This window comes from Gordionus sp. m RMFG-2023, chromosome 2 (assembly GCF_954871325.1).
Source record: "Gordionus sp. m RMFG-2023 chromosome 2, tfGorSpeb1-WG-v2, whole genome shotgun sequence".
Taxonomy (NCBI): domain Eukaryota; kingdom Metazoa; phylum Nematomorpha; class Gordioida; order Chordodea; family Parachordodidae; genus Gordionus; species Gordionus sp. m RMFG-2023.
This window is the reverse complement of record NC_088776.1, coordinates 9,281,768-9,339,060: the sequence shown is the minus strand read 5'-3', so window position 1 is coordinate 9,339,060 and position 57,293 is coordinate 9,281,768. Positions and strand designations below refer to the sequence as shown.

General features: G+C 25.5%; 1 protein-coding gene and 5 long non-coding RNA genes across 7 annotated transcripts; all 6 read right to left on the bottom strand.

The window, feature by feature from the left end:
• Positions 1 to 3,585: 3,585 nt before the first annotated feature.
• On the bottom strand, positions 3,586 to 6,634 carry LOC135925286 (uncharacterized). Its single transcript, XR_010571607.1, has 3 exons — positions 6,418 to 6,634; positions 4,196 to 4,288; positions 3,586 to 3,812 (listed from the first exon to the last, which is right to left on the bottom strand). It is a non-coding gene; the product is annotated as an uncharacterized LOC135925286 (long non-coding RNA).
• A 5,358-nt stretch (positions 6,635 to 11,992) lies between these two features.
• On the bottom strand, positions 11,993 to 12,535 carry LOC135924596 (uncharacterized). Its single transcript, XR_010571333.1, has 2 exons — positions 12,326 to 12,535; positions 11,993 to 12,281 (listed from the first exon to the last, which is right to left on the bottom strand). It is a non-coding gene; the product is annotated as an uncharacterized LOC135924596 (long non-coding RNA).
• A 2,000-nt stretch (positions 12,536 to 14,535) lies between these two features.
• On the bottom strand, positions 14,536 to 17,009 carry LOC135923535 (uncharacterized). The gene is made up of 3 exons (XR_010571242.1): positions 15,764 to 17,009; positions 15,006 to 15,112; positions 14,536 to 14,964 (listed from the first exon to the last, which is right to left on the bottom strand). It is a non-coding gene; the product is annotated as an uncharacterized LOC135923535 (long non-coding RNA).
• Positions 17,010 to 18,732: 1,723 nt separating this feature from the next.
• LOC135923402 (uncharacterized) lies at positions 18,733 to 19,372 on the bottom strand. The gene is made up of 2 exons (XR_010571207.1): positions 19,032 to 19,372; positions 18,733 to 18,981 (listed from the first exon to the last, which is right to left on the bottom strand). It is a non-coding gene; the product is annotated as an uncharacterized LOC135923402 (long non-coding RNA).
• A 3,677-nt stretch (positions 19,373 to 23,049) lies between these two features.
• LOC135923403 (uncharacterized) lies at positions 23,050 to 23,808 on the bottom strand. The gene is made up of 3 exons (XR_010571208.1): positions 23,630 to 23,808; positions 23,496 to 23,579; positions 23,050 to 23,204 (listed from the first exon to the last, which is right to left on the bottom strand). It is a non-coding gene; the product is annotated as an uncharacterized LOC135923403 (long non-coding RNA).
• Positions 23,809 to 24,843: 1,035 nt separating this feature from the next.
• LOC135923401 (cilium assembly protein DZIP1-like) lies at positions 24,844 to 53,274 on the bottom strand. 2 transcript variants are annotated; one of them, XM_065458123.1, is made up of 17 exons: positions 53,169 to 53,274; positions 53,027 to 53,124; positions 52,911 to 52,982; positions 52,622 to 52,687; positions 52,420 to 52,578; positions 52,165 to 52,374; positions 51,730 to 52,111; positions 51,369 to 51,486; positions 49,069 to 49,111; positions 48,534 to 48,656; positions 48,250 to 48,362; positions 33,033 to 33,339; positions 29,701 to 29,775; positions 28,409 to 28,511; positions 27,859 to 28,309; positions 25,343 to 25,523; positions 24,845 to 25,223 (listed from the first exon to the last, which is right to left on the bottom strand). In XM_065458123.1, the coding sequence occupies exons 1-17, from the start codon at positions 53,269 to 53,271 to the stop codon at positions 25,065 to 25,067; spliced, it is 2,763 nt and encodes a 920-aa protein (XP_065314195.1). In that variant the 5' UTR covers positions 53,272 to 53,274; the 3' UTR covers positions 24,845 to 25,064. The 2 variants fall into 2 exon arrangements, with proteins under 2 accessions (XP_065314196.1, XP_065314195.1); XM_065458124.1 differs by lacking the exon at positions 29,701 to 29,775 and having other exon boundaries at positions 24,844 to 25,223.
• Between the last annotated feature and the right edge of the window lie 4,019 nt (positions 53,275 to 57,293).

Genomic DNA, 57,293 nt, shown 5'->3' with positions numbered 1-57,293 from the left:
CATATTCATGACAACCAATTTTATTTTACGCAATGGAAGACAAATTTTATTTTATGCAATGGATGGTGACAACATGGTTAATTTTATTTTATAATTTATTTTATTTATATTTGTAATTTATAACTTAATTTTTGGTCAATAATTCTAAACAATATCTTGGAAGAAATCAAATAATTTAATAATTTTGAATAATTTTTTTAATTAATGTCGGAGAATTTTAATATATTTAATGATTATCCCAATATAAAGTTGTTATTCATTAAAATAACAACCACTCTGCCGTCAGGTGCACCGGTAGAAGTTTGGGAATGGTTATGATTCAATTTTTCAGAATATTTTCTCATGAAAATCAAACAATTATTTGTAATCAGTTAATTATATATTTTATATATGTATTATTAAAATCTAGCAATCATTATTAATTTATATTTTGTATATGGATGTGATAACAGCTCAATATATATTTTAGCTCATTATCAATAGAATTCTAAATTAAGCATTATGCCGACTAGTGTTGTTAAAAAGTCCGATTCGGGTCGATTTTAAAAAAACGGCCAGATTAGGATTATAGTCAAAATAACAATATGTAAGCCTAAAAATTTTTACTAAGGGCTGGCAAAAATGCTTGGACATCTATTTGTCAAATCTTGATTATTAGATAACCTTGTTTTATCTAAAATCTTAATCGAGCTGTTTTGAAAAATCGACCAATTGGGCTTTTTAACAAAACTAATGCCCACCTTACATAAGACGATGCACCTGTATCTAGATTCACTTTTAGACTATGCATCTGTATTTAGATCGGAGATAGGATTATCGGTAAAAACATTACGATACATTTTAGAAACTTTTAAATTTTTATTATTAAAAAATTCCTTAATATATTTATTGATTTGATGAAACAAAATTAGTATATATATATATATATATATGTCGTATTGGGATATGGAATCTCGTGGGATTCGGAATCCCAACGTGGGGATTCGAGATCTTGAATCCCCCCATTATTATCATATCCAATATTCAATCCATATTAAAAGTCCACCATAATGACAATAATCATCCCGGTGTCAACACAACAATTAAAAATATAGAATCCGTATATGCTTCAATTCCTCAAAAGATCGTTATAAAATATATCCAAAATTGTCCAATCTGCTCTATAAAAAAAAATCTTCCAAAGGCGCCAGTTGGAAAACCTTTAGTAAGCCATTCCGTCTGGGGGCGGGTGGAAATAGATTTAATTGATATGTCATCTACACCAGATGGTATCTATAAATATATATTCCACCTTAAAGATCATTTGAGCAAGTTTACATGCGCTAGTGCTCTGCCGTCAAAAAAAGCGGAAGGAATTGTTGATATTTTAAGAAACTTATTTTATCAATTTGGGCCTCCAAAAATTGTGCAGAGTGACAATGGTAGAGAATTTAAGAGTAATTTATTATTTATAAATATCTAATTAATTCTTATTCTTAGATAACTTATTTACAGAGATGATAAATACGGAGTTTCCATCCATAATGATTATTCATTCCAGGCCTAGGCACCCTGAGACAAACGGGCTCATCGAAAGAGCAAATTCTACCTTGGAAACGCGCATATCTGCGTATATGCTGGAAACTAAAAAAACTGACTGGGCCCACCAGCTTCCCAAAATTGTTTCTAAAATAAATAACAATTATAGTAGACTCATTAAAAGCACACCTTACGAGGTATTTTACGCTCGTGATCATAACCAAGAAATAATCTCTAGTACAAATGAAATGGATTTAACATCATGTTCTGATAATGGTATTGTTTTTTATATTGATTACTTATTTTTTATCTCTTTCATATTCTAAAGATGAAGGATTCTCCAACACAAGGGCGGCCAATAGTAAAAAATAATGTTATTTATTTTTAATTTTTTTTAAAAATTTAGTTTTTTTCGATTCTAACGAACCCTCGACATCAAATAATGGTATTACAAGAACAATCTTAAATGTTCAACTAAATGTCATGTATCATTAAATAATTGTTGTAATAAATAATTTATTTTTTAATTCCGATTTTTTTTAAAATATATATTCATGCTAAAATATTTATGATTTTTATCCTTTTTGAAAATTTATATTAATTAGTTTATTATATAACAAATAAAGAAAATAAAAACTAGACGGCAAAAATTGACAAAAAAAGTATATTATTTTATTTTAGAAATAAAAACAAATTTAATAGAAAAAAATATTTTTCGAATAAGGGTTTGACTTATAAAAACAGGAGAAAGAAAATTAAGATTAAATTAAAAAAATTTCTTAATAAATAAAAATATATTTATAGTAGAATTAGGCGTATTTGATACATAAAATTAGTCCTGACCCCCCCCCCCCCCCCCCAATAATAGCATCTCCATCGCGAGGTATCGCTTGGCTTGTTGCCTATTCAATATTATATCTATAATAAGTTCAATAAGAAATTAGTTAAAATTTATGGGTCTGAACCACGAATCTGTGCTCGGGGATTTTTTTTAAAAAAAATGAGTTTTGATGAAATTACATTTATATGATAAAATAAATTATTAAAGATAAAAGGTGGTTAAAGGGAAAAATGAATAGAGTTTAAGTTTATTTTTATTATATAAAAAAAAATAGCTAGATTTAAAAAAAAGTTGTTTTTTTTCGTTTTTCCAATTTTTTTTTGTTGTTTTTGTGAATATTTTTTTTCAAAAATTTTAGGAAAGTAATAAGAAAGAAAGAAAAATTAAAATATGGGTTATTGCTTAAGTCAGAGTTTAAGTTTAATTTTATTATATAAAAAAATAGCTAGATTTAAAAAAAAGTTGTTTTTTTTCGTTTTTTCAATTTTTTTTTGTTGTTTTTGTGAATATTTTTTTCAAAAATTTTAGGAAAGTAATAAGAAAGAAAGAAAAATTAAAATATGAGTTATTGCTTAAGTCGGGTATATTATTTTTTTTTAATGTTTTTTTTATGTTATTTTAAATAAATATAGTATTAATGGGTCAATTCAATTTTATTCATTAAATTGAAATATAGTCTTAAAATCTAAGCAATTTTAGGAAAATTAGCATAAAATCTTAAATTTTGTATTTATTAGGGGTAAAATATACCCCATCTTTAAAGTTTAAGTGATTTTTTTAACCTTTGTCGAAATAAATTGAAATATATTATTGAAATTTATACAAAATAAAAATATCGAAATATAGTAATAAACGAGTCAATTTTATTCATTAAATTGAAATATTGTATTAAAATGTACACAGACAGATGATTATTAAATTCATAAGAAATTCTCCAAATATTAAAATAAAAAATTTTAGGAAAGTAATGAAAGAAAGAAAAGAAAGATCACTTAAAGTAATAAGAAAGAAAGAAAAGAAAGAAAGATTTTATTAAATTCTTAAGAAATTCTCTAAATATTAAAATTTTTATATAAAGCTAAAATATTTAAATATTTTTTTTAATTTAAAAAAAAGATTCCAAAAAAAACGTGGGGATTCAAGATCTCGAATCCCCACGTTGGGATTCCGAATCCCACGAGATTCCATATCCCAATACGACATATATATTGTTATAGAGAAGGAAGGAAGTTTTACATCATTTATATGATATAAAAAAACATACATGTATATATATAAATTAAAATTAACAACAATCTAAAATTGATTTCAAATTTTACAATATAGAATAATAACATACCGTTTCAAATTTCTTCCAGAATTCTTATAATTAAAATTAAATTAAAGTTTTCTCAAATTTAAAAGTTTCTCTTGAATAACGTTGTCGTGCTAGCAGCATCTGTATACTAATACACTTTAATAAAATAGAGAGAGATGAAATATTATGGCACATTAAAAACATTTTTTAAATAAGGAGTAAATATTGTTATAAAAAGAAATAATTAAATTTAGGAAAATAATATATTTTGAAAAAGTAAGCTTTAATTTGAAAAGTTTTGCATGTAACTCTGAAAAAAATAACGATATAAAGAAATTTTATCGCCTACATTATAAATTTAGTTTCAAATATTTTCTAGTATTTTAAAACATTAATAAAGTTTTTAAATTTTAGTAAATTTGAGCATAAAGCTTAAAATTATATAAATTTTAGCATGTTGATGACCAAATGATCGAAAATTTAGTAAATCTTCATTTTAAATGTAAACCTTATTTTAATTAAAAATAAAACTGATTTACTTGGCTTAGGTTTGCATTTGCATAGCGGGCAAATACCCTCTCCCGTCTCATGTCCGTATTGGCAATATAACCCACACAATGGACAATCAGTCTCTAAGGGGTTATATTAGTTTTATAAAACAAGAGTTAAATATTTAAAAATTTTCTTTTCGTTTTTTTCTAACTCAAATATTATTAGAATAAAAAATAATCTTGGCTTAGAATTACATTTAGCGACAACCGTCTCATATTCATATAGACAGTTTATACTATATCTAAGCTCTAAAACGTTTTTCCCAGCCAGAAAAATAGATCTATATATAATTAAACCTATACTAATTCGCAATAGCCTTAATTGAGGAGCTATTCAAGAAAGAACAATTATTTTTTAATAAGCTATGTCCAAAATTTAAATATCAAAGAAATTTGATATCTAAAACTGAAAAAAATAATATAGAGTGCAAGTGTTAAGTGCGATTTGGAAACATGGGGTCTGTCTTATGGTTAATAAATAATTGTCAATAAAATAGACTTATATTTTATGTGAAAAGCAAACCGAGCCATAATTTTGTTATAATTTTTAAGTCCAATAAAATGAATCTGATATTTTTTGAAATATTATATATATATTTTTTTTTATCTCTTTTATAGTGTTTTCTGGTTTAAGGAACTACAATATATAAAATGGCAAGAGTGTATACCTTACCTATCGTAATAAAAAGTGGCTAAATAAATAAATTAAGATTAATTTAAATTAATTTAATAAATAATTAACCTTTTTTCTAAATTATATTTTGAGATGAATTAGTTTAACATTATCAAGAGGGGACATGGACTTTTAACCAAGAGGGTGCTTTATATATTTGATGATCATAATATTTTATTTGACATTCGTTAATTTTGGTTCGTAAAATTTAAACGTTTAATTTTGTTATTAAGTTATTTTTGAAAGTTTTACAACACATAAGTATTTATAAATATTGATGCTTAGATGTTGATTCATATTATTAATGGTGTAAATTAACGCATTGAAAATGAACGCGTTTTCGTTTTTTATCCAAATTTTTTAAGGAAACTTTATCACATTTGAGTTTATTTAGCCAGCTACTATTTCTGTCTTATAGTATTGGTTATTAATTTGAATATTATTATTTATATTTTTTAGATTAGAGTAAATGAATGAATGTTGCCTTTAATCATCATCTGATTTTGAAATTCAGAATAGATGGATTACATCACTATAAAACAAATATATTAAATACTATGCAGTAACATCATATATTCAATAAACTAATTCTATCCTTGTCAAATGTTAAATGTGTCCAAAAAGTATAATAGTTTTAAAATCTTCAAATTCTATTTTAAAGATATACTTATTTGTAATATTTGTATTTCATAGGCTAATTAAATTATTACGATTATTATAATAGTTGCATAAAGTAAAAATCATTAAATATTTACATAGATATAAAATATTTAATGTAATATCTTTTAGAATTTATATTTTTAATGTGATTATTTGAAATTTTGATTATCGAGTTTTTTTTAGTTTATTAGTTGAAGAAAATTTAAAGTATTATAAATTTAATATTTTATAATTAATTAACTTTTATATGAAGTTAAAGATTTACTTTTTATTTCATGAAACCATTATGAAATGCTTTTGAAAAAAAATTTTATCCATAAAGTTTTGAAGAACTTGAACGCGTTCATGAACGAATACTAAAATAAAAATACACTTTCATAATTGTGTTCCCATAAAGGAACTCAATAATATTTAATAATTTCTATTTGAATTATTTGACATATATTTAAAAATTCCTTGGGTTCTCTTGTAGTAAGCCGAATTTTGTTGTCAAGATTTTTGTAAAACTTATAGGCTAATAGCGAAAAATGGCCTTAATTATTTTTGAAAGTTTTTTTAAAAACGTATAAAGTTTATAAATAATGTTGCCTAGATGTAGTAATAATCGATATATATTATAAATTAAGAATTAATGAATAAAATTTTTATATTCTAACAAAATCGAAATAAAATTTTCAAGAAACAAGTTCAAAAACTTATAAATATTTTTTTGAATGAAATGGAAATGGAACATGAATGCAAAACTGCACCGTTTCGTGTGTCCTTGGTTCAAAGTTAATTTATAAATATTTGAAACTTACTTTATATTAAATGAGCTTTTTTATATCGTCGTGTTAATTTGAACATAAAATATATATATACATTTAATACTTATTACTTGCACTTCTTTTTAGTCTAGAACCCCAAGATTCCCAAATTCCCTGGGCATCATTGATTAAGTTGTCATCTGAAACACTTGAATAAAATAGAGATAAACCAAACAGTAAAGAAATTAGGGTAAAGTTTAAAAATTTTGTCATTTTTTTTAAATTTTTAGATTTAAATATTGAAGTTTTTAAATAGAAAAGAATATTTATTGTTTTATAAGGAAGCTCTAGTTATATTTTGATACTTGATCCTTTTCTCATAATATAATTTTTTTTTTTACATAACACATTATAACAATCCTTAAATAATTTATTAAAGCACATGACTTATAGATAAGTTTAAGATGTATTGTTTAATATAAAAATACAATTATACAATATAAAATTCTCACATATCGCCAAAAGATTTTATCTATTATATTTGGCTCATTCTATTGAGCATTTTTTTTTAATCAGGTTCTAGGCCTGGACTGTGCAAAAAAAGATAAATTTGCCTGCGAAAATAATTTTTAAAAAAATGGTAATTTTTTAACTTTTTAAATTTCAATAATCTATACATATAATCTTCGTAATTGTATATATTCGTTTTCGTAAAATCTTCATGTTTAAATTTCATTTTTATATCTAATTGAATACTATTAAATCTCAATTTTCATCAAATAATGTATTAAAAGTTAAGGAATAGGGAGACCGGGGCTATTTCGGGAGATTTAAAATTTATAACTAAGATAGGTTTTTATATAAAAAAGTAAATTGGGGGGGGGGGGGGAGGGAATCACCTTCGGACACTTTGGAAAAATTAGAATGCAAAAAAACCTCTTTAATAACTAAAAATCTATTAAATATGTAACTGGTAACTGTAACGAATTACCATTTTATGGATGTAACTAGTAACTGTAACTTATAAAGTTTCTAATATTTTTGAAAGATATAATTTATAAAATTAAAATAATTTACTGTTTTTCTAAACGGATCTTTAATTGTTTTCAATTCTACAATAATATCCTTGATCGTTATCTCCTTATAAAATTTTTCATTTTACTATAAATTTTTTTTTTTTAAAAAGCCCAAAATAGTTTATGTTATTAATTATTATACTTAATCTATGCTTTTGACAATTGACCGTTCTCATTTTTAGTTTGAGAAATTTAGCTTTTTCTAAGTGAAAAAAATAAGAATTATAATAAACAACACTAATATTACCAGTGGCGTAGCAAAAAAAATTTCCTTAGAGGAGGTCCATAGATATAAAAGCTTGGGAGGCGAAGTCCCCAGACCCGCCTTTAACGGGCCTTCGGCCGGGTTTTTCTTATAATATAAAAGTCCTAGAAATATTGAGCATTTTAAATGCATCAATAATATGTTATTACAATTTAGTAGATTATTCTCAATGACTTTATAATAATAGTAATATAATATCCTTCCACAAACATCAAAACCAGAAAAATATAAATATTGATGGTATTCCTATAGCTATGCCACTGGATATTACTTTAAAATATGGAAATTATTCGGATTTAATATAAACCAGTAAGCAGAAGATAACATATTTTAATTCCCAAATGATTAAAATTTCCAACTTTTATGAAAAGCTCGCTCGATTGGCTTGCTATCTTTTAGACATTATGCTATCTCTTTAATGTTAGCATTCTCTGGTATTGGTATTAAGATGTGGATGTAAAAAAATATTATACGAAGTATACAATGACGCCTTCACCGGTACTATTAAAGCTTCGATGAAACTATGGGGATAAAAATTAAAAATTTGATGACTAATTTTTTTTTCGCAATATATATTAAATATTTGAGATTATAACATTTTATAAGTAAAGTAGGGGAGATCGGCTATTAATGTCCATGGTTTTGGCTGGAAGACAAAATATCTAAAGACTGTTATCAAAGATATTTAATATGAGTGTTATGTCCTAATCTATAAAATAAAATTACAATAAAATCTATATCGCTAATAGCTTTTTTTAGCTGCATCATTTTTTCTTGTCAGTTATGTTCAGTATGGTGGTGATGACTGGTCATGTACTCGGTGTTGAATGGCTAAATAATCGGTGTTCACTAGCCTTAATATTTTATTTATACAATTAATCATCAATATGAACTATAGAATAGAATATATTTACACTTAAACCAAACCTGATTTATTATTTTTACCTAAACACTTCCTAAACCCGAACCAATATTCGTTTCAATTAACAACCTGATTTAATTTAACGATATTTTCTATTTATAGTAAATATTAAAAACCTATAACTATTCAAAATTTCAAATATTTTTCTCTGGAATAATAGACATTATGATTGTTATGTGGCCAGTCATTCCTTTCCTATTGTTTATTATTTAATGGTCGTCTTTAAATAATTCTGCATATGATTTTAGGGGTTTTTGTGATTATTAAGGTTTAAGTATTCTATCTATATAAAATATTATATATTATGCGTAAATTCTTCACTAGACAAAAAAATATAGATCAATATTTTTGTTCAACAGAAATGTATGGAAGCCTTTTTTTTAAATGAGATACATGGTTATACTATACATATTTCAAGATATTTTCTATTCCATTGATAGGCAATTATAGCAGGTTCTTATTCTTTACACCCCTCTTGGTTACCAAATACGGATCACGTGTTCATCACGTTTAGTGTAAAAATATTACCTCATAAAGCTTTGCATACTACGCCTGCTATCGATAGAACCTGAGGTGATGCACCTAAATGATTATTTATTAATATTGTATTTAATTAATTTCTTTATCTGCTTCTCTCCGATGAGAACTATATTAAAAATGAATTGAACATAATATTTTACCCGTTCTATTTATATTAAGGTATCCTTTATGACTATTAAAAAATCCTAAAAATAAAGCTTATTTATCCCATTCTTCATGTCTTTCTAGTTTTATCTCTAGCTCTAGTTTCGATAGAGATGTAATGTAAAATAAATTTATCGGAAAAAATAAAAGCTTTAAATTATCCTATAAATTCTGCTAATCTATTTTTTGATACTATAATCATGGTTTTTGTCATTCAAACAAAAAAATCCCCTCTTATTTCAAAATCGTATTTTGTATTTTTACATGAAACAACTATTCATCTCTCAAATTAAATTTCTAAACATGATTGAAGACCTGTATTCAGAAGAGAACACGCAATTTTTATTATTACCCTATTTTATTTTTATTATATTTTCTTTTAAGATTCCAATGTCAGAATTAAATTGTGTTTCATTAATTTGTTATGTTCAGATATACATTTTTAATTTCGGTCTTTTATTTACTTCTTAGATGCCTACAAAATATTCAGATATTCTTATTTTTAAAGAGAATGCTCGATGAAGAGGCCTATTATGGTGTAAGCAATTTTACAAAACAAGTTATTTGTGATATGATCTCGTTATATACACAATTACAGATATCAAACACAATTGATTTATAAAACGGCTGTTGATAGCCATATAGGAGAGATATATGATTCTTAAATGACATTAGCAAAAAAATTTGATATCGATTATGTGATTGCTAAAAATTCGTACGTGACTGGGTAGACTTTTCATAAAATTTTGGACAGAGTGGGCTTTATTGTTATTGCGCCGAATTTCATAAAAATTCATCTGCTCTTAGAGGAAAAATTTTTTAACAATTTTTTTACAACCCTATTTATTTGGTGACCAATAGTCAAGGGCTGTGGAACCACATAAGAATTTTACTAGTTAACTATGAAGCAAAGTTGGGCAGAAAATTACATATATAATTAATTCCATGATTACACGTCCTTAATTAGTAACTTCACTTTAAATAATAAAAAATGGAAGTTAGTAATATAAAATAATTGTATTTTATCAGTTATAACTCAAATTTATATTTATATTTACTATTTTTTTAATTAATTCAAAAAAAAACTCTTAATAAGTGCAATCATTCCTACATATTTTTATATTTAAAACTATTAATAATATTGCAATTATTCATCTATATTTTGGGCGGAAAATAATGAGTGATTCTGAATCCTTAACTTTTACCTTGAACCCTGACGATACCTCCGATAATTGCTCATCAAATTTAATCTTACATTCAGTAGAAGATAACTCTGAATTATCAAACATTTTTTTTGGAATAACTGATTAAGCCACACGCGCTGCTTGTGTGCTCTGTTATCAAATTGCAAAGGGCCACAATCCATTAAAAAAAAGGTGACCGAGATGAAGCCCCAGAAACTTTTTAATTACCCCCCCCCCCTTTTGAAAAAGCCTTGCTACATCTATGTGCTTAGTTTGTGAAGTATCGCTATATCTTTCGAAAAAAAGATATTGTTTTTAACCTTTTCATGGATAAATCATAAATATGTTTATATGAACTAGAGACCTTCATGGGCCGGGCTAGGGCCTAATTATAAATTTTCTAGCGGGCCTGGGCCGGGCTTGGGTTTGTTGGAAATTTTTGCAATAGGGCTTGGGCCGGGCTTGGGCCTAAGTTTTTAAATTCAAATTTAGCTTATTTTAAGGATATTTAATAGGATAAATTTAACAAATCATTCTGATTTTATTAGTGTTATTTATCAAATTTCCTATACACCTTGGGAGAGTATATATTTTTTAAATCGGAAATTGGTATAATTTTACTTAACTTAACACAACGGCCTGGGCACGAAACAGCGAAAAAAGAAACAGCGAAAATCAGGGAATATTCCCAAAAATGTTCCCAAAGATGGCCAAACTTCGAGGATTACTAGAGCTACCAGTAATTTATTCTTTATAAATCTTTTTAGCTATATAATATTTTTAGCTTCATCCTCATTATTGGATATGTCTTCATGGGAGGATGATACAATACTTCATAATGAGACGGATGCTGATGAGATTAATTTATATATGGATATTCAGCTAAATGAAGAGGATATCAACTATAATGACTGCATCCTAGATTGGTGGAAGAAGCATGAAAAAATCTTGCAAAAATTGGCAAGATTAGCCAAAAAAATTCATGCAATTCCAGCATCTAATGTTTCCAGTGAACGGAATTTCAGTACTATTGAAAGGGTTATTGAAGAAAGAAGAACAAATTTAAATAACGAAATTGTAGATGTTATATTATTTTTAAATTTGAATTTGAAAATATAAAATTAAAATTTTGTTTATATCATTTATTAATATTATATATATATATTATTACTAAATAAAATATTATATTTCTATTAGTATTACTTCAGCATAAGTTAAGTATACATAAAATAATTTTATGGGCTTGGGCCGGGCTTGGGAATTATTTGAAATATTAAAAACGGGCCGGGCCTGGGCTTAAAGTTTTTTTTTACGATGGGCCTGGGCCGGGCTTGGTCCTAAAATCTAGGCCCATGAAGGTCTCATATGAACAGTGTGATAGCAGATGTCTCATTCTAAATTTTGTAATATCTTATGAAATATTTTTTTTATTTTTACAAATAAAATTATAACGAAATTATATAAGATGTTTACTATATATCTTCATCATTTTCAATATAATATTTTAAATTGTGCAAAAATATGATTTTTAAGTCATAAATTTCTGTGGATGAAAGGGTTAAAGAAATTAAAATGTTCAAGAGAAAAAAATAGTATTTTTCACGTATAACATTTTTTAAAATACATAGTGTAATATTAAATATAATGAAAATATACATATATAATTGATAAATTATTATTGACATATAAATATAAATTTGCAAAGTCAAACAACGTCAAGTCTATCATCAAATAGGTTTATTTATTCAAGGGTTTATATAAAAATAATCAACGCATCTGCATGCTGTGCATCCTTTGTTATCTTTATATTCCTCGCGTGTGTAAGGGCAATGAAAGAGAAGGCAAGGATTAGAGCAATTCGAATCTATCGATAGATTTACAAGAGTCATTTATAAAATAATTACCTACCACGTACTTCATTCGTATCCTTAAGAGCTAAGCCATTTGAGTAATATAGAAAGAGAATGCTCAACAAAAATAATACGGTAAAATATAAAAATTTTGACATTTTTTAAAATAAATAAAAATCTAGATTAAAAATAAATACTTTAAAAAAATACAATTGTAAGCAATCATTTAAAAATTATATTTACCATAAAATTTAGAAATTTTGACATTTTATCAAAAAAATAAGTCTAGATATAAAATAAATACTTAGAAAAACAATTCCTTATAAATCATATTTAAAAATTAAGTATAATATATGGTTTTCCTTGATCGTTATCTAATTTATAAAATAAAAGCATAACCTAGCCAAAAATAATTTATATTGTGGCTATGCATGCATTACTAAACGACTCAAAATGATATGAAAAAAACAAATTAAAATTTTTAAAATAAATATTTATCGTAGTTTCTGAGAAACTTGCTTAAAAATAAGCATATCATGTTGCAATTCTCTTTGGAAAGTTGTCAGATCAGGCCAATTTCCCTCCTCTCTCTTGGAAATCCTCATCAAGCTACAACAATTAGAAACAGATATTATTTTTCTCTGAGCTTTATATAAGGCCGTGAGCACGGGAAAATATTGTTTGCAATAAAGATATTAAAGTTTTTGAGATAACCAATGATTTGAATTAAGGATCAGCTTTCTTTAGAGTAAACAAAAACTAGGGACCCATCAATGAAATCCCTACAATTTACTATTTTAAAAATTATTATCATTTTTCTATTTAATAAAAAAAATTATTTACTAGAACCCTCAGAAGAGAAAAAATTTATGATCGCAAACTGAAACCATTTTTTTTTAATACATACAAGATCCAGAAACCAAAACAGGCAACCATTTGTGGGGAATCTGTTCGGACATGTTTAAAATTTTGTGTTTAGATTGTTTATTTATTGTTTTTTTAAGTCTTTTCTATTGTTTTACCTGAACATGAAACCCTCTGAATCGGACAACCTGAATTCACTTCAAACCCCGTTTTTAGTCTAGATTTTAAACTTTGATTAATTAATTCTTTTACAATAATAAATTGTCTTCTTGGGATCAGCCAGCGGTATGGGTATTTATATTATCAGCTTTTATATCGGCACGTCTCAGCCAATGCCTTCCACTAGGTCGTTTGACACAGTATTGTTAGCTAACAATGACCGAATATATCCAAGGGATTCATTATAAGACTTAAGCATTATGACCGTGTTCTGGTTCAACTTATTTTTGATGTTTACTTATGCTTAGCCCAGATAACATTTGAACTAGGACATCCTATTTTAGTTTGTTTTAAGTGTTTGGCGTGTTATTTCTCGTTTTTAATCTTACATTTTAGTTATTTAGTGGCTTACAAAAACGACCCGATTAAAATTTTAACCAAAATAACATTATGTAAACCCGGAGATTTTGCTCATATATAGCAGAAAGATTCGGACCTCTACTTTCTAAATCTCTAGTCTTACATTAATTTGGCTAAAATCTTAATTGGGGCGTTTTTAAAAATCGAACCAAATCGCACAATTTAACACTTGGACACGCCTCATGTATTTCTTTTATATAGCTTTAGATGAATTAATACTTCTTTATTATCCCTTCCTCCTTTCGTGTTTTTAAGGCCCTTTTTTTAATATTATGATTTTTTATATTATCATCATCATTTTTACTTAATTAAATAATGGTATAAGAAATAATCTCCCCTTTTTTCTTTTTTTTAACTGAGTACCGCATTTTCGGAATCATGTTTGTATTTTCTGCTGATAATAAGCTTAAAATAAAGAATTTTAATAAAGATCTCAATAATATTTTTTTTTAGAAAAAATCCACAAGCGTTAAATTAAATAATTTTGATGGAAAATATAATTGTATTTAAAATGAATTTAGATAGTTTTTGATTAAAAAAAACTAATTTATCCCCATTTTTTTGTATTCTTGCAATGGCGCAATGGCTTATCTTTTTTACTTAAAACTCTCACGTTCTCTTTTTTTTCCACACAAAAGAATTTGTCAAAATAAATTGTACCAAAAAAGATATAACTAAATGGGTAAGTCTCCTGATAAAAGTTTTCAATATTTTCCCTCAGTGTCTCCAAACTTTTAAAATATATTATTCTAATAAAAATAATATTCGAAAATACCTGTCATTATAAACCTAAGAAGAATAGTGGATCAAGTGATAATTGTTTCTTGACCTTGATAAAACTTGCTAATTCTTTGTATGTTATTTATATATATATTAGAAAAATGATAAAATATTAAAAGGGATCTAACGAACATGACAACTATTTATATATACAAAGAGAAAAATATGAAATTGAAAAACTTATTAAGATCATTAATTTTTCAAATGATTTTAAAAGCGATATTTATTTTATTATAACAGTACAAATAATTGAAGTGGTTTTTTTTCGCCAAATTATTACAATGACGACGACTTGGATATCAATTTGCAAAATCAAACAACACATATTATAATAAGTAATATCTTTTTAAAATTAGATTCAATCAAAATAATCGATACATCTACAAGTTGTGCACCCTTTACTATCTATATTTACCACAAGTTCATTAGGGCAATTTAGTACGCTGCAACTGTTAAAGCATGGAGTGACTTGACCTAAGAATACATTTGCAGGCATCATTAATAAAAATAATTACCATTGTCATAATCCCTAGGCAATCCATTTGAGAATAGTAGAGGGATTAACAGTAAAAACATTACGATATATTTTGGAAAAATTGACATTTTTATTCCTAAAAAATTCCTTAAAATAATTATTATAAAACAAATGTGGTTTTAAGTGAACTGATTTGGTAAAATGAAATTATTATATTGTTATAGAGAAGGAAGCTTTACATCATTTTTATATATATATAAACATATACGTAATATATGAATTAAAATTAACAATCTAAAAGTGATTTCAAATTTTACAATATGGAATACCGAAATTTCTGGATCATTAAATCTTATAAATAAAATTAAACTTTAATTAGATTTTTCCCAAATTTAAATTTTATAACGTTATCAGGCTTATAAAGATAATACTATTTTAAATAATATTTTCCGACTTGAATCTTATATTTATGCATTGTAAATATATAAAATAAATGGAAGTATAACGCCACCCTTATACGCCCTCAGACTTTAAAGAATAAATGTGTATGTGGTTTGGATATATCTTTCAAAAGAGGAGTGGGACAAAGCAATGGAAAGAAGGGAGAGGCTTATTTATTTTTTTAATTAACATTTTAAAATATGATATTTATGAATTTAAAAGCTAAATATGATATTAAAATAAAATTGATTAAACAAATAAATCAGCAATTCTTATTATTTTAAAAATAATGAGCAAATAGGCATTGGGCGGAGTGGAGGATTTTTTTAAAAAATTATAATCTATCTGGGTATGCACCTGGCTCTGTGAATTGATGTTCGAGCTGTAGTTTCCTACTATTTCATAAAATCTAATCATGATTGGGTTCGTAGAGGACGTTGAGGCTTAATGCATTCATATGTTTTGCATCCATGACAATATTCTATGCAATAACCTATTGATAAAGTTATATAGAGGCAACCCTCTGCAACATCGGTAATGTACTAATCCATTTGAATAATATAGAGAGATAGAAAATATAGCATGTTTTAGCGAGAAATTATAGTATATATTTTGGAAAAGGAAGTAAGCGAACAAGTTCTTTATTTATTGTTATGCATGTATTTAAAAATATGTAACGATAAGGAAAACATTTATTCGCCTACATAATAGATGTAGATTTCATTCATGACATAACATGGTAATTTTTTTCGGATTATATATTTTAGCAATTTGAGCATATACAAGTTCAAAAGAATTTTTTTTAGCAAGACCAAATAATCGAAAAAGTAAAAATTAAAACCTTCATTTAAATTTTAACTTTTTTTCAATTTATACTATGTTTTCGGGTTTAAGTAACAAAATATATTTTATAAAATTGGCAGAGTAAACTTAAACTAATAAAGTGGCTAATAAAAATACGTTTGACATTATCAAGAGCGCCCATAGATTTTTTATTTAGAGGGAGCATTATATATTTTAAAATCATAAGGCTATCAAGAAAAAATTGTTTATTGATGGAAAACTTTAGGGCTATTAACTATTTACACTAGTATCATACATATCAAACCGTTAGGCCATTTTAGTAAATCAAATAAAATAGTAGCTTCATCTATAAAATGATTAATTTGGTAACGTTTTAAATGTATTTAAAATAATTTTATCCTATTAACTGGATCAGGTCAAGATGTGTTTCATCATTAAAATGAGCTTTAGGTGCTAAAATTAGAGTGGTCATTTGCATATTTTTTTCAGAAGATGGAATATGCCTATTTGGGCATGACTTATTAAAATATCCTTTATATACACAAACTAAAACTAAGTAAAATTATAAGACAAGTAGGTTATGAAATTATAATAAACTTACTAAGATTCACTTTCATGAATTAGTTGTAAAAGATTTAGAAGAATGTTTTTTGTTGACTTCGTTACAATATTAATTTTCGCACATTATATGTTCCTCTTGGGAACTTATTTCAATATATATATTATGTGTAATTTTTAGTATTTAAATAATGATAAATTTTTTTAAATTGTGAATTAAATAAAATAAGTAGCAATTATATTTACATTACAACAATATAATACAGATTCTAACGTAGTACATTAATATATATAAAAATATGTAGGTTTTTTTCAAATTGTATTCGATATGAAAAAATTACCTGATTAGGTTAAAGTTAATATAATAAAATATTAATTTAACATATGATTTATGCATATGTTGTTCAAGGTAATATGCTATTTTTTGCATTTAAATCATTATTTGGGCAAGTATATAATAAAATACTTATTTAACATATGATTTATGCATATGTTGTTCCCGGTAATATGCTATTTTTTGCATTTAAATCATTATTTGCGCAAGTTTTTAAACTAATTTAAATGTACTACATCATGTTTGGAATGTCTACCCTATAAATTTCAGGCAATTTTGCCATGTAGGAGAGACTGAGGCTAGTTGAACCGATTTTTACAAAGTCGGCTACAACTCCTAATTTTTAAGATATTATAAAGAACAATATATGAATCGATACCTATAACTCTACTCTATCAAGGTGGCTTATAAATATTTCTAAAAATTTTTGAAATATTATTTTTTTGTAAAAGTTGAAAATTTTACTCAACAAGCCCCAACAGCGGGGGTTAGACATTCCTAAATTAGTTTTATTGAATTGTAATGCTTTTTATTTATTAATAATGATACGTATAGAATCATTTTATTATTTTATTGTTCAAAATTTTATAATACCTTTAAATTGTGCTATATAAATAAATTTAGTTAATTTAATATACATTTTGAACATATAAAAACAAGGATCTTAAGGAAAGATAGGATTTCTTCGCATATTCCCTAGATACCCATCATACACATCCATGAAATTTTCTCCAAGTTTTTAAAATATTTTCCATATTAACTGCCATAATTGATGTATATATGGTTTTAGCTAGCCCGGCTAGCTCTAAATTGACTAATCATGATTGAAATAATATCTAAGCAAAATAAATATTCTTAAAACTTTCTCAAATTATAAAAGAGGGTTAAAACTTTGTTGACATCAAAATTTTGTTTTCATAAAAAAATTTAAAAAATTAATTATTTCAAAAGATTTTTTACCTATAGATGCGTAGTAATTAAAGCTATATTAGGATAAAATTTAAACATTCTAGTCTATTTAATTTTAAAATGAGATTAAGTAGTTGCCAGGCCCATAAGTTTACCTAACCCCAGTCTCCCCTACTTTTGAACTTAACATAATTTACATTAGTTCCTCCATAGATTTTCCATACAAATTATAAGCGATTCATAGATTAATGGCAAAATTATATACAATTCATAAGATAAGATAGTATTCTAAACATGCCAGAATGAATTTCTGGTAATATCAGATTTTTAAATTTTAAAAAACGCACTCAAAAAAATGATTTAATGTAAATTAACATTAAGATATATAAAAATAACATATACATATAATATATAGATTAAAATTAATAACAATCGAAGAAATAGTTTAAATTTTACAATATTGAATAATATCACACCGTTTCACTGACTCCAGAAATCTTCTAATTAAAATTAGATTAAATTTCTTAAATTTAAAAAAGTTGCTATTAAATAACTTTAACAGGCTTATAAAGATGATTCATTTTTCAGATACCTGTAGAGTACCCATATACTCGGCCTGGCCTGTTTTTAAAAAAATATAGCATAGGCGGATGGGGAATTTTTTTTCAAAATACTAGCATTATATTCTTATTTTTGCCAGGTTTAGAAGTTCTGCATAATAAAAATTTTTAAACATTACTTTATTAATTAAAGCAATATCAATAACGATAACATAATATATTACACAATAAATTAATATATAAAAGTTGTATAATTTTAATATATATTACCCAAGATTAATAAAAATTTTGAATATATTTTTGTTAAATAAGATCTTTGATGCACTGGCATGTTGGGCATCTATTACTATCCAACACATTTCCATTAGGACAATATATCATGCAATATGGCCGGCATTCAAAGGGCCGACCTATTGATAAAGTTATATATAGGCATTACTGATTAAAATACTTTTATTACCCCTTGTAATATAGGTATGCGCTAATCCACTTGAATAATATAGAAATAGAGCGGTGAGATAAAATACTATAGTAAATTTTAGCAATTTCGACATTTTTTTTTAAAAAAAGGAGTAAATTTTGGTATAAAAGAAATAATTTAACTTAGGAAAATAAATTATAGTAAATAATATTTTAGAAAAGCAGGCTTTATTTTAAAAACGAACAGGATGTTTTTATTTATTGTTTTGCATGTAGCCTTGGAAAATATGTAACGATAAGAGGAAACATTTGTTGGCCAACCAACTTAATTAAATGTATATTTAAATCATATGACATATTTATAGAATTAAAATAGGAAACATAAAGTTTAGAAAAAGTAGTAAAATAATTAAAGCTTTCATTTAAATGTAAACTTTTTTTCCAATTTTTAAAAGTTTTGGGGGTTTATGGTACAAAATATAATATATAAAAATGGCAAAGAAAACCTATATACTTAATAAAATGACTAAGTATAAATTAAAATCAATTTAGTATTTATTTAAAAAATGATGAACGTTTTTTTTAATATTTTTTCTTAACATTATCAAGAGCACTCTTAGTATCTTATAAGAGATACCCAATTGACTATTTTAGTAAATCAAACAAAATACTATATAAAATAAGAAATTTAGTATAGCTTTTTAAAATATATTTGTAACATTTCTATGTTACTAAAGATAATTGCATCATATTTAACTGGATTAGGTTACTGGGTAGATGCAAACAAGCTTACTGGGTAGATGCATCGTTTTATCATAATAACAAGCTTTAAGTGATAAAATAAGAGTCATCGTTTGCATTTTTTTTCAGAAGTTGGCATACCAATTCCCTCTGTATACAAAAGAAACCTAAGTAAAATTATAAAACAAGTAAGTTATGAAATTTAAAAAAACCTTACATAGATATATTTTCATAAATTGGCTTTAAAAGATTTAGAAGAATATGTTTTTTTGTTGACTTCGTTAGTGATGTATCCAGGATTTTCCAATGATACGGGGGAGGGGAGGGATATTGATATTTAAAGAATAAATAAAGGTTATAATCAAATTTTTTATTATTTTAAGTTAGGTATATTATATTTAATTAAAAAAAATTTAAATGTAAAATTGAAATAAATTTTAGTGTCATTTTTATTATAAAATTTGCTTTAAAAACTAGCCTCAGCTTAAATTCTCATATAATATAAGTCAAATAAAATATTTTTATTGAAAATACTAATTGTAGGATGTATAAAATATCGACTAGAAAATAATTTTAAAAACAAGCTTTTATGACTTTTTTTATCAAATACAATATTATGCAAAATATTTATTAAATACTATAAATTTTTTAAATGGTCATTGCTTGCTTTATTTGAAGTAGCTGTTTTAATATGTTATCAAAATGTAATAACTGAGTTGTAAAGTAGCGGCGTTCCTGGAGCGCAGCTAAACTTTAGCAGAATCACCTGGAGCGCCACTCCTTTTAAAAATCAGGAGCGGGAGAGGGAATCAGCTCCTTTTAGGGCGCTCCACCACTCTTTTAAATTTAATGTATAAATTAAATTATGTTTTAAATATTAATACATCTATTTATTAATTAATATTCAACAAAAATGAATTTTTTTTAAATTTAAATTTATGCAATTTTAAATGTAGCCGAGTTTTATATTGGTTTTTCATCTGATCAGTTAAAATATTAAACTACAAATTTTTTTTTTATATTGAAAATTTCTTGGAAAATCTTGTAAGCCATATTAATAATAATTTTATAGATATATGATAAAATAGTTTTTGATATTTGTGCACAAAATATCAAACTAATATATTAATATACATTTTTTAAGAAAACAAATTCCTGATGCAAAGATAGTAGTTCACGGGAACCCTGCTTAATTTTGGGATTCCATGAAATTGATCATCAGGATAATATTTGGACAAATACTTTTTAAATATTGATATCAAAATTACTATTTTTGATAAATTTACTGAATTGAAATTTTTTTGATAAAATACAATACACGGCTTCCCTCTAATGCTCCTGTTGAGCGCCTGTTTAGTATTGCTAAACAGGTTTTAAGGAAGCGTAGAAGCTTTAGATTCAAATTTAGACATTTTATTACTTTAAAAAGCTAATAATAGAAATATTTTGATATATCATTTAATATAAATAAATTTCTTTGATAAAAAATATGATTTAGTTTCGTGTACTTTTCTAAAAAAATGAAAATCAAAGGAGCGGGTATGAAATGGCACTCCATTACTTGGAGCGGGAGCTAAATCCTTTTAAAAATATAGTAGCGGGAGACTAAGCTAGCTCCTTTTGAGATGGTAGGAGCGGGACTTACCTACTTTTTAAAAGGAATGTAATATATAATTTACGAAAAAGAATAAGGGATAAAAGAATGAAAATTATGAAGTCCCAAACCAGGAGTTATCCCTTGACTAAGGAAGGACATTCCATCAGGACGTTTTCCATCGGTTCTAAAAATGTTGGTTGGTTCAAGTCCAAATGGAATGCCTGCGGATTTGAGGGCACGTAATATGATATCATTGCATTTGGTGTGCCGTGGAAAGCGGCCTCGACAAAGGAGGCAATGTCTGCCCTTGCGATCAATGCTGGTTTCGCAATGTTTGCATTAGTACGGTCGAACAATTTCGTAATTGAACCGTAGTCTAATAGCAAATAGCTCGTCATTGGAAAGTAACAAATCAAGGTTGTTACAGAGTATGGTTTTCAGAAACTCGAAACCAAATCCTTGGTTCAATTGGTGAAAAACTGTAGATCGTCGGCTCGATTTTAGATAAGCGACGGAGCCTTCTTTGATTTTCATTTTCGTGGGATATTTGCCAATTCATAAAGAATTTCATTTGTCATTGGAACCAAATCTCTGTGGATATTTAACAGAGGTAACCCAAAGCCGAGATTCAAAAGTAGTATTTCGTAACTAAGTTTTCAACCATTCATTCGTACATGTTGTGATAGGCACTCATGCAAGGATATAACAATGTCAAAATATTTGGAAATTGAGCCAAGTTTCCTTATACCGAACTCTGCTCCATAAAGATGTCTTATAAAATTTTTAAGAATATAATCATGTTTTTGATATGTCATTTTTTGTAAAAGTTGAAATTTTTTCCAACAGGCCCCAACAGCGGGGTTTGGCAAACCACTGCAAGGGCCTTTCTAAACCAATTTTGGTTTTATTAAATTTAAATGCCTTTTTATTTATTAATCATGATACGTATAAAATAATTTTACTATCTTATTGTTCAAAATTTTATACTTTTAAATCTGGCTATACCAATCATACACATCCAGGTAATTCTCTCCAAGTTTTTTAAATATTTTTCATATTAACTGTCTTATGAATGTATATGGTTTTAGCTAGCCCGGTTAGCTCTAGAAATAATATCTAGACAGAATAAATATTCCTAAAACTTTCTCAAATTATAAAAGAGGGCTAAAACTTTGCTTAAAATTTAATTTAGATATGATTATATAGCAAAAAAAAATTCTGTAATATAAAAATGTTTTTGAATTTGACATCAAAATTGTATTTCTTGAAAGAAAAAATTATGATAATTAATTATTTCATAGATTTTTTTATCTAAAGATGCATACAATTAAAAGCTATATTATAATAAAATTTAAACTTTCTAATCTATTTAATTCTAAATGAGATTAAGTCGTTTTCCAAGCCCCGGGGTTTACCTAACACCAGTCTCCCCTCCTCTATTTTTGAACCTTAATTTATATTAGCTCCTCCATAGATTTTTTATATATAAATGAATCAAGGGTTAATGACAAAATTATCTACAAATAGGTATTCTAAACATGCTGGAATACATTTCTGATAAAATCAGATTTTTAAATTTAAAAACCAGCTCAAAAATTATTTAATGTTGAAAAAATAACATATTGTCGCTAAGATATATAAAAATAACATATATGTATATAATATATAGATTAAAATTAACAATATAAAAGTAGTTTAAATTTTACAATATGGAATAATATACCTTTTCAAATTTCTGACTCCAGAAATCTTACAATTAAAATTATATTAAATTTTTCCCAAATTTAAAAAGTTGCTATTAAATAATTTTATCATGCTTATAAATAAATTCATTTTTTCAGAGACCTGTAGATGTTACCATTTGCTCGGCCTGGCCTAGATATTTTTAAAAAAATATAGAATAGACAGAGGGAATTTTTTTTCCAAACCCGGATTGTGAATTTATGTTCGAACCTTATGTCTTATGGATTTATTTGTCAGGATTAGAAGTGTTCATGGTTAAAACTTTTAAACATTACTTTATTAAATCACTATCAATAACGGTAATATAAGATATTACACAATAGATTAATATATAAAAGAGGTATAATTTTTTAAAATATATTACACAAGATTAATACAAATTTTGAATATATTTTTGTCAATCAAATCTTCAATTGCACTCACATGTTTTGCATCCTCTACTATCCAACACATTTCCATTAGGACAATATATCATGCAATAAGGCGGACATTTAAATAAATAACGACCTATTGATAAAGTTATATATAGGCATTACTGAAAAAAATACTCTTATTACCCTCTGTCACATAGGTATGCGCTAATCCAATTGAATAATATAGAAACAGAGCTGTGAAATAAAATACTATGGTAAATTTTAGCAATTTCGACATTTTTTTTAAAAAAAAGGAGTAAATTTTGGTATAAAAGAAATAATTAAACTTAGGAAAATAAATTATAGTAAATAATAATTTAGAAAAGCAGGCTTTATTTTATAAACGAACAAGATGTTTTTATTTATTGTTTTGCATGTAACCTTGGAAAATATGTAACGATAAGAGGAAACATCAGTTGGCCAACATAATTAAATGTATATTTAATTCACATGACATTTAGACCTTTTACCAAGAAAGAGCATTATATATATTTTTAAAAGTTATCGAGAAAAAAACTTTCTTTATTAACGAAAACTCTTAGCGCTGTTTATACTAATATAATATAAGGGCAACACTTTTGATTATTTTAGTAAATCAAACAAAATAGTATGTAAAATAAGAAATTTAATATCGCTTTTTAAATTTGGAACATTTTTATGTTACTAATGATAATTTCATCCCTGGGTAGATGCATCGTTATATCATAAACGTGAATAACGAGCTTTAAGTGAAAATTAAAGTAGTTATTTGCATTTTTTTTCTTCAGTATGCCCATTTGGGCATTTATTAAAATGTACTCTATATACAAACAAATGCTAAGTAAAATTATAAAAATAAGTTATAAAATTTAAAAAAACCTAACATAGATATATTTTCATAAATTGGTTGTAAAAGATTTCGACGAATGTTTTTTTTGTTGACTTCGTTACAATACGAGTTATCGCACATCAATATAATGAACTGCCCTATCAATACAATCCTTTGAACATTAGGTCCTTATATGATATTCTACTTGTTTTCATATTTTGATCAAAAATATAAATCCATTAATACCGGTAGAATTGAAATATATATTTTTAAACAAAACTTGCCTACAAAATATTTTTCACCAGAAAACTTTTCTCCGTCAAAAAAAACAAATTTGCATTTTCAAATATATTCTTTTTGGGAACTTAGCGCAAAATAGATGTATTATATTGTGATTTTTAGTTTTATAATAACAATTAAATTTTAAATTATGAATTAAATAAAATAGGGAGTAATTATATTTATTATCTGCACATCAAATACAATACAAACATTTATAATTTAATTAATAAATTAATATAAATAAAAAATATGTAAATTTTGACAAATTGGATTTGATAAAAAAAAATACCTGAAGTTAAAAGTAGTGATATATAGATAGCATAAAATAATTATTAAAAATATGATTTAATAAATTTCATTCTTAACATTAAATACAAAATGAATATTATAAAAAGAACAATTACACTATTCAAAAAAATTGTCAATATGATTTCATATATAATTTACGGTAGGCTTCATATATTGAGTAGTAGCTTTGAAATCAAATGGTCAAGTTTTAATGGGACTGATTGACAAATTTCTAGGGAATTCTTTCGCTTTATAAAAATTGGAAGGTACTGGATTTAATATTGAACTACTTGTATCTGATTCTTCAGTATCGCCAGATGCCACAGATTGTTTTGGAGGGCTAAATGTGAACGGTATTTGCTAAAATAAATTAAAAATAATAATGTGAATTATTAGGTCGAGAATTTAATATTTTTATTTTAATAATTTTATCCTTACATTTTAAAAATATTTTTTGCAGGATAAAAAATAAATAAAACCTTCGGAGGAGTCATTTTCTCATTGACTGCAAGTTCTTCTCGACCCCTATCTGTTCCTAAAGAAGGTTTACTCGAATCTTTGGCAGGGATGTGATCTTTGTGATGGTTAGTTTTGTTAAAACCACCTTTTACATCCCTCACTTCATCCACTCTTTCAGAAAGCGAAGATTGACTAGAAGTTCTGGGTGAAGTATAAATTTTTATAAAAAAGTATATAACATCCCTGCCTTAAAATTTGAGTCGCTACTCGACATTTATATTTAGGGGGTGTGAAATTTAGCTTTATTTGAATAAGGTAATATAAATTAAGAATAAACCCAATTAAAATATGTTACGTGATTGTATTGTTTTTAAATTTAGACGTTTGAAAAGTATTTTCTCAAATGATATATAAAAATAATATAGTAAAATAGCTCGTCTTTACCATAGTTGGTAATAGCCGATTTTTTTTTGGCATTCTAGGCTAACGTCAGTCAGCGTTTGGTAAAATATGCTTATATTTATGTAGTAATCTCATATATATTTAACTTTTTGTATATTAATCTGCTTTAAGTTAACTTAATGAGAATTTATATATTCACTTTCTTTTTGAGATAATAATATATACTAAATTGATTTGAATTTACTTCCTTGTTAAAATAATATTCAAATATATTTTATATACAATTAACTTTTACCGAAATATATATACTGATAAATTATGATAAACAACATTATTTTATTATCTAAATAAATAATTTTAATTCTTATCTAACTTATCCTTAAAATCCTAAATTTATTTTTATTAAAATTATTTATATCTATTTATTTTATTTTGATTTTTATATTTATTGTTCAATATTTGCTTTTCTTTTCTTTTCTTTTCTTTTTTAATTTTCTTCAAAATGGGATCCATACAATTGTCAAAATTACAGAGGCATAAAACTAATGTCACACTGTCTTAAGCTCTACGAAAAAATAATAGAAAAAAGGTTGAGACAAAATCGAAATAGGAAACTCAGTTTCTCTTTATGCCTGGAAGATCAACAACTGATGCTATCCATGCAATTAGGCAAATGAGTGAAAAATACAGGGAAAAGAACAAAAAGCCACACATGGTCTTTCTCGATCTATAAAAGGTTTTCAATAAAATCCCAAGAAAATATATCTGGTGGGCGCTACGCCACAAAAAGGTTCCGGAAAAATACATAAGAATAATACAGAATATGTATATGGGCCATATATAACAATGGTCCGTAGCACAACAGGTACTTCAGCAGGCTTCACAATAGCCGAGGGAGTTCATCAATGGTCGTCTCTCAGCCCACTTCTCTTCATTACAGTAATAGATGTATTATCACAGTCTCAAAAAGTCCCGTGGAATATGATATTTTGATACTTACCGAATCCAAGGATGAAATGAAAGAAAGATTAGTGAGTTGGATAAATATCCTAGAAAAGCACGGATTAAAAGTAAATAGAGAAAAAGTGTATGGTGATAGGAGATGAAACAGCCAGCATTGATATAAATGAATGGCAGATATCGGCAATTGAAAGCTGCAAATATTTGGGCTCCACTATACAAACAAACAGCACAATAGAGAAAGAGATAAAGAGTAAAATTAATCCAGGGTGGTAGTGGAGATCATTATCTGGAGTGCTCTTTGACAATAGAATCCCACACAAATTGAAGGGAAAAATTTACAGTTCCATTAAAACCAACTATTCTATATAGTTCGGAAACATTGTCAACCAAAGAATCAGACGAGAGAAGTCTACAAACTATAGAGATGAGAATGCTGAGGATGATTGCTTAGGGTAACAAGAAGGGATAAAGTGTGCAGTACAAGAATACTAGGAAGTTTAAAGCTAGTGCCCATTAAGAATAAGATAATGGTAAACAGACTTAGGTGGTATGGGCACGCAATGAGAAGGCCTATGATCTACATAGTAAATAAGGTTGAGAGTTAGGAAGTGATGGGCAAACGTAAAAGAGGAAAGCCAAAACTTCAATGGGGCCATAAAGTTAGAGCCAATATGAAGAAGTATAAATTAGATGAAAGAGATAGTATGAATAACATAAAGTGGAAGAGATACTGAAGGAGCTTACCACCAGAAAAGGTGAAAGCTAGAGGAAAAAAAGAAGTTAATATCTCAGTTGCGAGCGCTTCAGAGAGGTTTTCCATGAATAAAGTTAATCAAACTCTATTTGATGTCAATTACTATGACGAAACAATTATACTGCATACCAATATTGATAGAGACGCTTATCAAATAAATATATATATTTATTGATAATTATTTTATTTTTTAAAATTTTTGAGGGACATATTTTCAAAATCAAAAATAAATTTTTTTAATTAGATTTAAACTGTCAAATTTAGGTAATTTTAGATTAATGAAATATAAACGCTAAGCGTAATATTGGAATGAGATATGAAAAGCGTTTTAAAAATTGGGATCTTTGCCAATCCAAACCTGATCATTTTCTCACTATTTAAAGGTAGGAATAAGTATATATATAAAATGAGATAAACTTGGTTTCCTTTTCAATATTTTTCTTTTCAGCTTCTCCTAAATTTGTATTTGCGTGTTTAGGGGGTCCTGTTGTAACGATAGAAAGTGAAGAAGAGGATGATGAAGAAAATGATGTCTTGGTGCTTAGGGAATTGGTATCAGATGCACTGTTATCGCGATTCAATTTATCTCCACCTTTTTTAGTCTTGACAGGTGTCGATTCATCGTTAAGAAAAGTCTTAAGATCTAAAGGCAAATTATCATCTTTGACTATAGCGTCTCTAGGTTGAAGTTTATTTCTGATAGGCTCAGCAATGCTGTCCTGAAATTTTACAACTTTCCTTGTGTCATCAATACGGCTAGGTACATTTTGGGATTTGATAGATTTGTTATCACCGGAAGAGGCGGAATAGCTCGAGGCAGTATATGTGGAATATTCGTCATCGGAGCTAGTAGTTGATGATTGAATTACTTTTTTATATTTTTATATATTAGATAATGTACAATTAAAATAAAATAAACCTTACTTATTTTGTGAAATCAAACGTAAATTAAAAATTTTACACGAACCTTTGGGTGAATGTTTTAATTTCATGCCTGGTTGATGGGAACTAGAAGGGTGTTCCAACATTTTTGTGATGCGAGATTTGATATCCATGAATTTCGGGTACGCCTATAATAGTATAAACATTGATTAATTTTGGGTACGTTAAAAGTAAATTTGATTATTAAAAAATAAATTTTCAATTTTTAAATATAATTACAAAATATAGATGGCGCTAAATATTTATGGTATTGTTTATATTAATTTTGGGAAAGTGAAAGCAAAGAAATTCGGGAAAAATAGTTAATATCAAAGAATCTAATTAGCCTCGAAGGGTAAATTTTTTTCTAAAGATACTAATGACGAAAAAATAGAGCCCAATGCTATAAATATCACAAAAAACACCAAATGTCAAACGATATTTATTCCTTATAAATAATGAGTCGAAATATTGTACAGATTTACAACATCAGTTGGGGTCAACTTCTGACCGAAAGTGGCGATGATGAATGAATTCCATTTCAAAATAACTCATTATTCCTTTTTTTTAAAAGGAATAGGATTATAAAAATGGGTCTCAAATCTCATAGCAACATTTCCTGAGCCACCTTTTTTAAAAAAATTAAAATATTTATTTTATATAACTTAAGTTTATAATGCTGTTTAATTTTTTTTTAAATAATAACAGGGGACCAAAAATTATAATTAAAAGTTAACAAGGTTTAATATAAATCATAATACAGGCAAAACATGGGAAGTTGATAGTTATTGGTGAAATAAACACCCAACGATGCCTAAAAATTTGCAAGATTCAAAATATTTTATGGGAATGATGATAAACATTTTCACCCTAACCCTCAAATGACTTCCCTCTCTATTAAATACCATGTGCAACAATTGTATCCTTTCGTTTACTCCAGGGAAGGAAATGAATATATGTTTGGTTCAGATAAAAATAGCGGTTCGGTTCATAAAGAATAATAATATCGATTTAAAGCTTTTTCGCATACATGTGTATTCGAATCGAATTATGTTTAAAAAAATTCTTATTTTAAATATTTTCGAGATTCTCTTTTGTCAAATTTTATACATAATGAAGAAGAATGAATTTTATGATTGAAAACACTTTGATATGTTGGGTAACTAGAACCGTCAAATAACAATACACAAAAATGTCTAAAAGTAAAAGAGTTAAAATATTAAAAAGTTCGAACCTGTATTTTTTTTTAAATTTCTATTCTGATGAAAATTTTTTAACTGTTCAGGTTTTACTCTCCTTATCTAACCCAGATGGAAAAAATTATATATATAAAAAAACCTGTTTAAGCTTATTTTCTGTTCTGACTAATCTGTTTGATAATTGATTGAACTCCTCATTGTTAATTTGAGATTTCTGTAAATTAAGCAAGCATTTTGAAAAAGTTATAAACATTAAAATGAAACTTCATCGTATTTTTCGTCCAATTCGTTCAAAATGGAGATTAACAAGTTTGAAGTGATAAAAATGTTATTAATTCATTTGGAATGGTAAAAATTTAATTTTTAATGTATTATTTATTATATTTAACAGGTTTGGAATGGTAAAAATGTTATTAATTCATTTGGAATAGTAAAAATGTAATTTTAAATGTATTTATTTATGTTATTATAGGATTTAATTTCTACAGCAAATTAAGAAAGCATTTTATTATTCAAATATGGATTATTAATAATGTATAAGACAAATATTAATTAAAATGTATAAAACAAAGAAATATGATTAAGAATACAATTAATAAATATAAATTATTCAATATTATCAAATACATTTGAATTGTATACTAATTTAATATAAGCTGATGATTTATCAGCAATGATTATTATATTGTGTAGTCAGCTTTTCCAAATTTCTTTCTTTTAGGATATATTTGGAATTTGTTTTTTTAGAGTCATTCCTAGATCGATCTGAACCTTCTTTAGCTTGAGGTTCCTATGATCCAATTGTATAAGCTTTATAAAGGAATAAATATTTGGATGGGACGACTTCACCGACTTATTTAAGGCTGAATGCCATCCTTCAAGGTGATTGTTTGTCCGGGGACCATCCATTGCATATCTACTACACATCCCTCGAGAAAATTGAATTGTGCCCTATAAAGAAAAAAATAAATAAAAATAATATTTTTTTAAATTTTACCTGGCCAGGTTTTATCCTTATATAGAAACAAAGGATTAAGGTCAATATTATTTACACGAGCCAAAGTTTTACTAATATCTAGAACATCATCAATATCATATTACCAACAGAATAGACAACATTTGAAGGGGAACCATTTCTCTTAGCCAATGATAATAATGAGATCCTAATATTATCAACACATGAATATATTGAATCCTTGCAGAGGCTGAAACCATCTACATGGATGGCACCTTTTTCATTTCCACCAAAATTTACAAACAATTATACACTTTTCATATTTATTATAAAGAGCATATGGTAGTAGCCATATATGCTTTATTGCCAAATAAAAGTAAATCCACCTATATAAAACTCTTCCAAATGATAAAAAAGATATGTGAGGACTATAACTTTATACTTAGTCCAAAATATGTTCAATTAGATTTTGAAAAGGCAGCCATAGAGGCCTTGTATAATGTATTTATAAATTTACAAATCAAAGGTTAATTGATAATATTCTTTACTTTTTTTTATCCTATAATTTGGGTGTTTTTCCCATTTAACTCAAAGTGTTTGGAGAAAAGTTAGATCTTTACTGCTAAAAAAAATATATCATGAAAATCCCATAGTCAGAAAAATTGTAAGGATGTGCATTTTACCTCTTCTCAAGCTTGAGGATATTGATGATGTCCTAGATATTAGTAAAACTTTGGCTCGTGTAAATATTGACCTCAATCCTTTGTTTCTATATATGGATAAAACCTGGACAGGTAAAATTTAAAAAAATATTATTTATATATATTTTTTTCTTTATAGGGCACAATTCAATTTTCTCGAGGGATGTGTAGTAGATATGCAATGGATGGTCCCCGGACAAACAATCACCTTGAAGGATGGCATTCAGCCTTAAATAAGTCGGTGAAGTCGTCCCATCCAAATATTTATTCCTTTATAAAGCTTATACAATTGGATCATAGAAACCTCAAGCTAAAAAAGGTTCAGATCGATCTAGGAATGACTCTAAAAAAACAAATTCCAAATATATCCTAAAAGAAAGAAATTTGGGAAAGCTGACTACACAATATAATAATCATTGCTGATAAATCATCAGCTTATATTAAATTAGTATACAATTCAAATGTATTTGATAATATTTAATTTATATTTGTTTTATACATGTTGAATAATTTATATTTATTAATTGTATTCTTAATCATATTTCTTTGTTTTATACATTTTAAATAATAAATATTTGTCTTATACATTATAAATAATAAATATTTGTCTTATAAATTATAAATAATCTATATTTGAATAATAAAATGCTTCTTAATTTGCTGTAGAAATTGAATCCTATAATAACATAAATAAATACATTTAAAATTACATTTTTACTATTCCAAATGAATTAATAACATTTTTTCCAAATGAATCAATCATTTTTACTATTCCAAACCTGTTAAATATAATAAACAAGTTTGAAGTGATAAAAATGTTATTAATTCATTTGGAATGGTAAAAATTTAATTTTTAATGTATTAGAACGAATTGAACTAGTTGGACGAAAAATACGATGAAGTGTCTTACGATCAAAGGCATCCCCCCCCCCCATAAAATCAAATAAAAGAAATTCTTCCTTGCAGGCTAATTATAATTTCTTTCTATCATTCAGTTTTATTGTTTTGGATTATCTTATGATTGTATATATAATTATAATTTTTTTTTATTTTATAAATAATTTAATAATAATAAATTAATGAAAGGAAAAGATACAATTTATTTGTTGATATGTTTTAAAAAAAATAGTTAAAAATTGTGCACCACAACAAGAAGATTTGAAAATATCTAACGAGTTTGTAACTCAATATTTTGGGCAAAAATATATTAATCATGCTTATTTATTTTGCTCGTAGAGGGCAGAAGTTTGGACTTCTGTTGGCAAAATTTCGAGATTTAGGTAATAATAGAGCTGTTTAATAACACTACATTCACTAAACATTGCTAATATTTTAAATGAGATTAATAACTTTTTGGAGAATATAAAAAATGAAAGTTAGTTGGTTTTTTAAAAAAATAGAATATATTGTCTATCACATTGGTTCAAAGATAGTTGGTAAATAATAATCAATATAAATATCGGTTAGATATAGGATCAGTTTTTCAATAATATCGGATCGTATTGGTGAAAAATTTGTGGATCGACACAGCCTTAATTATAATACAGGTATATATATATACATAGATTGGGAAACATATAGGAAAGTAATTTACCGAGGCCACCTTTAAGAGGATGATTTATATAGAAGATCCTTTTGTAAATATATTTATCAAATATTCCTTTTGTGAGTTAATTGAAATAGGAACAAAAATAATTTAATATACTCCTTTTTATTTAAATAAATAAATAAATATTCTAACCAAATAGAATTATAATAATCCTTAGCCCTAGATAGTATTTTTAAAAAAAATTTTTATAATAAATAAAATAATACTTCATCTATTCCATAATGCTTCATCTGATTTGCCACAGATTTCATAATCTTAGGCCTAACTCTCTCCATATATTCCTGCACCAAGGAAGGTCCCTGGTACGACAATCTATAAGCATAATTTCGATGCGATGGATTCAAATATCGTAAAAGAGGGTTTATAAGCCAATTCGGGTCTTTAACGATAGTTTTATCGAATTTTACCATTTCCACATCCTTCGAATTCTCATCATTTTTATGATGATGTTTTGGGGTGGTAATTGTTTTTGCGGGTAAAGATTTAGGGGTAGAAGTAATTATAGAGGATGTCCTACATTTCAATAAAAATACCATTTAAAAAAATAATGATAATTTTTTGCTAAATGAGATTTTATAGGCATGACTAAAATACGCGTCCTACGCGTCCCCGGTCAAACGGATTTAATTTATATAATATTAATAAAAAATCTTATTTAGCTTTATAAGATGAGTTAAAAAATGTTTTTTATGATTTAAAAAAAAAAAATAACTTAGTAAAATTTTTAAAAAATTATTTTCTTAAATGAAAAACTACGCGTCCCCGGTCAAGATACAGTTTTTTTTAAAAAATAAAAGCAGATTCATATTTAGCTCATTAAATGGATACAGAAAATGTTTTTTTATTTTAAAAAAAAGTGATAACTTAGTAAAATTTTTAAAATACTAATTTTTTACATGAAAAAACTACGCGTCCACGGTCAAGATACATTTTTTTTAAAAAATAAAAGCAGATTCATATTTAGCTCATTAAATGGATACAGAAAATGTTTTTTTTATTTAAAAAAAAGTAGTAACTTAGTAAAATTTTGAAAAAACACTTCTTTTTTCATTTTTTGACTAAAATACGCGTCCACGGTCAATATAGATAATTTTTATAAAAATGAATATAGAATCGTGTATAGTTTATCAAGGAGATTCAGAAAATGGTATTAATAATTTTTTTTTAAAAAAATATTTACATTAAAAAAATTTCCAAGCCAGTTTTATACACATAATAATGGTGGTAAAATTTTCTCAAGCCTACAAAGCGGTAGTGGTATCAAAATTATGATAATAATACTAGTTAAAAAATATTGATTAAATTAAGTTAATTTTAATAAATCAAATATATATGAAGAATTATAACAAAATATTAAGTTAAAGGGGGGCTGAAGGGTATTTGTCTTCGTATCGTTAGGTCCTGAGTTCGAATCCCGGAGTAGGAAAAAAATATTTTAAAAAAAAATTTAACATTACACTATATAGTCTCCTTAAATTTTAAATACATTAACCCTTCACTACATAGGTGGAAAAAACACCCGCGGTTACATAGGTGAGGTCTATTTTATTCTAAATTTTAAATAGATATATCTCAGAAAATAATAAAATTTAAGACCTAAAATTTTAATTGTAAAAATATTAGAGATAATAAATACAAAATTTCTAGTTCCATTTACTTCTAAATAAAGTTATGGTATTTTTACTATTATATTTTAAGTAAAAAATTTATATATTTTAAGTAAAAAAATTTATATATTTTAAGTAAAAAAAATTACTTTATTTTTTTAATAAATAAATTAAAGAAATTTTTTTATATAATATTTATTCCATACTTTTTTAAAATAAAAAATTTTTCTGTTTAATAATTGTAATTGTATTATTGAAAATTTATAAACATTTTCATTTAGCTCAATAAATTTTGATATGGAACTTTCTAATCATATGAAATAAATAAATATATTTTTTATAGTTAAATAAATTTTAAACATCAGTAATTAAAAAAAATATTTGATAGTTCATGCATCTTTTTTAATTTAAAAACATTCACTTACCCCACCTTTGTAGCGAAGGGTTATGGAGATAAGAAAACGTTCATTTCTTGATTACTACGATTATATATCAGATGTAAATCGTTAATATTCAATCCGCAAGATGGCGTTTATCAATTTAATGTAATTTATAAAAATATTCTAATTTTTTTCTCATTCTAAATTATCAGTAAAAAAAATAGGTAGGTTGAATAAATTTATTTTATTGTTTTCGAACTATTTAAATAAATATATTAAGAAAAAATAATAATTAAAGATTGAATCGATACTTACCTGCGAACCAACTTATGTTTTTTTTATCATCCTCAGGTTATTATTGCTACAAAATACACAAATTTCTTATAACTTTAAGACACTACATCTACTTAATAAATTTTTTACTTTTGCACGGATATTATAAAATCTTAATATATTGGGAATAATGTTTTTCCTCCTTAGTTTTATTTTCAATAACTTTCACAAAATTTTAAAACTAAATTAATTTTTTAAATGGTCAATTAAAACAGATTAATTTAATTTCATCAAATTTATAAAACAAATAATTTTATTTATCAGATATATAAACCATTTATTATTTGAATTAAAACATCATTTATTAAATATAATATGATTTATATAACATATTATTATATGGTATAATTTAAAAAAGATATTCTTTAAATAAAGTTGATAATAAAAAAAAATAACTATAAGTAAAATAAACAATTATAGTTACCATTATATTGTATACATTATACATTAAAAAGTAAGCATAATATGGTTAAAAAAATAAATATCATTTTTTCGTAAAATAGTATTGGTGTTTCATTCCTAATTGTCTTTAAAGATGTTGTTAAAATTTTAATCGTTATCCAATGGATCATATGACTAAGGTTTCGTCTTACGAATGTTTGATAAGTGTATTATGTTTGAAGACGATATCTGTTTTCTTGAATAATTATATAATTATTTTAAAAAATATTTATTCAATAAGCATGATTATTTTGATAATAATATTAAAATTTATAAATATCTATTTAACTTTGTATTAATTAAAGAAATATTTTCTCTATGATGGTCTTAGCCATAAAAAGTTGGAAATAATTTATTTACACATTTTTATGTTTCCGCTCTTAGCCACGTGGAGGCAACCATTTTTAAGAACTTTTAGGTCTTAGTTTAAAAAACTAAGACCATGGATATATTAGCGGGTTTAAAATTTTAAACCTGACATTATATTATTAGATTTAAAAAATTTTAAATTTATTAATTAAAAAAAAAAATTACTACCCATAATCTAATAACTCATCATCTGTATGATGATCATTATTAGACTTGGGATTAATATCTAATCTAAACATCCGACGCCAAGTCAACACAGGGTTCCTGGTTACTTGGTGTCGGCGCCGTTACGGGAATAGGCATTGTGGGTATAGGCGCCTATACGGGGATAGGGATTATGGGAATCGGCGCCAATACGCGAGAGGGCACCGTGGAATTAGGCTCTCGGGCACGGCTCTCTTGACAAAATCGGACGATATGATCGCCACCGCATCTATAGCATCCAGATGTACATCGAGAGCCTCTCGAGGAAGATCCTCTTACTCCGTACCAATAGTTGGTACCATAGCCCCTCCTAGGGCTACGCGACCTGCGAGACCGTCTGTCTCTAACAGGCCTCACTATATTGAGCATTTGCCCATATAGTCGGGAAGCTTCCAGTCTAGCTTCCTCCAACAGGTTATCCAACTCGATCGATCAATCATGCGGATTGATATCGTTATTACAAAGTGACCGACCCGAAAAGTCGAACTCATCTAAAAATAATAAAATAAAGGGAAGATACAAATTAAATGTTTAAAAATTAATATCCATATGCTTTACTTTAATTTTTTTATATTGCGTTGGTTTTTTAGACCCTTTATATTTAACCAACTTTAATTGACCACATGTCGAAACTATATCATCATCATTTAAAATCCGTCCTTTCATCATTGCGATGAGACGATGACGACGTTCTTTATCACTTAATTTATCCCAATTTTTGCCCAAAATAAATTTCTTATAACTTTCAACAACAAACTGCCCGTTCAAGTTCTTTCTCTTGTACCCTATTCTTATTGGTTATTTTTCTATTAAAGTGTGTAATGGGGAGGTCTTTCTATCTACTAAAGACTTTAACATACTATTAAACGATTCACAATCGTTGTTCGACCATAAATTAATAATTATTTTTTATGTAATGGCTTATAAATATAAGAAAATAAATTATCTTCTAATTTTTTATTTTAATAATTCATTGACGCAATATGATTTTAATTGCAAAATTCTATGATGAAACATTTCATCATTAATCGAAAATACAATTCTTCTTTGCCAAAGATATTACGTAAAATTTTTTTGCGATGTTTTACATCAACTCCTTCTTTGTCTCTCAAATATTTAATCATATTTCTTCTCACATGCAGTAAAATATATGTGTCATAGACTTAAACCTTGTATATTAAGTGTAGATAAAACCTACAATTTATCTGAATTATTTGTTATGGCAAATATATACAAACATAAAGCAGTTTGTAGAAAGCAAAGAGGAAACCATCCGATATATATGGGTCCTATATTTTTGCACGGTAAATCTAATTTAGAGACGTTTAATTATTTCTTTTCTCATTTAAAGCACCTCTTTACCGCACATGATATAAATGTTGATAATCTAATAATTAATAGCGATGAGGAATTAACGAAGATCGCTGCTATTAGAAATAATTTTAAAACATGGGATCATTTATTATGTTAATGTGAGAAGAAATATTATTAAATATTTGAGAGACAAAGAGGGAGTTGATGTAAAACATCGCAAAAAAATTTTACGTAATATCTTTGGCAAAGAGGGAATTGTATTTTTGATTAATGATGAAATGTTTCATCATAGAATTTTGCAATTAAAATCATATTGTGTCGAAAAAAGATATAATTCATTTCTGAATTATTTAAATAAAAAATTAGAAGATAATTTATTTGCTTATATTTATAAGCCATTACATAAAAAAATAATTATTAATTTATGGTCGAACAAAGATTGTGAATCGTTTAATAGTATGTTAAAGTCTTTAGTAGATAGAAAGACCTCCCCATTACACACTTTAATATAAAAAATAACCAATAAGAATAGGGTACAAGAGAAAGAACTTGAACGGGCAGTTTGTTGTTGAAAGTTATAAGAAATTTATTTTGGGCAAAAATTGGGATAAATTAAGTGATAAAGAACGTCGTCATCGTCTCATCGCAATGATGAAAGGACGGATTTTAAATGATGATGATATAGTTTCGACATGTGGTCAATTAAAGTTGGTTAAATATAAAGGGTCTAAAAAACCAACGCAATATAAAAAAATTAAAGTAAAGCATATGGATATTAATTTTTAAACATTTAATTTGTATCTTCCCTTTATTTTATTATTTTTAGATGAGTTCGACTTTTCGGGTCGGTCACTTTGTAATAACGATATCAATCCGCATGATTGATCGATCGAGTTGGATAACCTGTTGGAGGAAGCTAGACTGGAAGCTTCCCGACTATATGGGCAAATGCTCAATATAGTGAGGCCTGTTAGAGACAGACGGTCTCGCAGGTCGCGTAGCCCTAGGAGGGGCTATGGTACCAACTATTGGTACGGAGGAAGAGGATCTTCCTCGAGAGGCTCTCGACGTACATCTGGATGCTATAGATGCGGTGGCGATCATATCATCCGATTTTGTCAAGAGGGCCGTGCCCGAGAGCCTAATTCCACGTGCCCTCTCGCTTATTGGCGCCGATTCCCATAATCCTCATCCCCGTAACGGCGCCAATTCCCATAATCCCAATTCATGTATCGGCGCCGATTCCCATAATCCCAATCCCGGTATCGGCGCCGATACCCACAATGCCTATTCCAGTAACGGCGCCGACACCAAGTAACCAAGAACCCTGAGTTGACTTGGCGTCGGATGTTTAGATTAGATATTAATCCCAAGTCTAATAATGATCATAATACAGATGATGAGTTATTAGATTATGGGGAGTAATTTTTTTTTTTAATTAACAAATTTTAAATTTTTTAAATCTAATATAATGGTTATATTTTAGGTTTAAAATTTTAAACCCGCTATATATCCATGGTCTTGTTTTTTAAACTAAGATCTAAAAGCTCTTAAAAATGGTTGCCTCCACGTGGCTAAGAGCGGAAACATAAAAATGTGTAAATAAATAATTTCTAACTTTTTATGGCTAAAACCACCATAGAGAAAAAATTTCTTTAATTAATACAAAGTTAAATAGTTATTTATAAATTTTAATATTATTATCAAAATAATCATGCTTATTGAATAAATATTTTTAAAAATAATTATATAATTATTCAAGAAAACAGATATCGTCATCAAACATAATACACTTATCAAACATTCGTAAGACGAAACCTTAGTCATATGATCCATTGGATAACGATTAAAATTTTAACAACATCTTTAAAGACAACCAGGAATGAAACACCAATACTATTTTACAAAAAAATATTTATTTTTTTTAACCATATTATGCTTACTTTTTAATGTATAATGTATACAATATAATGTAATTATAATTGTTTATTTTACTTATAGTTATTTTTTTTTTATTATCAACTATTAAAAGAATATCTTTTTTAAATTATACCATAATAATATGTTATATAAATCATCATATATTTAATAAATGATATTTTAATTCAAATAATAAATGGTTTATATATCTGATAAATAAAATTATTTGTTTTATAAATTTGGTGAAATTAAATTAGTCTGTTTTAATTGACCATTTAAAAAATTAATTTAGTTTTAAAATTTTATGAAAGTTATTGAAAATAAAACTAAGGAGGAAAAACATTATTCCCTATATATTAAGATTTTATAATATCCGTGCAAAAGTAAAAAATTTATTAAGTAGATGTAGTGTCTTAAAGTTATAAGAAATTTGTGTATTTTATAGCAATAATAACCTGAGGATGATAAAAAAAACATAAGTTTGTTCGCAGGTAAGTATCGATTCAATCTTTAATTATTATTTTTTCTTAATATATTTATTTAAATAGTTCGAAAACAATAAAATATATTTATTCAACCTACCTATTTTTTTTACTGATAATTTAGAATGAAAAAAAAATTAGAATATTTTTATAAATTATATTAAATTGATATATGTCATCTTCGGATTGAATATTAACGATTTACATTTGATATATTATATAATCGTAGTAATCAAGAAATGAACGTTTTCTTTCCTTAATGTATTTAAAATTTAAGGAGACTATATAGTGTAATGTTAAAAAAAAATTTTAAATATTTTTTTTCCTACTCCGGGATTCGAACCTAGGACCTAACGATACGAAGACAAATGTTCTTACCATTCAGCCCCTCTTTAACTTTATATTTTGTTATAATTCTTCATATATATTTGATTTAAATTAACTTAATTTAATCAATATTTTTTAACTAGTATTATTATGATAATTTTGATACCAACTACCACTTTCTAGGCTTGAGAAAATTTTACCACCATTATTATGTGTATAAAGCTGGCTTTATTAATACCATTTTCTGAATCTCCTTGATAAACTATACAAGATTCTATATTCATTTTTATAAAAATAATCTATCTTGACCGGGGACGCGTATTTTAGTCAAAAAATGAAAAAAAAGAAGTGTTTTTTCAAAATTTTACTAAGTTACCACTTTTTTTAAAAATAAAAAAAAAACATTTTCTGTATCCATTTAATGAACTAAATATGAATCTGCTTTTATTTTTTAAAAAAATGTAACTTGACCGGTAGTTTTTTCATGATTAGTATTTTAAAAATAATACTAAGTTACCACTTTTTTTTAAAATAAATAAAAACATTTTCTGTATCCATTTAATGAGCTAAATATGAATCTGCTTTTATTTTTTTAAATGAAAAACTACGCGTCCCCGGTCAAGATACAGTTTTTTTTAAAAAATAAAAGCAGATTCATATTTAGCTCATTAAATGGATACAGAAAATGTTTTTTTATTTTAAAAAAAAGTGATAACTTAGTAAAATTTTTAAAATACTAATTTTTTACATGAAAAAACTACGCGTCCACGGTCAAGATACATTTTTTTAAAAAATAAAAGCAGATTCATATTTAGCTCATTAAATGGATACAGAAAATGTTTTTTTTATTTAAAAAAAGTAGTAACTTAGTAAAATTTTGAAAAAACACTTCTTTTTCATTTTTTGACTAAAATACGCGTCCACGGTCAATATAGATAATTTTTATAAAAATGAATATAGAATCGTGTATAGTTTATCAAGGAGATTCAGAAAATGGTATTAATAATTTTTTTTTAAAAAATATTTACATTAAAAAAATTTCCAAGCCAGTTTTATACACATAATAATGGTGGTAAAATTTTCTCAAGCCTACAAAGCGGTAGTGGTATCAAAATTATGATAATAATACTAGTTAAAAAATATTGATTAAATTAAGTTAATTTTAATAAATCAAATATATATGAAGAATTATAACAAAATATTAAGTTAAAGGGGGGCTGAAGGGTATTTGTCTTCGTATCGTTAGGTCCTGAGTTCGAATCCCGGAGTAGGAAAAAAATATTTTAAAAAAAAATTTAACATTACACTATATAGTCTCCTTAAATTTTAAATACATTAACCCTTCACTACATAGGTGGAAAAAACACCCGCGGTTACATAGGTGAGGTCTATTTTATTCTAAATTTTAAATAGATATATCTCAGAAAATAATAAAATTTAAGACCTAAAATTTTAATTGTAAAAATATTAGAGATAATAAATACAAAATTTCTAGTTCCATTTACTTCTAAATAAAGTTATGGTATTTTTACTATTATATTTTAAGTAAAAAATTTATATATTTTAAGTAAAAAAATTTATATATTTTAAGTAAAAAAAATTACTTTATTTTTTTAATAAATAAATTAAAGAAATTTTTTTATATAATATTTATTCCATACTTTTTTAAAATAAAAAATTTTTCTGTTTAATAATTGTAATTGTATTATTGAAAATTTATAAACATTTTCATTTAGCTCAATAAATTTTGATATGGAACTTTCTAATCATATGAAATAAATAAATATATTTTTTATAGTTAAATAAATTTTAAACATCAGTAATTAAAAAAAATATTTGATAGTTCATGCATCTTTTTTAATTTAAAAACATTCACTTACCCCACCTTTGTAGCGAAGGGTTATGGAGATAAGAAAACGTTCATTTCTTGATTACTACGATTATATATCAGATGTAAATCGTTAATATTCAATCCGCAAGATGGCGTTTATCAATTTAATGTAATTTATAAAAATATTCTAATTTTTTTCTCATTCTAAATTATCAGTAAAAAAAATAGGTAGGTTGAATAAATTTATTTTATTGTTTTCGAACTATTTAAATAAATATATTAAGAAAAAATAATAATTAAAGATTGAATCGATACTTACCTGCGAACCAACTTATGTTTTTTTTATCATCCTCAGGTTATTATTGCTACAAAATACACAAATTTCTTATAACTTTAAGACACTACATCTACTTAATAAATTTTTTACTTTTGCACGGATATTATAAAATCTTAATATATTGGGAATAATGTTTTTCCTCCTTAGTTTTATTTTCAATAACTTTCACAAAATTTTAAAACTAAATTAATTTTTTAAATGGTCAATTAAAACAGATTAATTTAATTTCATCAAATTTATAAAACAAATAATTTTATTTATCAGATATATAAACCATTTATTATTTGAATTAAAACATCATTTATTAAATATAATATGATTTATATAACATATTATTATATGGTATAATTTAAAAAAGATATTCTTTAAATAAAGTTGATAATAAAAAAAAATAACTATAAGTAAAATAAACAATTATAGTTACCATTATATTGTATACATTATACATTAAAAAGTAAGCATAATATGGTTAAAAAAATAAATATCATTTTTTCGTAAAATAGTATTGGTGTTTCATTCCTAATTGTCTTTAAAGATGTTGTTAAAATTTTAATCGTTATCCAATGGATCATATGACTAAGGTTTCGTCTTACGAATGTTTGATAAGTGTATTATGTTTGAAGACGATATCTGTTTTCTTGAATAATTATATAATTATTTTAAAAAATATTTATTCAATAAGCATGATTATTTTGATAATAATATTAAAATTTATAAATATCTATTTAACTTTGTATTAATTAAAGAAATATTTTCTCTATGATGGTCTTAGCCATAAAAAGTTGGAAATAATTTATTTACACATTTTTATGTTTCCGCTCTTAGCCACGTGGAGGCAACCATTTTTAAGAACTTTTAGGTCTTAGTTTAAAAAACTAAGACCATGGATATATTAGCGGGTTTAAAATTTTAAACCTGACATTATATTATTAGATTTAAAAAATTTTAAATTTATTAATTAAAAAAAAAAATTACTACCCATAATCTAATAACTCATCATCTGTATGATGATCATTATTAGACTTGGGATTAATATCTAATCTAAACATCCGACGCCAAGTCAACACAGGGTTCCTGGTTACTTGGTGTCGGCGCCGTTACGGGAATAGGCATTGTGGGTATAGGCGCCTATACGGGGATAGGGATTATGGGAATCGGCGCCAATACGCGAGAGGGCACCGTGGAATTAGGCTCTCGGGCACGGCTCTCTTGACAAAATCGGACGATATGATCGCCACCGCATCTATAGCATCCAGATGTACATCGAGAGCCTCTCGAGGAAGATCCTCTTACTCCGTACCAATAGTTGGTACCATAGCCCCTCCTAGGGCTACGCGACCTGCGAGACCGTCTGTCTCTAACAGGCCTCACTATATTGAGCATTTGCCCATATAGTCGGGAAGCTTCCAGTCTAGCTTCCTCCAACAGGTTATCCAACTCGATCGATCAATCATGCGGATTGATATCGTTATTACAAAGTGACCGACCCGAAAAGTCGAACTCATCTAAAAATAATAAAATAAAGGGAAGATACAAATTAAATGTTTAAAAATTAATATCCATATGCTTTACTTTAATTTTTTTATATTGCGTTGGTTTTTTAGACCCTTTATATTTAACCAACTTTAATTGACCACATGTCGAAACTATATCATCATCATTTAAAATCCGTCCTTTCATCATTGCGATGAGACGATGACGACGTTCTTTATCACTTAATTTATCCCAATTTTTGCCCAAAATAAATTTCTTATAACTTTCAACAACAAACTGCCCGTTCAAGTTCTTTCTCTTGTACCCTATTCTTATTGGTTATTTTTCTATTAAAGTGTGTAATGGGGAGGTCTTTCTATCTACTAAAGACTTTAACATACTATTAAACGATTCACAATCGTTGTTCGACCATAAATTAATAATTATTTTTTATGTAATGGCTTATAAATATAAGAAAATAAATTATCTTCTAATTTTTTATTTTAATAATTCATTGACGCAATATGATTTTAATTGCAAAATTCTATGATGAAACATTTCATCATTAATCGAAAATACAATTCTTCTTTGCCAAAGATATTACGTAAAATTTTTTTGCGATGTTTTACATCAACTCCTTCTTTGTCTCTCAAATATTTAATCATATTTCTTCTCACATGCAGTAAAATATATGTGTCATAGACTTAAACCTTGTATATTAAGTGTAGATAAAACCTACAATTTATCTGAATTATTTGTTATGGCAAATATATACAAACATAAAGCAGTTTGTAGAAAGCAAAGAGGAAACCATCCGATATATATGGGTCCTATATTTTTGCACGGTAAATCTAATTTAGAGACGTTTAATTATTTCTTTTCTCATTTAAAGCACCTCTTTACCGCACATGATATAAATGTTGATAATCTAATAATTAATAGCGATGAGGAATTAACGAAGATCGCTGCTATTAGAAATAATTTTAAAACATGGGATCATTTATTATGTTAATGTGAGAAGAAATATTATTAAATATTTGAGAGACAAAGAGGGAGTTGATGTAAAACATCGCAAAAAAATTTTACGTAATATCTTTGGCAAAGAGGGAATTGTATTTTTGATTAATGATGAAATGTTTCATCATAGAATTTTGCAATTAAAATCATATTGTGTCGAAAAAAGATATAATTCATTTCTGAATTATTTAAATAAAAAATTAGAAGATAATTTATTTGCTTATATTTATAAGCCATTACATAAAAAAATAATTATTAATTTATGGTCGAACAAAGATTGTGAATCGTTTAATAGTATGTTAAAGTCTTTAGTAGATAGAAAGACCTCCCCATTACACACTTTAATATAAAAAATAACCAATAAGAATAGGGTACAAGAGAAAGAACTTGAACGGGCAGTTTGTTGTTGAAAGTTATAAGAAATTTATTTTGGGCAAAAATTGGGATAAATTAAGTGATAAAGAACGTCGTCATCGTCTCATCGCAATGATGAAAGGACGGATTTTAAATGATGATGATATAGTTTCGACATGTGGTCAATTAAAGTTGGTTAAATATAAAGGGTCTAAAAAACCAACGCAATATAAAAAAATTAAAGTAAAGCATATGGATATTAATTTTTAAACATTTAATTTGTATCTTCCCTTTATTTTATTATTTTTAGATGAGTTCGACTTTTCGGGTCGGTCACTTTGTAATAACGATATCAATCCGCATGATTGATCGATCGAGTTGGATAACCTGTTGGAGGAAGCTAGACTGGAAGCTTCCCGACTATATGGGCAAATGCTCAATATAGTGAGGCCTGTTAGAGACAGACGGTCTCGCAGGTCGCGTAGCCCTAGGAGGGGCTATGGTACCAACTATTGGTACGGAGGAAGAGGATCTTCCTCGAGAGGCTCTCGACGTACATCTGGATGCTATAGATGCGGTGGCGATCATATCATCCGATTTTGTCAAGAGGGCCGTGCCCGAGAGCCTAATTCCACGTGCCCTCTCGCTTATTGGCGCCGATTCCCATAATCCTCATCCCCGTAACGGCGCCAATTCCCATAATCCCAATTCATGTATCGGCGCCGATTCCCATAATCCCAATCCCGGTATCGGCGCCGATACCCACAATGCCTATTCCAGTAACGGCGCCGACACCAAGTAACCAAGAACCCTGAGTTGACTTGGCGTCGGATGTTTAGATTAGATATTAATCCCAAGTCTAATAATGATCATAATACAGATGATGAGTTATTAGATTATGGGGAGTAATTTTTTTTTTTAATTAACAAATTTTAAATTTTTTAAATCTAATATAATGGTTATATTTTAGGTTTAAAATTTTAAACCCGCTATATATCCATGGTCTTGTTTTTTAAACTAAGATCTAAAAGCTCTTAAAAATGGTTGCCTCCACGTGGCTAAGAGCGGAAACATAAAAATGTGTAAATAAATAATTTCTAACTTTTTATGGCTAAAACCACCATAGAGAAAAAATTTCTTTAATTAATACAAAGTTAAATAGTTATTTATAAATTTTAATATTATTATCAAAATAATCATGCTTATTGAATAAATATTTTTAAAAATAATTATATAATTATTCAAGAAAACAGATATCGTCATCAAACATAATACACTTATCAAACATTCGTAAGACGAAACCTTAGTCATATGATCCATTGGATAACGATTAAAATTTTAACAACATCTTTAAAGACAACCAGGAATGAAACACCAATACTATTTTACAAAAAAATATTTATTTTTTTTAACCATATTATGCTTACTTTTTAATGTATAATGTATACAATATAATGTAATTATAATTGTTTATTTTACTTATAGTTATTTTTTTTTTATTATCAACTATTAAAAGAATATCTTTTTTAAATTATACCATAATAATATGTTATATAAATCATCATATATTTAATAAATGATATTTTAATTCAAATAATAAATGGTTTATATATCTGATAAATAAAATTATTTGTTTTATAAATTTGGTGAAATTAAATTAGTCTGTTTTAATTGACCATTTAAAAAATTAATTTAGTTTTAAAATTTTATGAAAGTTATTGAAAATAAAACTAAGGAGGAAAAACATTATTCCCTATATATTAAGATTTTATAATATCCGTGCAAAAGTAAAAAATTTATTAAGTAGATGTAGTGTCTTAAAGTTATAAGAAATTTGTGTATTTTATAGCAATAATAACCTGAGGATGATAAAAAAAACATAAGTTTGTTCGCAGGTAAGTATCGATTCAATCTTTAATTATTATTTTTTCTTAATATATTTATTTAAATAGTTCGAAAACAATAAAATATATTTATTCAACCTACCTATTTTTTTTACTGATAATTTAGAATGAAAAAAAAATTAGAATATTTTTATAAATTATATTAAATTGATATATGTCATCTTCGGATTGAATATTAACGATTTACATTTGATATATTATATAATCGTAGTAATCAAGAAATGAACGTTTTCTTTCCTTAATGTATTTAAAATTTAAGGAGACTATATAGTGTAATGTTAAAAAAAAATTTTAAATATTTTTTTTCCTACTCCGGGATTCGAACCTAGGACCTAACGATACGAAGACAAATGTTCTTACCATTCAGCCCCTCTTTAACTTTATATTTTGTTATAATTCTTCATATATATTTGATTTAAATTAACTTAATTTAATCAATATTTTTTAACTAGTATTATTATGATAATTTTGATACCAACTACCACTTTCTAGGCTTGAGAAAATTTTACCACCATTATTATGTGTATAAAGCTGGCTTTATTAATACCATTTTCTGAATCTCCTTGATAAACTATACAAGATTCTATATTCATTTTTATAAAAATAATCTATCTTGACCGGGGACGCGTATTTTAGTCAAAAAATGAAAAAAAAGAAGTGTTTTTTCAAAATTTTACTAAGTTACCACTTTTTTTAAAAATAAAAAAAAAACATTTTCTGTATCCATTTAATGAACTAAATATGAATCTGCTTTTATTTTTTAAAAAAATGTAACTTGACCGGTAGTTTTTTCATGATTAGTATTTTAAAAATAATACTAAGTTACCACTTTTTTTTAAAATAAATAAAAACATTTTCTGTATCCATTTAATGAGCTAAATATGAATCTGCTTTTATTTTTTTAAATGAAAAACTACGCGTCCCTGCGCAAAAAACATTTTTTAACTCATCTTATAAAGCTAAATAAGATTTTTTATTAATATTATATAAATTAAACCTGTATGACCGGGGACGCGTAGTTTCCGGGGACGCGTATTTTAGTCATGCCCGATTTTATAAAATACTAAAAAAAGAGAGATAAACAACGTTAATCAAATAATGAAAGGGAGAGGTGAAAAGGAATAAAAAACCTATTCGACTTAGAATTTGATAAAAATCTTGTGTTCGATAGGTCATCACTAGAAGTTTCGGAGGAATAACTACTTTGTCTACCTACTTTTTTAGCACTTGAATCTTCTTGTGTCTGAAATGATTGTTTAAATAAATCAAGTTTGATTAAAATATTGGTATATAAATTATATGGCATGAAAATACAGGTAAGCAGAAATATCAAACAAATTTGATAATCAGAGCTGCAAATTACGAGTAGATACTTAACACTATAAATCAAACAATTTTTATATTATAATTTTACGTGTTTAGGGGTTCCATCATTTAGCTTCTTGCGGTAAATTTCCTCCAAACGGTCCATTCTTTTTTCCCATTCTCTCTGTTGTTGAAGCAATTTTTCATTATACGAAGACTCTAATTGCGTTAGCTATTTTTATCGGTTTCATATGTTTTAGTATTTTAATTTTTCCGGCTATGCCCGATTCCAAACAAAATATTTTTTTATTTATCCCAAAAAACCCGGTTCGAAATCAAAATCAATATATTTTTTTAATAGTAAAAATAATATTCTACAAATAAAAGATATTGCCTTATTTCTTACAAAAATTTTAAAATATGTCGATTTATTTCAAAAAATTAGATGATGTAATATTAAAATTTTAAGCTCAGTCGAATTTTAAATATTAGGCTGGGCTCAACCCAATCAAATTTTTTAAATAGGCCCAACCCGAAACCCATTTGGGCCGAATTTGGCATATTTCTAATATTTAGTCATTATTTAGGAGTAAAAATAGTCGATTTTTCGTTAAAATAAAAAATATATATATAGAATATGAAACTTGTGCGTCTAAATTGTTAAATTTTTCTTTGGCAACGATATTGCTGTTAAAAAATTTATAATAATTTAATAGACATTTTAAGGTAAGCATATTATATACTACGGTTGGCAAGTGGTCAATTGCCTGGTCAAATTCGGTCCTGACCGAATGAGTATTTAACCTGATCAAATATTATCAAATACACAAAATGTTATCTGGGAATAAATAATATTAATATAATTTATCTAAATTAAGTTTGTCAATTAACTGGGTAATTTGTATCCATCGATTTATAATTAATTATAGACAATCTTAAAGCGGAAAAAAATTAGAGATTTCCATCATTTCTTTACGCCGAAAATAAAAGTCCATTCTCCGTTTCATCTTTTCTATCTTTTAGATTTTTGGAATATTAAAAGTATTTATTTTTACACGAATTTTGTGGATACTAACTTATATTATTATAAAATGTAAAAAATCTGAGGTTCCTACCATTTTTTTAATAATTATATCGAAAATAAATCTCAGTTTAGTCATTTTTAAAAAATATTAAAATATTCTAATTTTTTTAAGATAATATTGTAGATGCTAACTTATAAAAGGTCATAATTAAATAACTTATCTTCTCCCAAAACATCAATCCGAAAATTTTTACCTATAATATTTATTAGAAATTGTTATTTGCGAAATATTATAATCTAATGTATAAATATTATAAATATTCTATATATATATGCTAAATATATAAAAATATAAATAAAATATATGAATATTAATATCAATTTTGTATAGATAAGGTTGTCATGTTTTTTTTGTATTATCGTGAGTAAATTTCTCATATTTTGGAATTACTGAATATTAATAACTAATATTTTTATATAGATTTTTTATTATTTATATTTATCTGCGATATAATATATTTTCGATTATTAAGTTAAATATAAAAAGAGATAAAAAAAAAAAGGTAAAAAGGATCATTATTTTATTATTTTAAAAAATATATTATTTCTTTTGACTTGTCTTCGCATTTACAATAAAGAATATATTAATAAAAGTTTAGCGGTAAGTAAATATATTAAATTGATATATTAATAAAAGAAAAGTTCAGCTTATTATAATAAAGGTTCTAATCACTTTTCCCCCTAATTATTTTAAAATATATATTTCTCTCTCTAATAAAGTTGCCATTCAAACTATAGCCATTTTAAAATACCTACTATAAAAAAACGTAAATATTTATTTACGTCGTTATATACCTAAAAATTATTTTAGATTAACGTATTCGACATTTTTTTTTATATTAAAAATAGCTGTAAATATACCCTGTATCTATAATATTATTTTAAAAAATAGAATATTTTAATATTTTTAACTAAACTGAGGATACTTTTATTTTCGGGATAATTCTATATAATTCTTTTTATATTGATAAAATGCAAAATTAAAAATATATTAACTAATCTAGCAGATATTTTTCACTAATAAATATAATTATTAGTTTACTATAATTTTTCAAATTGCATATCTTATTACTGAATTTGTATAAACCAAAAATCGTCAGATAAACGCTTATAGATATTTAGCTATTAATTAATTAAATAATATTATTTTAAAATCGATAAATTTTTGAAATTTTTATAAATATGATTTTAAAGTTTTAACATTATTCACGAAAAATTCTTTTTAGAGTTTATATAATAAATTAATTTAAGAAGAATAATATTTAAATATTCATGCCATGTGTGTCAGTCATTGTTCGACAGTATACTTTAACCATTTCTATGAGTTAAAATATTCCTAAATGAAATGAATACTAATGGTATTTCTCATTCTCAACATGTTTTATGCATCATCCATAACTATGTTTACAGGACTTATTTTAGAATGATTTTTTTTTAAATTGTAAATATTTGATTTTTTTATATTTGTAAAATGTTTAGACTTTAATTTTTTGATGTAATTTAAAAAAAAATAAGAATTCCTCTTTAATATGAATAAAGAATCCCACAAATAAGAGTATATAAAAATCCCATTCATAAATCTTAATGTTTAAGACTTTGATCATATAAAATCAGATTAAAATTTTTTTTAAAAATAATTTTTTGAACTTTTTAAAAAAATTAATGATAAAATAAAATGGGTATAATAAATAGGATTAAGCTGGGGAAATCACATTGTGATATTATTTTTTTTGATTGGCCCAAAACTGGAATTGCTATATAAATTAGTGCATATCACAAAGGCATAATATTAATTATGATTAAATTAAGCTTGACATGTATCAATTATATTAGGTTATATATAGTTGAAAAATTATTCACTTAGCATTGGTAATGCTTTCTTTTTTATCTCCTCTAAATATCACATCAGGTTTTAATGCATCCAGCTGAATTTCATTGTTGATATCCATGTCCTTTGAAGCTATCTTTATCATTTTAGCTGTTAGAATTAAAATTAATTAAATTTGTTCACTGGGTGGGGCTGGTATACAAATAATTAATATTACTTCTCTTTTATATTAGATTTATAAGTCTAATAATAAATTGTCAGTTTGGTGTTCAAATTATTATTTAAAAAAATAAATAAACTTTAAATTAAATTTTCAATTCATATATTTTTAAGACAAAAATTTCATAGATTAATCCAAACATAAAATTTATAATAATGATTTATATTTCTAACCTGTATTTTCTCTATCTTTGATATCTCCTATATTTTGTATATTAAGATCTTTCAATGATTTATTAGATTTTAAGGAATGTCTTTTAGAAAACTGGGTAGATAATATAGATTTATTGTTTTTAGGGCTTTTATTGGGATTAAAGGTTGTTGTAAGGCTACCCTGATAATTTTCATTTGGTATAAAACTCTTTGTAGTTAATTTGTCCTGTACTAGATCAATGACATTGTCGGCTACATATTTCATTTGGAGATTCAAGTTGTCTTTAAAATATTTCATTTCCTTCAAATATTTGACTTCCTGTAATTGGCACAGTTGATTTATAGCATTTAAAGTATTTTCCTCCGAAACTCTAATATCTTTTAGGGAAGTCATAGATTTATCCTGTTAAATAAATTTATATAGGATTTATAGTCTTGCATTATATTTATGCAAACCTGAGGACTAATGGAAGGGTTAGAATTCAAATTATCTTTATTTTTAAGTAGCTTTATATTATCATCCTCTGATTCATCTATTCCAAAATCATGTTTATCCTTTTTAATTTCCTTAGGTAATATTTTGCTACTATGCCTATTAAAATGCCTTCTTTCTAAATGAGATGTTAAAAAATCATCAGAAACAAATGCTTTTGTACAATAAGGGCACTTAATGAATTAATATAATATAAAAAATAAAGTTATAATAATTACTTGATGAATTAATCCATTAATATCCTTTTTGTTTATTCCACATAATACAAATATTTCTTTATATGATTTAATGATTTGTTGTTGCTTTTTTATTTCCCTTCTTGCATTAAACAACCTATCCTTAGTTGATATTAAGGTTTTTTTCTGATATAAGGCATTCTAATAATCAAAAATTTCAAAAAATTTTTAATAATAAATATACTTTATATAATTCTTCAAATCTTTCATGTATAAGATTTATTTTTTTTAATAGTCTATCCTGGGTAAACTAAATAATCATAAAAAGGTTTATTATAATGCTAATATATTTATAAAATAACTATATAATTATAAAATTATTAATAATCATTAGAATTCAATGTTCTGTAAAGTAATATATAAAATCTATATATTAAAAAAATGAGCTTTTAATAATATGTATTTTGCAAATAAATTAATATAGTATTGAAAATATAAGCTTATTTATTACAATTATCATGTAAAATTCATACCAAGAGATACTCAATAGTGTATTGTGATATTTTGAACAATTTAATAAAATTAACATTCAAATTTGTGGTACCCTATGAATAAATAAATAATTATAAATGAGAAAAAAAAATTTTACAAATTCATTTTCAATATCACAATAAGTTATATTAAAAATATTTTGTTGAACTTTGTCAAAATCCTTATCTGGCGAAAATGTGTCAAAATCAATAGAAGCTTTTTTTAAAAAAATTAGTAAGAAATTAATTTTTAGGAATAACCAATTTTTTTCCAGTCTATTTTAATTTTTCTTGGTTTAAAAAAATATTGTTCTCCTATAATTTCATCTTTTAAATTAGGTATTTTGCAGGTTTGTTCTCTCATTGAAAAAAGTGTGAATGTATGAATGTACGAATAACGACTGTTTGAATTGATATTACAGGTGGACATCATATAGCAATTTGTTAAACAACGACCATATTTAATTTTAGATGCCACAATTTATTATAATTATGGGTAGCAAGATGATAACAAACTATATCATGAGATAGCTTAAAAGAATGAATGAATATCTCACTGTTTTCAAGTGCAAATGGATATTGAATTTGAACAATTGATATGTGAAAATAATTTTGTTTATATAAATTTATAATAAAAAAATATAGAAGTTAAATAATATATTTAATTGTATTCATCATATACATTTGATATAATGGAGATATATTACATCTTTAGAATATTTATATAAAACAAATGGATCTTATTACTATGAACATAATTGTAAACCTATTAAGCTTCAATTAAGTAAAAATTGAATTTAACTGTAAAATATAATTTTGGTTTAATGCGGATATGGGTTCTTTTTCCTATGTTTTAACGCTCATAACATTTAATAATAAAGCTAGTCTTTATATGCGAGCAGAAAACTGCCAGACCAAAAATGATAGATGATTCTTGCCATTTAAAATTAACTTCCATATCTTTTTAGCCAGTTTTATGGGCGTGAGACCTTCAAAAATAATTATATCGGTTAAGTTATGGTTCAGATATTTATATAAGTTTAGCAGTTTATTCCGGTTCACTTCGGGTTCCTGGTAATTTGTCAAATTCAAAGCTAACTCGGGTAAAATTTACAAATATTCTAATATCTGTTGAAAATAGGTTTATAAAATTATATAAAAAAATAACTTCAGGGCGCAGGACCGAATCGAACAACGAAACGAACCGTTACAATTTTCTAAACTGGAAGTGAACTGTTATAAATAGGTTTAAACTGGTTCTTAAGATATATTTTTTAAATTATTAACCTAAATTTGAAATATGTAATTAGATAGATAATTTTAAGGCTTCTGAACTTTACCGAAAGTCAAACATGATCTATTATTTAAAAAAAATAATTAATATATCTCAAGTAATATTTCGTAGGGATTATTAGCTTAGTCAAAAAAATCTTTTAATTTTCTAAAATATTCCTGTGCATTTGAAACTTTATTTTTCATTTCCTTGTAACCAACCTTAAGATGCTAAACATAATTTAATTTATTTTTTTCTACCAATAAACGATTATTTAATTTACTATGTATTTTTTAATTTAAATTAACATTCTTCAGATCAGCTTAAATTCATTTTTTTTTATTTGCTTCTTATTAAATAGACGTAGTTTAGCCAAAAATATTTTTTGGAAATATGCTAAACATGATTATATATTTATTTTTTTTAGATTAGTGCATAATTATCGAGGATTCGTAGGTTTTGTTGTTATTTATATATTTTAATATTTTACCTATTTTTTTTGTAAAAACTAACATTAACATTCTCTGAATCTCTCAAAGAATTTAACGTGATTTTATAAAATTCGCGCATAATTATAAGGGGATTCCTAGTGGCTTAATTTTTTATTCCCGCCCATTTACGGCTGCAAAAAAAACATGTTCTTTCATGCCTGTTGTTAATTTTTTTTTAACAAAACCAGCCCGCTCACGAAGGACAATATGTTGTCTGACTCAAGTGGTAAAATAAGTTCCTAAACTTAAGTTATAAAATTCGAGCTATGAACTCAAGTCGTGTGAACTCGAGATATGAACTAGAGGAGAAATATTTTAATCTTAATTAAAAAATAATTTTTATTTTTGTGTTTTTAGAAATAAAATTAAAATCTGTAGCTAATTTTTTGGATAAGATACCGCGTTTTTTAATGTGATAAAAAAATTAAATTATATATTTGTATATGAATTATTAAAATATAACAATTAATTATTTTAATTATATATTTCTATATAGATGTGATATCAGCTCAATAAATTTTTTAGCACAGTATCTGTTTTGAGATACATTTGTAAATGTATCGGTATATAGATACTTTTTTAAACGATGTATCTAGTAATTTTAAATATGCGTAACTCAGTATTTTATCTAAAAAATATTTAGTTAACCATTTTTAAGAATCAGCTCAAATAGGGATATCCTGCATCGCTAGATGTATCTATATTTAATTCTATTTCTATACGATATAACTGGAAACATTTTAGAAGTATCTTTAATAATTCAGCTTCCGCAAGGATAGGGTAAAATTTTATACCTATTAGAAACCTGTAAAACACGGCTCGGCCCTGGTGTATTTTTTATATAATTTCGGTTCGGGTTAGCTCTAATATTTTTTTAAGAGTTTTAGGCTTAGTATTAATTTTTAAATAAGATATCATTATATTTAAATTGATATACTTCTGAATTTTTGCTGGTAAATAAAAACGCAAAATAATCAGAATTTAGTTATAATGCTTTATTCTAGTATATTGCCAACTTTTTTTAAAATAAATTACTATGTATCTGGTATAATATAGGATTTAAGCTATACTACTTATGTTTAAAGAATAACTGTTGGCCCATTCTGAATTTGTGCAAATATTAGGAAGTATAAAATACATCTTTCAAAAAAAATTGAAAGTAAATAAAAGAAATTTTTTTATTTTATAGCCATTTCCGACTTTTGGCTATAGGCTTATTTTCAATAAAGTAAATAATTTTATATCATATTAAGGAGCTATTTAAATAATTTAAAGGGTTTGACTAAACTGCAAATGCTAAGGTAAACTGCAAATGCTAAGGTAAACTGCAAATGCCAAGGTAAACTGCAAATGCCAACGTAAACTGCAAATGCTTAGGTAAAAATTTTCGATATATATTCTATTAATTGGAGTAAGATTCATTTTCTTATAATATGTATAATTTATATAAATTATATTAATAGATATTATTTTTTTTTTATATTTGAAATTTCAATCATTTCAACTTGGTTTTGGTAATATTTTTTTTTTACCAAGATTCATTATTATTTTTTTTGTAAAAAAACTGATGGAAATTTTTTTATTTTTTGAAATTATAAAATAATTCGTTTATTATAAATAATTGATTATTTAAAAAATTTTAGAATAAAAATATCGTGTTGTTACAAAATAACTGTCTTGAGTTAGTTCCCTTAAATTGTAATTTGAGTATAGTAAAGGATTTCAAGTAACGTTTTATTTTTTCTCGTAGTCATAATATTTATATATTATACTATTTTTAAATAAAAATATTGTATTTGCAAAAATGAATATTTATTAATAGTTGTATTTTCTTTTATCTCATAATAAATAGTTTAAATTCTTTAATATAAATAAATTAAAAATAATTATAATTTCATTTTAAATTTCATTAATATTAAATCCGCAAGTTGGCCTATTATTATTTTAAGAAAAAAAAATTACAAATTTTCTTTGTTTTAGTATATTTTAAAATCATATTATATTATTATTTAAAAAGGTGTTTGGACATGTTTGACTAAACTGCAAATGCCAAGGTAAATTGCAAATGCTTAGGTAAAATTTTTGGACATATTGTCTATTAATTGGAGTGAGTTCATTTTCTTATGATATGAATAACTTATAAAAATTATAAAATTATATATAATCAATAATAAATGAATAGACATTAATAATTGTATTTTCTTTCTCATAATAAATAGTTAAATCTATTAATTGTTGCATTTTTGCGTTACAAAAAAATGCATTATTTAAATCGTTAACAAAAATAATGTTTTATTAAAATTATTAAGTTATTATTTAGATCCCCGTCTATGTAAATGAAAAAAAAACGAGTGATAATTGTAGATTTTTTTATACTTTAAGAGTTTTAACAAGTGGGATGTAGAACTTTTTATTTTTCGCTTGGGAGACTATGTAAATGTTGATTAAAGAAAAAGGATATATAATGGAGAAATTATTATGCGAAAAATTATTTTTATTTGTTAACTTAAATTTTAATTTTTTACTTTTTTACTTTCATTTTTCTTATATTAATTTTATTTATCATTTATTTTGATTATGATTGTTAACTTTGTATTTGATTATAGTTATTTATTTAATTAA

What these genes read in the sequence shown, in the direction of transcription:
- LOC135923401 (XM_065458123.1), bottom strand. Translation starts at nt 53,271, where the DNA reads ATGAGAGAACAAACCTGCAAAATACCTAATTTAAAAGATGAAATTATA. An exon ending in AATAGACTGGAAAAAAATTG is followed by an intron (nt 53,125 to 53,168) that starts GTTATTCCTAAA and finishes TTTTAAAAAAAG; the next exon opens with CTTCTATTGATTTTGACACA. An exon ending in TTAACAATTTAGACGCACAA is followed by an intron (nt 48,657 to 49,068) that starts GTTTCATATTCT and finishes CGATAAAAATAG; the next exon opens with CTAACGCAATTAGAGTCTTC.